The sequence below is a fragment of the Bactrocera oleae genome, chromosome 5 (genome assembly GCF_042242935.1).
Source record: "Bactrocera oleae isolate idBacOlea1 chromosome 5, idBacOlea1, whole genome shotgun sequence".
NCBI lineage: Eukaryota > Metazoa > Arthropoda > Insecta > Diptera > Tephritidae > Bactrocera > Bactrocera oleae.
Genome location: NC_091539.1, coordinates 10,584,889 through 10,638,465, shown reverse-complemented (window position 1 = coordinate 10,638,465; position 53,577 = coordinate 10,584,889). Strand labels below are relative to the sequence as shown.

The window sequence follows — 53,577 nt, the reverse complement described above, 5'->3', positions numbered from 1 at the left end:
GCAAAATAAAAATAATTATAAAATAAATAGATAAAAGTAAAATAATAACACTTTATTGAAAAAAATAAACACAAAACAAATTTTACAAAAATATATGTAATAAAATTCAATAAAAATAGTAAAACCATAACATACACTAAATAATACAAAAAAATGCAACATGAAAAAATGTCTATGATGAATTAGGAACACTTATTCTAAATACACACACGTGCATATGTACATATATGTATATGTAATTGACACTTTCCTCAAACGATTTCCAGATTTATTTACACTTGAATGCACAATGCAATTTTTGCAAATAAATTTAAAATCAAGTAAATAATGAAATTTGAGTAAACCGTACTTGCCAATATTTTTTTATTAAATAATAAAAGTAAAAGTAAAAAAAAAAATATTTGATAAATAAACAAATATGTTTCCAAAAAATTAATATATTTCGGATAAATTTAATAATGGTTAACATAAACAGTTTTTGTTGACATACAAAAAGCAAAGTTGATTACAAAAAGCAAAAAAATGTTTAAAAATATATTAATTTAAAACAAAATTGGTTATCTCAAAAGTAATTATTTGAATTAAGTTATTTTAGCTAAAACTTATTTCAACAAAATATTAATTGTTTTGAAAAATGTTGTTTAAAAAAAACTATTTTTATTAAAATATTATTTTTTAATAAAAAAAAAGTAACTACTTTTCAGAATATAATTAATTATTAAAAAGCAAAAAGGATTTAAAAAGAATTATTTTTTAATAAAACCATTTTTCAATATAAAAGTAAGCATTAAAAAAAATATTTTCAAATGAAAAAATATAATTTTTATAACGAAAAAGTTAAAACTAAAATTTTTTATTTATTTAACCAAATTATTTATAAAGGAATGAACTATTTCTAAAAGAAAAAATACAGAAAGTTAAAAAATAAAACTAAACAGTTTTAAGAAATTTATTTAAACTTTATTGAAAAGTTCGTTTAAAAAAATGGTTAAAACACACAAAAAAAATTATTACTGGAAATTTGTTTATTTAAAATAAATTATTATTTAATAAAAAGATAATATTTCCAATAGAAAAATATTTACAAAAAATGTATTTGTTATAAATGATTATTATTTTATAACAGAATAAATATTTCCAATTAATTATTTTAAAAATTATATAAATAATTCAAAATAATTATATAAATAATTCAAAACAATTATATAAATAATTCAAAATAATTATATAAATAATTCAAAATAATTATATAAAAAATATTCGTCCAAAACTAAATAAATTATTTAAAAACATTAGTTATTAATGATATTTTAAAAAATGTATTATTTATCTTTAGTTGTAGTAAATTACATTTTTCTAAATAATTGTTTTGACTTATTATTATATATTTTAAATAATTTATTGGAAATATTTATATATACCATGCGTATATTATAAATAATTAATATTTGAAATAATATCTTTTGAGTTTTGTAAAATAAATTTTTTAAATGTTTAGTTTTAAAAAAATAATTTTTTTTTAAATAATTATTTAAAAGTAATAAATCACTTGGAATATACATATAATTAACTGTTTAAAAAACATTAATTATTTAAAACGTATAGATTACCTCAAAACAAGAAAATTAATTATTACAAAAATGTATATATTTCAAGTTCTTATATTATATATTTCATATTGTTTTTTTTTTGTATGTTTGGTTTTTTAATATTATTTTTACGTTTTTTTTTTACTTCTTTTTTTATTTTATTTTTTCATATTTTTTATTGTTTTATATTTTTTGTGTTAGATATACACATATTTTATATAATATTTTAAATTTTTTTTATTTTTATGGTTTTATATTTTATAATTTTTTTTATTTGTTTTTAACTTTTTGTTTTTATATTTTTTTAATTGTTTTCTCATTTTTTTATTTTATATTTTTTTTATTTAAATGTTTTTCCTTTTTTCTTTCTGAAACAACACAAACAAACTGTAACATAAAAGCATATCGTCAGTACACTAAATTAAAGGCAAAAATATATAAATCAAACGAAAAAAAAATTCTTCGAAAAAAATTTAATTAGTTGTAATAAAAATGATTTAAAGATTGCTTTAATAAAAATCAATAATTTTTGCTAGTATTACTACGTAAAAATTAAAATAAATACTTAAAATTAAATTAAAGTTAAATTTTTTCACAATAATAATAAAATAAAAAATAAACGAACTAAAAAAAGCGAAAAAATACAATAATAGTATAACAAAAAGCAACAATGCACTGTAAATATATTAATAAATGATTAATAGTTGAGAATTCAAGATACATATGCTAAGCTAGATATTAGTTTATAGTTTCTTGTTTGTATGCATAAGTAACTGAAAAAGTATATATATGTATAATTATAAATAAACCAAATAAATTTTAAGTATATCAACATACATACGAATACAAGTAAAATACATAAAAAAAACTCCTAAAAAAACAAATGCAACCGTTAAGTTTTCCCATTCATTTTATAACCGGTTACTTCTCAATAGTGAAAAAATGTATGCTGGCAATGCCTAGCTAATATTATTAAATGATTTGCTTTAATATAGATTAAAAATAAATTTAATATTCAATTGTTTATGAAAATATAGTACACATACATATATAAAAATAATTTCTTTGAATATTGTTTATAATTTCAATTTATATTCTTTAAGCTACTGCTAAGTAATCCATTGCGTAATTTGTGAAGGTATATAAATATATAGTATATATACATATATATACAAGTATATAATAAATTAATACACATAAATAGAGTGTTAAGTGATATTGCACTTTTAGTGATTAATAGTAATTATTGTATTGTAATTTGTAGTGTTTTAGTGCTTAGTTTATAAGTGAAAATAAAACAAAATGTTTTTAAAATCTTCCTCCTACATTTTAAATTATTATTATTACTATTATCATTATGATTATTATTACATACATACATATATAAATAAAAAGCAAAATATTATATAAACCAAATTAAAATTCGAACTTTTTATTTCTACCCATAGTCCGTTTTACAACAAACAACCAGCTTTTCTTTTACACCCCTAAAAAAGGCACAGTAAATGGCTATTTGCTCGCGAAATGCCTGTTTTTGTTGCTGATTTCTGTTGTCCCCCCCTGCAATACGTTAAACTATTGTTACAAAATTGTTTAAAAAAAATTATTGTCTAACCTTAATTGAATCGCAAAATTACAGCTTTACAAGCAAATTACTTCACAAAAATCACATGTGTAGACAGTGTTTTGCTGAATTTATATTGACCGCACACTTTGACAGCTCCAACAGTATATTTTCTATAAGAGAGAATGCGAAGCTAGTTAAAGATCGAGAAAACTAGTTTTGTAAACAAATGTGACAGTCTGGCTCTCTCTAACTGCTAGTGTTTACTTCTTTTAAATTTAAAAAATTAGTTTTGTAATAGAAACGACTCACAAGAGCAAAGACAAGAACACTTTTGAGCGAAAATATGTGTCATCGCTCTCTCTAAAAGTACGAGTTCACTAATTTTTCCGTTAAATCAAAAAATTAGCCTTGGTGAGTTTAACAATAGAAATTACAAACAATATATGGTACTCTCGCACTTTCGCGCTATCTACTGTTACAATTTTCTAAATGTTTTTTGTTAAGCCAAAAGATATTGTTCTAGTTTACCGATTAGTTTTCAATAGTAAATAGTTTTTTATAAATGTTCTTAGTCCATGCTAATTTCTTGACATTTTCATTTATATTTTCTGTCAAACTAAATTTCACAGCATCAGCTGTTTTGATATAGTGAGAGCCGTTTTAACACAGTGAGAACCGCTTCAGCATAGTGAGAGTGAGGTTTTAACACAGTGACTATCGGTTTGACAAAGTGACAGTCGTTTTGAGTGACTTACAACTTTGTTCACACAGTTTGCTTTGTGAAATTATAAAAATTCACACCTCATAGGAATGAGTTAAGTTTATTATTTTAACTCTATTTATAATACAGACATATGTACAATTGTATATAAAGCGTATGCATAATTTCCCGTAATATTTGTATATAATAATATTATTGAGAGGAACTTTATTCTCGCTGGTTTAAGAATACTTATAGATTAGTATTGTTACAATAAATAATAAATGATATATTTTTATTTATGTACATATGTATGTACATACAATACACAAACACAGCTGTAAATACTTAGAATTGCAATCACTGCATCAATTTTAGAAATATAATATAATATTTATTTTCAAAATTTTTTATATTGTTAGTGTAAACCACTGCTGAATACTGACGTTAATACGATGATAAAGTTGAATCAAATTTAAAATGTACTTAACTTAAGAAATTTAAAAGCAATATTAAAAACCCCCAAAAAAAAATAAAATAAAACACAAAAAAACGAGACATGACGAAAATATAAAATAAAAATAAAAAAACAAAAAAACCAAAAAGAAATTTTAAAATATTTAAATAATATTGAAAGAGAAAAGGAAAATTTTCTTAAAAAAACAAAAGTAAAAATAACATAAAAAGTCATAATAATATCAAAAAAGAATTAATAAATATAAAAAACGAATAACATTAAGACATAAAATATATTTAAAAAATTAAGCAAAATCAAAATTTCAATAAACAAGTTTTAAAAAAAAAAAATAAACTAAAAAATTAAAATTACATTAGAAGCTAAATAAACATTAAAAAAATAAAAATTAAATTAAAAAAATAAAAATAAAAATTACATTAGCGTATTTATACTTAATTCAGTTCAATGGAAATAATTTTAATTTTCTCAGTGATAACATCAGCTTGTATTCACATGTTCTACAATGCAATAGAATGAAAATAAATAAATAAAATTAAGTAATAAACTTAAGCCAAAATTTAAATTTTTTTTAAGTGCTGTTCAACGTAGGGAACCACTAAATGCTCAAATACAAATATAAAAATGAAAACAAACTAATAAATAAAAGTGGAAACAAACATAATGTAAACAAAATTGAAATAGAAAAAGATATGATATTATATAAAAAAAATATATAAAAAAATATATAAGAATACGCAAATAATTAAAAATTAAGAAGAAGAAAAATAATATAAAAACCAAATAAAAATAATAAATATGCATATAAACGCAAACGAATTAAAATAAAATTAAAATAATATAATTAAAATAAAAACCTAAAATAAAATAGAAGAAAGTAACAAAGTTAAACTAGAAATCAAAAAAAAAATAAATAAAAAACGTTAACTTCGGTTGCACTGAAGCTAAGATACCCTTCACAAATACAAAACATTCGTTATCAGAATTCGGAGACTGCACCGTTGCATTAGAAAATAACTCCTTTCCAAATTTCTTGAAGATATTTCTTCAAACAAAAAAGTTTTCCATATAAACACTTGATTTCGATCGTTCAGTTTGTATGGCAGCTATATGCTGTAGTAATCCGTTTTGAACAATTTCTTCAAAGATTCATTTGTCGGATCGTCTTGCTAAGTGAGTGGTGAACCCACTAAAACACTTCTATCCTTTTATCAAGGATTTTTCCCTTACTCCGCGACCGCTTTCGCATTACCTCAGAGCAAAGTTTCCGGGTCAGTTTCTACTCTCCCTGCGTCCAGTGTGCAGTCGTCTGGCATTTCGACGTTTAAAATTCCATTTTCTAGAGCGTCTATCATATTTATCCATCCTGCGCTATTAAATGTGTTTCTTATATCTATTGTTGCGAGGAGGACTATTGGCCTAGAGAAGTTGTTCTTTCGGCGTTCTTCCTCCACGCTACGCACGACGTCTTTAACAGCTCCGATGGTAGACCTGCATGTTGTTACTTTGCTTGGCCTCCAGCATTGGTTTTGGCGGCTATAATGCGGGGTTTCAATAGTATTTCTAGTAGCTTTCCTGCTATATCTAGCATGCACAGAGGTCTGTATGTTGATAATGTTTCTGAGTCTCCTTTGCCGTTGGATTCTGCCTTTCCTCGAATTTGTTCTCGGTGTGCCCCATTCCATGGTCTTGGCGTTGAAATCTCTGTCTATGATTAAGTGACGTTGTTTATAAGTTGCGGCGTCCCCTATGGCATCGAGCTTTGCTTGGAAATCTTAAAAAAGGATCGCTCGGTGTCAGGTAGCAGCTATGTCGTGATGTTTTTGTTGCTTATCCAGATAAACCTTTTTCCTCTCCCGCTGTTTATTTTTTTGAAGCTGCTGCTTTCCGTTAGTTATATTGCCGCTGTTGCAGTGATGTCTTCCAACCATGCTCCATCTTGCTCTATCTTGTATTGCTCGCTAATGATTGCTACCTCGGTTCCGAGTTCCAGCTGTAGCATTTTTTCAATTACTTCATGAGCTTGATCCTGCAGCAGATCCATCCTATTTTTATGTGTCACATATGCGCGTATTGGTTCGCGAGTTTCACTATTTTACCAGGAGATTGCACCATTGCATTAGACAATATTAAAATAATTAAAAAAGACATGAAAATTTAAAATTAAAAAAAGGTTAAACTAAAAAATAATAATAACACAGCATTTTAAAGAAAATTAAAAAATAAAATAATAAATAAAATAAACTATATATAATAATTAAAACATAAATATAAATTAGAATTAAAAAAATTATTAGATCAAAATAAAAAAAAAATTATTAGATAAAAAAAAAAAGAAATTAAGACAAAATTTAAATAAAAAGTCAAATAAACAAATGAAAAAATAATAATTATATTAATAAAATGGCAATATAAATTAAAATAAAAAATTAAAAATAAAAAAAGTTTAAGTTTGGTAGGAAACTAACCTATGTATTTGTAAATATTTTACAGCAAATAAAGCTCATAAAATAAATTTTTTTAAATATCTGAAAAAATATTAGAAAAAACGAAAAACATTTATAAATTTAGCGTTTTAAAAACTATTCATTCATTTAATGGGTTTCGCATAATAATCATTCATAAATAATTTATGTAAAATTTATATTGGAAAATAGCCAATTTGCGACAAATAAACGATATTTAGTTAAGTATGGATGTAGTGTGCGTAAATATACATAAATTAAATAAAAGAAGTTTTTAAAATCTACTAAAAATCCAAAATTCAGAAGAAATACAGGCGTAGATTTGAAAATAAAAGAAATAAATATGAAGCGTAAATCAAATGGTAAACATACAAAATAGTTAAGCACTAGTAAGTTTGCAAATAATATAATATATTATAAAATATTATTTAGCCGTAGGAATAAGGCAGAAAAATTACATAGAAACAAATAAAATATTAAAATAATAACTGGAATCAAAAATATAGAAAATAAAAATGAGAACCAAATTTACTGTGTTTCATTATATTTATATGGTTGTATGCATTCGGAACATTTAATAAACAAATGGACTGATATTAAAGTAATCTGAATTGAAATCTGCTAATTAATAAAAAAAACAAATTAAGATTCATGAGTTTCAGATCTCGTATTCGCATTGAGCTGAACTCCTTTACGCTTACGGCCTAAGCTACCTCAAAAGTGGAATCGCGGCCGCTTTAGCCACTGCTTTAAAGTTACTTTTTGTCAGTTAGTTAGTTGTTTACATATTTCTGCTAAATTGTAGCGAATATGTACATTAGAAAATGGTGAATTCCCTACTCGGTGTTTTTCAGCTCAGTTAGCCATCCAATCGAGCAGCATACAGAATTAAATTTGTTACTTCTCAGTCATTGTATAAATCTTAGGCTTATACACGGCAGCATACAGAATTAAATTTGTTACTTCTCAGTCATTGTATAAATCTTAGGCTTATACAATGTTCTCAGTGTTCTAAGTTTTCTGCCTGCACATTTTTGTTATTTTACGTTCTCTGCTTATACAAACAAATTTAGCCAAGACACACACCAGCAATCAAACACAATGTGTTGGCAACGCAGCAGAGTTATCGAATTAGTTTACCGTATTAAGTGCAGGGTGTTCAGAATCAATATATATATTTGAATATTAAAACAAAATTACTTTATGTTGCAAACAAACAAAAAATTTATTTATTTGTAGATATATGCAATTAATCCTTTTTGAGTAATGGTAACAACTTACTTAGCTCCGCTTCCGTTGAAAGTAAATTTCATAGTTCCACCAGACAACGTAAAAGAATGTATGTTCTCTGGTAGCACAAGTATGTGTCATGTAGAGCACTTAGCATAAGAGATAACGCAGCATATTGCTTGCTTGTGGAAACGGCATATAAGTCAATCAAAATGTCGTTCCACGAGCAAGCTGTCATTTTTGTGTTGTTTGCCTGGCGATAAAAAGCATTTACTTTAAATGTTTTGGAAATTCTTTAACAACTTATTTATAAGCTATATAAGAGAAGTGCAAGTGTATACAAGTGTTAATTCTATAATATATTTGTTAATTTAGATACTATAAATAAAAGTGTTTCAGAAAGTTTGTAATACGCTACGAGAAAAAGTTGCTAGTACAGCTGGCGCACAATTTATAATTGACACTGAAATATGTAAAGACAGATATTCCTATCATATAACTTCCTATCGCAGATTAACTGAATTTTCAAATACCGGAAAACAAAAGTTATATACTTATTAGAAATGGATTTTCGGCATACAGATGTTCTTAAATTGCTCAGTATATATAGACAATATGAGTGTCTATGGAATTGCTACAGTCCAGATTATAAGCAACCCGATATGAAGAAAAGTGCTTGGATAGAGCTTTCCATACATTTCGGCAAAGAAGTTGATGAATTGAAGAAAAAGATGAAACATTTACGTAATTGCTATTCTGCGGAAAGGAAAAAAGTAGAGGCCAGTAAAAATAAACATGGTGTCCCAACGTACGAACCACGCTTATATTATTACCAGCAGATGGATTTTTTAGCTCCTGTTGTATCTTTACGTAAATATACTGAACAGGAAAATGTATGTTTTATGCAACCCCTATTATTAATTCTAACTGAATAACTTAATGTGTTTATTAATTTCATAGAACGACGACCCGTTAAGCGAATCGAAAGGCAATTCACCGAAACATGATTTAACTCTAAGCGATAGAAAGGTACATATTTAAACGTAATCAACTTTTTAATAATTTTTTTTTTTTATAAATATAACTTATTAATTTTAGAGACAACGTATGAATTCTAGTGAATCTGACAGTGATCGCGCGTCGCCTCAGGCAGAGTTAAGAACAACAGTAGTAACTATCGTGCATTGTGTATATGTACATACATTTGCATCATTTCAAATTATTATTTTCTTTACAGAAAGTACCTCTTGATTCAGATGATTCTCTCAATATGATCCAAATTGAGTCAAAACCTACCGTAAGATTTGTATATATAGATGCATCCAATAATATAAATTTAAATATGTCTCGTTATATATTTATTTCAGAAAAGACGTCTACTTGTCAATGATGTGTTAAAAGAGCAGACCCAAAAAGTGACAAAAACCCAGACAAAGTCATACAAAGAAGACACATTTTGTGCTATGCTTTGTAGCGAGCTTAAATTACTAAAATCGGAAGAGACCTATGACAATGTGACATCCGAAATTTTTACTGCTGTGAAAAACGCAAAAATTGCTGAACGTCAAAGGAATTATCAATCCGAAAATGAAAGCAAAAATTTTAACACAAACTAGAGCATTACACGTCAGTTGAAGTATATTCTAATAAAAATACCGAATTATGAAAAGGCAAAATATTGCGTCCCTTGGCTTTTTAATGTTTGTTAAAAATTGTGTTATTAAAATTAGATACTGATGACAGTCGGTTTTATATCACGAGTTAAAGTGAGCTTTTAAAACACACTTTGGTGTGCAAGTGCTACACATAATTTGAAACTATCAAGCTTAAAAATTGTACACACCAATTTTTTTCCGTGGCTGGGAACAATATGAAAATAAATATATATGAAATATATTTTTATACAGCTAAACACATTTTTAAAATAGACATTTCCTGGCAAAACAAATCAACATTTAACAATATGTACCTGTTAAATTACAAACGACCATAATCTATTTTGATGATAAACACCGAAGTGAAAAAAATTTCAACATGTTACTGACCAGCTTAATGTATTATTATAAATTTAAAAAAAAAACGCTTCACAACAGTTTATGCAATGCCAATTATATTAGTTCTAAAATTTTTGAAATTCCTTAAATATCATTGTATAAATATACTTATATATGTATCTTTACTTTTACAACACTTTGAAATGTTATATTCACCACAAAAAATCAATTCTGACTCAGTCAGCTGTAGCAGCCAACATCGCTTACTAAATTTATCTTGATGCGTATATCATTCTAAAAACGTGGAAGAAACATTTTATTATCACAACAGAAAGCTAAATAGTAAGATAAAGAAATGAGAGTAAACTGAATACTTTATATATATACGTAATAATAAATTCAAAAAATTAGTTTTTTCTCAGTTTACGCATTTAACAAGTGGATAGAAAACAATTCTTTACATATATTTTTTTAGTCTATTGTGCATTTGTATATATGTATGTGAGTAGTGCTCCACGAAGGCAATAGTTTGTGGTACATAAAACAACTTCAAGGGATTGACAATGGATTGGCGGCAGGCGGAAATTTTCGATTTGATATCCATGTACAGAGAGTCTGAGTGTCTATGGAATTGTCTAAATCCAGAATATAAAGACCTGGACTTGAAGAAAAATGCATGGAGGGAAATCGCTAATTTCTTCGGAAGAAATGTGGAGGATGTGAAGAAGAAAATTAAAAATTTGCGCACTAGTTACGTTATAGAGAAAAAGAAAGTCGAGAGAAAGAAAACCGAATCGGAAGACTCTCTGTATGAGCCTCGTTTATTTTACTATGATGAAATGACCTTTTTGGACCCTGTAGTAATTTTACGTTTTTTTAATCCTACAGAACAGGTACGTACACTTGTATTGTATATAAGCTAAATTTTGATTCCAAACCAGTAAAAATAACTTGCGATTCAATAGTAATTGCTTAAAGATTAACCGAATTATACAGTTTTTATTGCTAACAATTTATGACGATTTTATTTACAAAATATAACTATTGACAAGTAAAGAATTTTCTAAATTTAAAAAATTTCTCTAATTTCCCAAAAAAAATCTTACTTTTTAGAATGCTGATCCCTTAACTGAAATAAAACAAAAGCGTTCTACAAACGAAGGATATATGATAGCTGAAAAGGTAATTCTATTTGCTATAGATAGTTATGAAGATAATTACAATTCTGAAATGATTGCAGAAAAAGCGAAAACTATTTAGTAATAGTCAGACGGAGCGAGCACATTTGGAATTGTCTCCTACAGTACGTGGTCTTCACTAACCCACTTATATGCCATTCAACTTACCTAAACATGTTTTTAATTTCAGAAAAGACTGCGTGATATAAGTGATGTACACTTAGATAATGTACTACAAGACGAATTAGAAGAGGAAGAGTACCTAAATAAAGAAGATACTTTTTGTGCAATGCTTTGCAGTGAACTTAAATCACTTAAATCGGAAGATATATATGATAATGTGACATCTGAAATTTTCACCATACTAAGGAATGCCAAAATGGCAGAACGTCAAATCGTGTACCAACCCGAAGAGAGTACTAAAGGAGCAAGTAAAAAGATGTGAAGGCAACTTCATTTGTGAAGGTGACCTTTTTATTCGATTCTTATATAGATAGTCGATTTATACGACTATCACAACAATAATATGTTCTAAATTAATATTATTTTTGTCTACTATTAAGGAAACTATAGTATGTAAATGGATCACAATCGACAACAAATATATAAGATGATTTAATATTTTTATAGGTATAAAAAGCAGCAAAATTTCCAACTTTTTTACTTTTCAAAATTTTTGTAAAAAATAATAAGTTAAGAAATGCTGCCATCTATTACATTAGTAATCATACAATACAAAGAGGTGTGAGGAGAAAGGGAAAGCTATTGATGAATTAAATAAAAAAAATAGAAAATAAAAATGGAGCAATTGCTTAACTTCAGAAAGCAAAAAATGCACGCATATGATATAATAATATGACCTTTTGGATTCTATCGTTGTCTTACAAACATTTAAAGTACAGAATATTCTATATTTTCTATATATTTCCCACGAAGTATAACACTCAATTTATACTAATTATCAGCGATTTAGCCTCGTAGGCGGACAGACAGCCTATATATACACGAACTAGTCTAGTCCCTCAGATTTTTGAGATATCGATCTGAAATTTTTCACTTGTCCTTTTCTCCCAAAAGAGCTGCTCAGTTATCGGAACCGTCGATATCGAACCTTTTCAATATCACCTTCTGCGCTCTGGATTTCATACTCGGAGTCTTTGTTGTCCCAACACGTTGTTTATTGTCGAAGCGGCTTCGAGAAAGAACGAATGTGTAGAAATGAACTAGTAAAGCGTTAGTGGATACAAAAGTAAATATATAAATGTAAAATTTATTATAAATCAAAGAAACACGCACATTAAATATTTGAATTTTTAAACATTAAATACAAATCTTGAAAACCATAAGTAATGACAACTAAATGTATAAAATTTCTTAATCTAGAGAACTTTCTCTATTCGTACATACCCACTTTAACCGCCAATCCGGGGGACACTACTCTAAATCCCAGCCATTAAAAATTAAAAAATTTGAGACTATATATAAAAGAATGCAGGAAGTTGTCCGACTCGAGCTGCCGGATTCAAGTCATCCCTGTGAATGAATGAATAAACAACATAAGAAAATGTCCAGATAATGGGCAAAAGCTTCGTTACAACTCCTTGAAGGAGTTATCCCCAAACTTACTTGCAATTAAAAAGCATTGTAGTCAAACGACTGCTCATATTGAACGAACTCACTATAAAAATAAACGAATTTAACGTATCCTAATCTTAGAGTGCCTGTGGCGAGTTTTGTATTTCTGTTACACCTCCCCAGGAATCCACCAAATTTGGAAACAATTTTAAGTCAACTAAACATGTTTTTAAGAAAAACAGCAAAAGAAACAAACAGATATTTAACTACCGATAAATGACAAGCGCCCATAACCTACTAAATGTACTATTTCTGTAGTGTCGTTATCAACCGGCGTCAAATATTAGAAGTATATAGAATACAAAAATATACTTACTTTTATAAAACAATTTTCACAATACTAACTATTTAATAAATCATAATAAACGTTTATACAAGAAATAACTGTTTTACTCAGAATTTTTAAAAAAATCGGAATACCATTTGAACGTAATTTTACTTTTACAACACTTTAAAATGTTATATTCACCACAAAAAATCAATTCTGACTCAGTCAGCTGTAGCAGCCAACATCGCTTACTAAATTTATCTTGATGCGTATATCATTCTAAATACGTGGAAGAAACATTTTATTATCACAACAGAAAGTTAAATAGTAAGATAAAGAAATGAGAGTAAACTGAATACTTTATATATATACGTAATAATAAATTCAAAAAATTAGTTTTTTGTCAGTTTACGCATTTAACAAGTGGATAGAAAATAATTCTTTACATATATTTTTTTAGTCTATTGTGCATTTGTATATATGTATGTGAGTAGTGCTCCACGAAGGCAATAGTTTGTGGTACATAAAACAACGTCAAGGGATTGACAATGGATTGGCGGCAGGCGGAAATTTTCGATTTGATATCCATGTACAGAGAGTCTGAGTGTCTATGGAATTGTCTAAATCCAGAATATAAAGACCTGGACTTGAAGAAAAATGCATGGAGGGAAATCGCTAATTTCTTCGGAAGAAATGTGGAGGATGTGAAGAAGAAAATTAAAAATTTGCGCACTAGTTACGTTATAGAGAAAAAGAAAGTCGAGAGAAAGAAAACCGAATCGGAAGACTCTCTGTATGAGCCACGTTTATTTTACTATGATGAAATGACCTTTTTGGACCCTGTAGTAATTTTACGTTTTTTTAATCCTACAGAACAGGTACGTACACTTGTATTGTATACAAGCTAAATTTTGATTCCAAACCAGTAAAAATAACTTGCGATTCAATAGTAATTGCTTAAAGATTAACCGACTTATACAGTTTTTATTGCTAACAATTTATGACGATTTTATTTACAAAATATAACTATTGACAAGTAAAGAATTTTCTAAAATTTAACAAAATTTCTCAAAAAAAATCTTACTTCTTTTTAGAATGCTGATCCCTTAACTGAAATAAAACAAAAGCGTTCTACAAACGAAGGATATATGATAGCTGAAAAGGTAATTCTATTTGCTATAGATAGTTATGAAGATAATTACAATTCTGAAATGATTGCAGAAAAAGCGAAAACTATTTAGTAATAGTCAGACGGAGCCAGCACATTTGGAATTTTCTCCTACAGTACGTGGTCTTCACTAACCCACTTATATGCCATTCAACTTACCTAAACATGTTTTTAATTTCAGAAAAGACTGCGTGATATAAGTGATGTACACTTAGATAATGTACTACAAGACGAATTAGAAGAGGAAGTGTACCTAAATAAGGAAGATACTTTTTGTGCAATGCTTTGCAGTGAACTTAAATCACTTAAATCGGAAGATATATATGATAATGTGACATCTGAAATTTTCACCATACTAAGGAATGCCAAAATAGCAGAACGTCAAATCGTGTACCAACCCGAAGAGATTAACAAAGTGGTGAGCAAAAAGATGTGAACGCAAAATTTTTCTAATTCTTCACTATAAAAGTCACGCCAACGTATCAGGAACTATTTTAATAATATTTTTAAAATAATTGCGAATATTTCTACTTAGAAAGCTGGATCTATTATATGATACGGCCGTTTTCTCTTTAAGAATTAGCATTTTATTTCTTAATGTTTTAATATAATATTCTACAATGCCTAATAAAACAAAAATATACCACATGTTTTATATCCATTGTACATTCATGTAAGTAGCTTCGTTGGAGTATTACTACCTCATAGTTTTTGGATACACATAGAAACTACATAGTAATTCCTAAAATTTAAATTTAAATTCTTAAAAAATGCACAAAAAAGTAGATTAGTATATTCCTATACCATGCGTATGTTATTAGCAGCGTATTCATTGTACAATTGTATTTGAACATGCATTTCATTGATAATGCTGAGCTAGTACGAAACATACGTATGGTGAAAACTAAATATGTACTCACAAATAAGAAACCCATATCACATAAAGTAGATAACATACAAATTCACGCACATGCATTGAGTTGTACAATTAAAAAGAACCCCATGTCGTGTGATTATACATACAACCACACATACTTTAAGTTAGATAAGTTAGAATTAAAATTGTATATAAAGACTAGAAAAAGTAAAATAAAATCAAAATGAAAATATTCTCAGCTCAAAAAAATATTTTCTGTCCTCCACCAGTGGTAAGACATTTAAGGTACTTGAATCAATTTAGCCCCAAAAATAACAACATCAATTTCGTCCATAATTTTGCCTCCATATTCTTATTTACTCTTGAGCTACATATATATTATAAAGCAGCATAAGATGATGACTTTGCAATAAGCGGAATTTATACCTGATCGAGGTCTATGACCACAACACCGTATGTAAAACGTATTAAAACAACAACAAATGTTAATCAATTGGCTGGGTTTTGAGTGTGATGATATTAGAATTAAGCGAAGTTGCGTATACGCCATGATGGCCAATTTTCGTATATAATTTAATCAAAATGCAACAATAACAAAAATTCATAACGTTTACATATTTATAAATATGGTGAGTAAAGCCGTATAAATTTATTCCTAATTCGAAATTAAATTTCCATTCTTCGGCCAGACAATTCTTTCTATAAAGTCCAAGTAATTAAACACTCTTGTTATCACATACGGTTTACTATTGCAAGATTTTGTTCCTACAATTCCGAAAAGCCTGTATTTGGGGATCGTTTCCTCGTCTACCATCAATATTGGTTCACCCGGATAAGTACAAGTGTTTTCTAAGTATTTTGCACATATTTGAGAGTGGTGCAGGTTAGAACTATTCGTATTCGTATCAAGACATTCAGAGTCCGCCACAATCTGAACTTTCCCACCTTTTGTCATGAGGCCTTCATAAATAGTTATAATAATATGCAATTACATAAAAAAAAATTTAAAAGCATATTTACCACTCTTTGGATAGAATTCTGAAGTGTACATACAAGGTGGTAACAGCTCGGAGGTGTATTTCACATCACTGTCCAGTTCAACCAACCCAATATTGTTAAACAAAGGATTTTTTATTAAGTACTCAGGATGTATGTGAGTTGCCTGGAAATATTAAATGCGTTTAAACATAAGTTTTTTATAACCTTTTTTTTAATGCCTTTATTTCCTTAAATACTGTCGAATCAGAGAAGAAAAATCCCACTTCTGAAAATTTGTAAGAAAGCATGCAATTTGCTGTAGTTAACACAAAACCTCTGTCAATATAAGTGCCTCTGCACAATTTCTTATCTGTGAAATAAGATGGTATAGTCCAAGTTACATTAGAAGGTGTGCGACTAATACTGGTCACCCCAATCGATTCATTTGTTATCTTCTCGCAAGCTAAAAATAATTAAAAAAACACAAAAAATCAGCAACAAAAGAATTTGTTAGACACCGTTTTAACCGCGATTACAAAGTAAATTCGACAAAGTGTGGTATAAGTATTGTTGGACTGAAGTTATATTATAGAGCATCCAAATAAGAGCATTAGAGAGAGCACCTGCAAAACAAATTGCGACTTACCACGCTCTGCTGGACGTCTCTGCTTGTTGCTTAAATCTTCCAATTTTCTTTCTAATATAGAGACTCTCTCAGTCCACCGTTCTTCCGTTGCTTTGACTTCCGCCAACAGCCTGAGAGTTTTAAATGTTATATTTATAAAGAGTTTAGCCCTAATTAAGCTTAAAGTAACATATGATTCACCTTTCATTCCACCGTTGCTCCGTTTCTTTGACTTCTGCCGACAGCCTGTAAATTTCATTAAAACGTATTAGACTTATTTAATTTAAGATTGCTGCTTTTTACCTTGCCAATGCCTCCTCTAAAATTCTTTGTTTTTCATCGATTGATTTCGCCAAGCTAATAAAATGGTCTATTTCCTTACCGGCATCTACATAAATTGAAAGTGGCACATCGTCCAGAGAAGGCTCGTGGTTAGTTCCCTCTGTGCTCGCCGCTTGGAGAAGCGCGACGATGAGTCCAAAAAATACCATTTTATTTGCCATTTTCTATATGTTGCAATCGATTGACTATGAATTGGTGAATGCTTTTTATTCGAAACTACTTAGTATGTGGAGCACACTATATTTAAATCCTATCTTGAAGAGCAAAATATCACTATCACAGCAGAAAGAACTTAACTATGACATCAAATATATCAAATATTATTATCACACAACGCACTTTATATTTATTACATATATGTGTGTACAAGTATGTACATATATAATTATATACTTTCTTTTTGCTTAGGAAATACGCGTGATTTTCACTAAGACTTCACTTCCACTTAGAATTTTGGCGCACAAACTACAAATTTAAAGTCGTCCCCTAATGTCTGATGATTCCTATGAGAAGTCGGTTGGTTGCATTTGCTTTTCTAAGGAATGCACTACGACAGAAATAGAAATTAAATTTTTTGAATTTCTAATAATTTCACTTGTTCAAGTTTACTCTCGAAATAAGGCATCAATCTGATTTCATTTCTGCTATATATTTAGTCAATCAACGTGATTTACTTATATTTTGTGCATTAGAACATTTGGTGATAAGTGGAAAGCAAGAGAGTTCTACGAATTATAACACTGGGAAACAGTATTTTGTTTTATGAAATTTCTCACCTGCTTTTGTATGATTTTGCCATGCTGATTCCAAATCTGTAGTCAGTTTTTCTCCAGTAACTCTAGCTTTCAAAATATGAACATACATTCATTGTATTCTATTTTTAGCAAAAAAAACTACAATTTTATAAAAAAAATATATTGCACTTATTTAAATTTAAAAAAACTTTCTTTTATGTGCTTTTCTTGCATAAGTAGAAACATTAATTTTGTTTTGAGTGCTCCAGCAGTAATCAGCTATCATATTTGCATTCCAACCACCCTGGTATTGCTTATCCATAGTGCGAATATCCTGATAAAAGCGTTCTCCTTGTTCTTCGCTTAAGTCGCCTAATTTTTCAGGGAGGCAGTCTAAATGGCTGGAAAGGAAGTATTGATGATCATGTTACATCCCAGTCTCTGGAGGTGCAACATGAGCTGCTCAAAGTGTTGAATGTAGTCTGGAGACTATTTATTGCCCAACCCAAATAAATTCAATCCATGTAGATTTCTCCTTGTCTGTTACACAAACAGTAAAAAGTTGGTCCTTTATTAGTTCCCTGATTTGAGGGCTGGTATTTTTATCTGTGCTCAATTTCGAAAATATTTTACTGATATATTTAACACATTGCCCATTCTTGTTTAGAGCTTTTACAAACTGTTTTATCAGACCGCAATTTATATACAGAGGGTATTTCATATATCCTCCTTGTTGACCCAAAAGAAAATGTACCATTTTAAGATCGACGATCGATATCAGCCATATTTGTAATTGTAATGGCTTCCCAAATTAGTCCAAAAAGGCCTTTTTTTATAGAATCAGACTTATTTAAACGGCATTTTCTACACATATAGTCACCAGAAAGAGCACAAAAACAATTCGAATCATTTAAACAAGTACTTCTTAATGTAGACATAGCGGTTTAATCGTAATTATGAAATTTAGTAATTTTTCGCACTAAAACTTAATTCAAGTAAGCCGAGTAAAGATATTTCAAGAAGTACCTGTATCACTAAAACTACAGCTTCTAGTAAGAAACTGAGTGTAGATTTGAAATCAGCGATGACAGATTAGTAAGAAACAGTTTATAAACTTCATAAAACAAAAAAGTTTAATTTTGTTTACCAGTGTATTTTATGAGCGTGATAATGGTCAAGAGTACCGAGGAATATGTTAGTATACGTTTTAACAAGAAATTTACATTTTTACTCAAGTTATCGCTTGCACAGACAGACCGACAGACATCCAGAACTCAACGCGTCTTTCCTTCTGATCATTTTAATATTGTATATAAATATATATAATCATTAGTTTTAGGTTTGTTGAACCAAAAATGTTTTACTCTGTGCAATATGGGGTTAATTACAAACAGAAAAATTAAATGAACTTGTACGAGTCATGTGAGTGAATTTTTTGAAACGAGTATATCAATATCAGTACAAAAGCTGGGTATGACCCTTCAGACCCAAATTGTACGTAAATTAATTTTAAACCGGAACATAAAAGCGTGCGATAACCAACAGCTGCCACCTCCTAATCCAGGGTGTTATGCGACTCCCGTGCCCATTGGATGATTTGCAGACAGGAGGTAAATTCGGCTGTATTTTAACGGAGCCTTCTCAATACCGGGCTGCATTGGGAAGTAACGGTGGCCTAACCCCGCCAAGGGGCTCTGGCGCGATGGACTTTTGCGTTCCCTTTACTAAACGTTGACCGGACGGCTCGCCACGTCGAGCGCACGGTCGTAAGAACAAGATGAATAACAACAAACAAATAACAACGGACACAACAAGGCAACAAAAACTACGAATAGACAAAGACAAGACCAATAAAACAATACAAGTAAGGGAGGTTCAGGGGCTAAACAGAAGTTCAGCTTCCTGGACGCGCTGTCGCCAAAAGAGTGGGCACTGTTTGAGGAGCATGCAAGGGACGATGACGACGACATGCCCTCGGGTGGCAACGCGAAGGACGGCAAAGACGACGACCAGCTGGTCACAGGGGATGGTCTGGGCATACTGCTGATCCAGGAGCCATGGATCTACACAGGAGAGGTCAGAGGCCTCAAAACGGTGAATAATAAGGTAATCTGGTCGCTGTGCAGGCTAAAAGCAACGAAGGAGATGACTTTGTCCTGGACGCGGCCTACTTTCCGAGAGACACACTGACATCACCCCCAGAGGCCGTCGGAAACCTTGTGGAATACTACAGCAGGAATAACCTGCCCCTCGTCCTGGGATGCACCGCCCACGCCCATCACACGGAGTGGGGCAGCACGGACTGCAATACACGGGGTGAGTCTATGCTTGAATTTATAGTCAGTAGGAATTTAAGTATTGAAAACGTGGGGTGCGAACCCACCTTTGTAACCAGTGCAAGAAGGGAGGTGCTTGGCATCACTCTTGACAGCAGGGTGTCTGCACTACACCATTCCATTATAGATGATCATGTTTCCAAACAGGGATCGCATCGCTTCACTAGCACCTAGCAGTATATTGGATTTCATCAATATGCTGCGGCTAGATGAGTCGTTGTGACCTAAGAGAGGGCAGAATAGACCATAGGTCGCGGTGCATACCTCTATCCTTATCTAATCTAATCTAATAAAAGCAGCTTACCGATAAAAAAACAAACATACTATAAGCAGCGGTTGTGTCTCTCTACTGATTATAATTCGTAGGACTGTCCTGCTTTCCACTTATCACCAAAACGTTTTTGAGCTCAATATATAAATATGTTGAATGAATAAATATAAAATAATCAGAAATTAAATCAGTTTTATTTCTGCATTGTACAACAAACGACTAGTTACTCATTTCTGAAGTAAACTTGGACGGGTAAAATTATAAAGAATCCAAAAAATTTAATTTCACATTCTTGAGGTTGTTCCTGGAGTAGACTCTGAGTTGAGATATCCTTATTGACAACCGTGGTATAGTACTTAGAGATGCAAAGGCAACCAACCGACTTCTCATAAGAATCGTCAGCCGTTCAGAGGTGGCTTTAAATTTGTAGATTCCCTCATTTTGTGCGTCAAATTCCAAGTGCAAATGAAGATTTAGTGAAAAGAACGTGTATTTTATAAGCAATAAGAAAGAATAGTTTTTTAAATACATACCTACGTAATACTTGTAAATATAAAGTGCGTTGCGTGATAATATAATAACTATATGAGAAGTGCTAGTTACACTATTTATAAATTAAGAACGGCTAAACCGATTTGGCTGAAAATTGGTAAGTAGGTAGTTTAGAACTACGGGACGGACATAGTATACTTTTTATTTCTTTATGTTAAAAGTCAATACAATTCATATATACAAAAAATATATTTCAAATCATAAGCATGTATTCGAAATTCGCTACTGCAAGAGTACAGCAATTTTCGTATACATATGTACATATATGGATTATACAGCTTGTTGCTGCTGAACTAGGCAGTTCAGACATCACAACAGATAATATTATTGACAGTTGCATTGCCAAGGCATTGCGGCTACTTTGCTGGATTATGAGCGAACAATGCACAGGCATTCATAACAAATCAAATGCGACACCTAACATAAAAAAATAGCGGAATAGCTGCAGTGTTGATATGAAGTCCAATAATAATTTAAGATGATTACATAATGGCTCACAAATATTCTCGAAGCATTGCACAGGTAGAATTGTCTTACCACTGTCTACTGATTACCGACCGCGCGGTCACCTTCGCTTGGTTTAAGCCAATGAGATTATGGAATGTTTAAGCAATCGCTCTTATGGTGAAATATTGAAGTACTTTGATGGATCATTAATATGGGCGCACAATTGCAAATTAATTCAATAGTGCAAATATATTCCGGACAATTGCTAGATATTGGAAATAGTAGAATAGAACTGCAGCCAAATATATGCGTTATACTGCTGGACAATTTCTGCACTCCTGTTTACGAAAAAATTTAATTAATTGAGAGTAAATTACTGAAGATAAAAAAAATTGTATTGTTTGGATCATAACTGGCTCAGTAATCAGGCTACATTACGGCCAAAAATGTAGATGTTGACGAAATTAAATTCCAGTTACAACAGTTGTTGTCAGGCTATCAGAGGTATTTTAAATCATTCGCTGCTGTTGTTGATACGTAAATTATCTAAATATACTCGGAATGACATCTCATAATCTTGAAAATTGTTCAACTATTATTATTCAGCGTAATTTCAATCCAACTCAATTATGTTATGTAATGGTACACGTTTGGTAATCAAAAAGGCTACAGGAAATATTACTGTAGCAACCACTTTGACTGGAAAATTTAATAGAGAAATTAACCTTTCCAATGAAATTGTCAGATGTACGATACGAAAGAGCTGAATTCAATTGAATTTGAAAATGTTTATAATTAAAAACTATAAATATTACCCTTTTTCATTATATCAAATGTTATCAAAAAATCAACATAATATATTTAATGTTAATTTGTGGTTAATAAAAAATCGAAGAAAATTAGTATCAATCAGTTTTAAATTTGGAAGTAATGCTTAAATTTTAACTCCTTGGATTCGTACAACGGAAATAACGTTTTCGTTTTTAGTCATAAAAACAAGTTTACTGTATTGAATAGTTTAAATTATTTAATTAATTAAGTTCCGTCTGCTATCGCGAATTTAATGGCGGACCAGAATGGTGATATTTCACTCTTTGAGATAGGATATAGACAGAGTGTGCTTCAAACACAAGGTAGCTTCTTATAAAAAGCATCCACCAATTTTAGCTAACTATTAAATGTAAGACCATGCACTTCTTGAACAAAGTACACACACTCTATATCATAAATGGAAGAAGAACCATTGCATATATTAAAAAATATATACAATTTTCTCATTATCACTGCCAATTGATTTCAACTTAGAGAATTGCGAAAAAAAAATGGTATTTATTGCACTCATCGTCGCGCTTCTCCAAGCGGCGAGCACAGAGGGATCTAACCAGGAGCCTTCTCTGGACGATGTGCCACTTTCAATTTATGTAGATGCCAGTAAGGAAATAGACTATTTTATTAGCTTGGCGAAATCAATCGATGAAAAACAAAGAATTTTAGAGGAGGCATTGGCAAGGTGAAAAGAACCTCTCTTGAATTAAGTATGTCTAATATACGTTTTATTGAAATTTACAGGCTGTCAGCGGAAGTCAAAGCAACGGAGGAAAGGTGGAATGAAAGGTGAATCGTATTTTACTTTAAGCTTCAATATGACAAACTCTTTCTATAAGACATACTATTGAAATTTTCTACTAATAAAATTTTCAGGCTGTCAGCGGAGGTCAAAGAAACGCAGAGGTTGAATGAAAGGTAAACCATATTTTACTTTAAGCTTAATTATGACAAACTTTTTTTATAAGATATACTATTGAAATTTTCTACTAATAAAATTTTCAGGATGTCGGCGGTAGTCAAAGCAACGGAGGAAAGGTGGAATGAAAGGTGAATCGTATTTTACTTTAAGCTTCAATATGACAAACTCTTTCTATAAGATATGCTATTGATATTTTCTACTAATAAAATTTTCAGCGTGTCGGCGGAAGTCAAAGCAACGGAGGAAAGGTGGAATGAAAGGTGAATCGTATTTTACTTTAAGCTTCAATATGACAAAACTCTTTCTATAAGATATGCTATTGAAATTTTCTACTAATAAAATTTTCAGGATGTCGGTGGTAGTCAAAGCAACGGAGGAAAGGTGGAATGAAAGGTGAATCGTATTTTACTTTAAGCTTCAATATGACAAACTCTTTCTATAAGATATGCTATTGAAATTGTCTACTAATAAAATTTTCAGCGTGTCGGCGGAAGTCAAAGCAACGGAGGAAAGGTGGAATGAAAGGTGAATCGTATTTTACTTTAAGCTTCAATATGACAAAACTCTTTCTATAAGATATACTATTGAAATTTTCTATTAACAAAATTTACAGGCTGTCGGCGGAAGTCAAAGAAACGCAGTGGTTGATTGAAAGGTAAACCATATTTTACTTTAAGCTTAATTATGACAAACTCTTTCTATAAGATATACTGTTGAAATTTTCTATTAGCAAAATTTTCAGGATGGCGGCTGCAGTCAAAGCAACGGAGGAAAGGTGGAATAAAAGGTGAATTGTTTTTTACTTTAAGGATCAATATGACAAACTCTTTCTATATGATATACTATTGAAATTTTCTACTAATAAAATTTTCAGGCTGTCAGCGGAAGTCAAAGAAACGCAGAGGTTGAATGAAAGGTAAACCATATTTTACTTTAAGCTTAATTATGACAAACTTTTTCTATAAGATATACTTTTGAAATTTTCTACTAATAAAATTTTCAGGATGTCGGCGGTAGTCAAAGCAACGGAGGAAAGGTGGAATGAAAGGTGGATCGTATTTTACTTTAAGCTTCAATATGACAAAACTCTTTCTATAAGATATACTATTGAAATTTTCTATTAACAAAATTTACAGGCTGTCGGCGGAAGTCAAAGAAACGCAGTGGTTGATTGAAAGGTAAACCATATTTTACTTTAAGCTTAATTATGACAAACTCTTTCTATAAGATATACTGTTGAAATTTTCTATTAGCAAAATTTTCAGGATGTCGGTGGCAGTCAAAGCAACGGAGGAAAGGTGGAATAAAAGGTGAATTGTATTTTACTTTAAGGATCAATATGACAAACTCTTTCTATAAGATATACTATTGAAATTTTCTACTAATAAAATTTTCAGGCTGTCAGCGGAAGTCAAAGCAACGGAGGAAAGGTGGACTGAAAAAATGTCTATTTTGGAAAATAAATTTAAAAATTTAAGCAACCAGCTGACAAAAAGGTGAATAATAAGTAGTTTAATATATAACTAATCATAAGTAGAGCATCATTATTAAATTAGAACTCAGTTAATTGTAAAGTACGAAAATTATGGCACAAAGCATCCCACGCTTTTCTAACAATAATACGAGTATTTTTCGGTCAATATTACTGTCACTTTATATTAATAATTATTTTTCACCTTTTAATGGAAAGTGCTTTAAAAGCGTGATTTTCTTAGTTATTTTAAATCGTATTTTTTATTTACCACACGTGCTATTTTCACCTAATTTATTGTTTATTTGTCTTCATATTGCAATGGTGTCCAGAGAGCTTATCTACTTACATAAATTTACTCACCAAGTGTGAATATTATTTCTTCCATTTTTATATCTTTAATTTTGGTTTCTATCAACAATCTACTTACAGTCCCGATATTGCCACTCTTCATAAACGTCCAGCAGAGCTTGGTAAGATCCATATTATTTGCAAAGGTCATAAAGAATGAACGGTATTTCTACAGAACTGGAAGTGAAGAGTTCGCGAAAGTTTAAACCATTTCGATGTGATTACCGCAATAAGCACCAAAGCGAGTTTAAGCTAATATTAAACTTTTCACTAAAACGTTGGCTAACGCTCCTAATTGTTCGCTCTTAAATATATATTTAGTCCTTCTATTCTTGCACTCCACTGAACTACATTACTAAATACTTTTGTACGCTAAATGTTTGTGTTCTTTTAATTTTTATAGCTTGCGAGAAGATAACAAGTAAACTACAATCGATTGGAGTGACAAGTATTACTGATGTAGCCGTTCACTTAGGTGCCTTTACTGAAGGTGGTTTTAAACTTTGGGAATTATGTTATTTCGCTCTGATCGACACACGTTTTGTGTTAACTGCGGCAGATTGCTTGTCTTCTCATAACGTTACAACGCTGGAACTGAACTTGTACATTGTATTGAAGAAAGTGAAGGTAATTCAAAATTTAAGACCTTCAACAAATTACCTTTAAACTCGTTTAATCTTTTCAGGCAATTCACATACATCCCGAGTTTTCAATAAATCCGGCGCTTAATAATATTGGGTTGATTGAAATGAACAGTGAAGTGGAATACACTTTCGACCTGTATCCAGCTTGTATGTACACATCAGCATTCAATCCAAAGAGTGGTAAATATGCTTTTAAATTTTTTTTTATGTAATTACATATTATTATTACTATTTATTTAGGCCTCATGGAAAGAGGTACGAAAGTTCAGATTGTGGCAGACTCGGAATGTCTTAATAAGCATACTACTCAACTACTCCCCAATCAAATGTGTGTAAAGAGCTTGACTCACAATTGCCGTCAGAAGGGTGAACCAATATTTGTTCTAAACGAAGAAACATTCAGCAAACACCAGCTGGTCGGAATTATAGGAAAGCGATCTTGCATTGATGAACCCTATGTGATAACAAATGTGTTTGCATACTTAGACTTTATAGAAAGCATTGTCTGGCCGAAAAAAGAAAATTGAAATTTAAATGGAAACAATAAATTTATAGGGTTTTACTCACCATATTTTTAAGTATGTAAATGTTATGAGTTATTGTTATTGTGGGTTAATGTTGTTCCTTTTGAATGTGGATCACCATGGCGTATACGTAACATAATTTTGTTCCGATTGCTAATTAACACATCTATTACCCTGTTGTTGTAGTAGTTTTTATCAGTGATGCTCTGATGATGGGCGCTGATCAAATCCATTGATCAGATCCATTAACATATTACCCTCATCGTGGGTTCTACAAACGAGCCGAATGCCGAAATTTGTCTGAATCGGTGATGTTCTGTTGCAGTTTTTTATTTTGCCATACGTCCTAACGTTTATGCCTACAGTATATGTACATATATTTATATATTTAATTACTTGATTCTATGAGCATTAATTCTTACAGACTAATAGAAAATTTTAGCATAATAAAATTTCAATTAAACAAATAGATAACTTAGATAAAAAACAGAATTAAGGATGTTAATGAAGTAAGCCCTAGAGTGAGAAAAATCAATTAGAACTTTCTCAGAAATCAAGTTAAACTCACGCACAGTACGCTTCTCGTTAAATGGGGAAATGAATTTAAGGTAATGCTGAGGAATATTGAAATTAATTTTTCCTAACAAAGAAGGAGTCAATAACATTGAAAACAAATGAAAGCCAGAGAACCGACCGACGATTTTCAGGTGATTTAAGATTTAATAGCAATACACGAGATTCATAGACGGTATTGGGTCAACAAACTTTAAAGAGTGGAGGGCAAATTTTGAACACGTTCAATCCTATTAATTGAGAATAGACAATATGGTCTCCAGATGAACACAGCATAGGGGTCGGAAAATCTGGACGCATTTCGACGGACAAAGCTAAGCACAGAGAACGATTTAAAAGTGGTATAATTGCTGTTATATTGAAGGATTTGATTATTGGGAATATTTTTAAGTCATTTGCATATAACGAAAATTTAACATAGCAAAAGAGATATGTCGTTAATGAACAGCACAAAGAGAAGAGGACCTAAAATGCTTCCTTGTGGCACTCCCGGTACCACAATAAAAGAATTATAATCACCAAAAACAGCTAACATAAATTTGAAACAGTAGAGCAACCAGAAACAAACCCATGCTGATTGACGTTAATGAGTGATTTAACTGCCAAAAATATCTTATTTTTAACAGAGCACTCAAAACTTTTTGGAAATGACTGAGAGTTTGAAAATAGGCCTATAATTGTATACAAAATTCTTTCTACCACCTTTAAGGATAGGTGTAATGCATGTCAATTTCCAGTCTGAAATAAAGTCACCTGATGACAAAGGCTAATTGAAGAGAAGCATGAGAGGATAACAAAGACAGGACAATTTTTTATAAGTACAGGCGGCAACCCATCAAGATCAATTTTGAAAGAAGGCTTGATATCACAAATAGCTTTGGCAATATCATTTTGCGAAAGACACAGTGTGCCAAAATTTACAAATGAAAAATTGTTATCAGAAAACTAGAAGTAGTTCCAAGCTGATCATGTACATGATTAGTTTTGAAAAATTCAGCTAATAAGTTGGGAATTTCCCCAGCATAAAGACGAAGGAATGGCCGAACACGCCCTTCTAGATTTCACAAAGTTCTAAAAAGAATTAGGGTTCGACTTAATGTTAGACTCCGTGCTGTCAATAAACCTTTTATAGACTAATTTATCCAAATTATTAAACAATTTTGCATAATGTTAAAATTAAACGAAGATGGTAATAAACGAGAATTTTCTATAATATTTATTTTTAAGATTTTTCATCCGTTCGAGGTCCTTAGTATACCAAGGGAGCTTATAAGGTTTTATATTTTTAACTTTAATTCGTGAATAGATTTCTCAAAAATGGAAAAGAACTATCAGTACTTAATGCAGAAAATAAATCATTCATTCATTTAAGCCCAAGGAGCAGAACGTTAAGTTTTCTGAAATCACACAAAGCAAAATTAAAACTTATTCCCTCAATAGGTTGGCAGAAGCGAAAAGATAAGTATCGAGGAGGATTAAAAGATAATGATAAATGGTAGTGGAAGAGAAGCCATCAAGGAATCTAAAGTTTAAATTATCACTGAGAAAGACTAAGTCAAGAAATCGATAAAGGCTGTTTGAATAAGAGTTGATTTGAATCAGATATAGCAGGCTATTAATGAGATACAACTCGTGATAAGACGAAAAGTAGGAGGGAAAAAGGCCAGGTCTGTAAGAATAGCTGGGCCAGACAATATTACTTAAATTAAAGTCACCAAGAACACAAATATTTGTCTGTTTCAACTTATTTAAAATCAGTGAGAAAATATATTATTTGCATGCATCTTATACAACTCTAGAGGACTATTAGGAAGGATATAGGAGACAACAATGAACAGAGACAAAAACTAAATACTCACTGTCATAGTAATTAGTTTTAAGCCAGGTTTCAACAATAACGTAAATATAAAAATCCAAACGTGAAGAAAATGTACGAATAATATTTGATTTAGACCTAATACCAGATAAGTTTTGATAGTAGACCTTAAGACAAGAACAATTAGGCGAAGGTAACGGACGGGCAAAATTATGATTACCAGGGGCATCAACTAGTCCTCATCTTTGTTTTCATCTCTCTTTGGAAAAAACTTAAAAAGGCGCAGCTTAACGCCAGGACGGAATTAAAACAAAATGAGGCCCATCTAGCTTAAAATTTAACCTCTTAAGTTCATTACTATTAGTATAAGTATTTAATACGTTTATAACATAAAAGATTTTGTCTATCAAAATTAGCATGATTAAGAACGAAAGATATAATCCCATCCTCAGTAACAGAGACAGACAAATGAATGGCATTAATACCAACAACAGTTGGAGCAGCCGGAGATTTTGTTTTCTTAGTGCTCACTGTTGATTTCAAAGTACCATTAGCATTAATTGAAGTCGAAGAGTTCGGATTAACAAAATCAAACACGGTATGATCAAAAGCAGCAGATGGAGCAGCATTAACAGTGTTTTTGATGCGACCAGGCTTAGCAGCAACAATTGGACTAATTCTGGCACTGGCTTGCGAGTGAGCCTTGACATTCCTACCAACAGCCTAAGCATATGTACAAGTATTGGCAATTTTAACAGCGTTGGTAGCGGCTGAAGGTAAAGCAGCGGGAGTGAGATATTCCATACTTACTTTATCAGCAGCGTTGCATTTGGGGCAATTTATCTTAGGCTGAGCACGATCTACTTTTAGACCATAAGCACACGGCACTAACACAAAATATTATTATCCTTTTATATTTAACCCTGCGGGTAGGGGTAAGAATTTACCCGCGGTAAGGCATGCCTGTCGTAAAAGGCGACTAAAAGCCAAATGCACTATGACTGTTAATTTATTTTGCCCAGAATTATCAGCATAGTAAATAATGTCAGAAATAGTGCTATAATACTCAGCTTGAACTGATATTATAGACTTTAAATGAAATCCCAAATAAAAAGACATTTGAAGTTCAAGCGACAAATGTCACCAGTCATTGAGTAATGGGTTGCTCAACTGGCAGTAGTTTCGGCTACACAGTCTTACCGGAGACTTTCTGGTACCACGGGGAGCAGAAAGCCCTTGGACTTCGGTCCAATCTGTTCATTGGGTTATGGCCCCTTTGGGGAGATTCGTGGTGGCTATGGTTGAAACCTAAATGCAAGCAACTGGGTTCCGTACCCGAAAAAGGAAGAGGTTTTAGGTCGGCCTCGAATCTTACCAAGATGGTAGTGTGGGCCCAGACACACTGCCACTGGTAACCAAATTAATACTTGCAAATAGCTCGTATTATTTGGGGCGCTTATCAACGCATTGTATTGATACGTTGTGCTTTGGAGCACCGTGAGGTAAGGCCGTCGCCGGCAGGTACTTACGTAAATCAACAACGAAAGTATCCTTTTATTATATAATATTAAATGTATTTTACATTGCATATGAATGGTCCAATAAGAAATCTAAATATAAAATTGTAAAAATAACAACGTCGGTGGGTGATTCCAATGTTATCACACCCACGTCCAATTAAGATACCGTCCAATATATGTGGCGCAAAGTAGCTGAGACACTAGAAGAAAGCAAACTCTATCCTATCGTTAGAAAGCAGAGGACCTTTTGTTTTTGCTTTTTTTTTTGGATTCACACGAGGTGATCGACTTTAGTTACATGGTGAATGGCACATCGCTCACCGAACTCCACTATGCCGAACTAATGGCTCGATTCTACAACGAATTATTTTTCCAGTAATTCGTTGTAGTATTCGTTGTTTCATTCGGCGAAGGAAAACGTACTCTTCATCCAAGACAACTATCTGGTCTAAAAAAAAGTCATCGGTGGTCAAAAATTTTTGTTAAATGAGGTGGTTATCGGTATACTTGTAGTAAGTGTTTTTCAGACAAGTTGAGACGACAAAGTTGAAGCATTGCTGAATCAAGTGAGTAATAAATCGCAATTTTTCCAAAGCTTTCGTTTTTGCTTTGTAGGCTAGTTGTGTCATTGCCCCTGCCTACTTTTAAAATGATATGTTCAGTTTAATTCCAAAGATAAATGCTAACAGTCCATTTGTACCAGTCAATAATATTGATAACTAATTCGGCTAATAAGAATATTGGATTCATAAGCAACATTCGGTATTATAGAGTTCTGCCAAAAACTTGAAATAATTCCACGCCCTCATAACAAAAAAAAAAACATTTGTGTGTGTACAAAATGTGGCTACAACGGGATCACTCCTTTTCTTCATTTGGAATACAAAATAGTCGGGCAACTACATCAACTGTAGGAAGAAATCTTCGACCAAAATTTTAATCACATTCTTGTAGATTTGTTGAAGACGTTATCTGTTGAACTGAGCAATACTTTCAATTGCTGTTAAGCATGCATATTTATTTATTTTTCAAATAATTTCTTAAAATAAAAATAATAACTCTACCTTAAAGCCCTGTATATCCGCCCCCTATGGCAATATGATTGCTATCGTGGGTATCATACTAATATAGTATGGCTCTGGACAGCTCTTTATTGTCAGAATGAGTAATTATCAGATCTCATAAGTCTATAGTTTCTTAGTTTCTTCTAATATAATAATATTGTTGAACATAATTTTTCTTAAATTCTTTTTCAATTTTAATTCTTTTTCAATTTTAATTCTTTTTCAAAATTACATTTCTAGTTGAAATGAGTACATTGCTTTTAGGTTAGTTGATTAAAAGAGCCTTCGCATATATGAGAGACAGATTTTCACACATAACTTCCGATTTATGTCGCCTTCGACACTGTCTGCTTGTATTCCGCCAACTCGATGCCATCTCGTGGAAATGCTGTTAATAAAATTTTCAGATTTGCATATTGCATATAAGAAAACTATTTAAATAGCATTATAGTTTGTTAAAGCTATAATTTTTTAATTCGATTCAGCTAATCCAGCCGATAATTGAACCAAAAATTAGAGACTACAATAATGCCCATAACTTGGTGGAAATGATATTTTTGCGCATTAAGCTTATTCTTAAACCCGTTACAGCTAAATTTACTGTCCGAAATTCAAATGTGCTAAAATGTTTCATATTTTAATTGTTCAACTTGAGTTACTTGAGGTATGTGGCATAGAAATAATGTAATTGCAACCTGAAAATCATCATTAAAATCGGCTTCTATATGAATATAAGTGGTGACCCAATTATTTTATTAGTAATCGGTAAAAGAAAAATTGGTTCGATTTAAAAGAGTTTAATAAAAAAATAATCTATTTTTGATTAATTATGCCGAGTTTGGCACACTCAGTTAATTTTTTTTTTCAAATCTGAAGAGAAAAGTTCAGATCTATAGGACTGTTTACACGCGAACTAGTACCTCAGTTTTTGAGATATCGATCTGACGTTTAACACACATTCTTTTCTCGAAAAGAAGCTACTCATATCGGACCACTTTTGCTTATAGCTGCCATACAAACTGAATCATTAGGCATGAGTTTTTCTGGAAACTTTTTTAGTTTCGAAACTTGGCATGGATTATTACTCAAGATAACAGTATAATCTCCGGAGAATTGTTCATATCGGATCACTATAGCATATAGCTGCCATACAAACTGTACGATCGGAATCAAGTTCTTGTATGTATTATCAAAAATTTGTTGCTAAGTGTCGCAAAATAAACTCCAGACTCCTTTCACAAGTGGACTTTTATCCTGCAGCTTTTATAGCCGTCGATCATATGACTTGGTTTATGATGGTCCGCAAAATCACCAAAGAGATGAATTAACAATTGTTCGAAACTAGAAAATTTGCGACCGAATTCGTTTTTAATATAACCCAAGTCACTTGAGTCATACCATCGCCTCTCTTTGAGTAGACACTCTCTACACAACCTCGACAAACCCTCTTAAATAAATATTTAATGTGGTTTATTTAGGTTTCACGTAGCTGTTGCAATATCTCCAACTCCTTTCAATTAAGTCCATTATAAAAAGCAGCTTAATTTATAACTAAGAGCCTGCAAGTTTCCATACCGACCAAAAATTTGCTCGAACCATCTAATTGTATAAATTGATACATAGCCAATTTTCCAAAAAGAGTTCAATATTGGCCTCCTTACAAATAAGCACTGCTTTGCGGCGTATTGCCTTCACAACACCGGATGCAGGATGCCAAGGCTGTGGTCAGCAGACCTAATGCGTGAGCGGATGCGCAGATTTATGATGCATTGCCAATATTATGCTCTTGGATAAACTTCACATACGACTTCAGTGAATTGCCGAGTAGCGTATGCCGCGAATATGTGAGCACGATCTGGGAATGTAAGAGCGTAAAAATATGTAGAACTTAAAGTAATATTGAAAAAGTTATTACATCAACACAGGGCGGCACGTTTTATGCACTCCTTAAGCAAAGCTAGATTGTAACTGGTGATGCCGATAAACTTGGCTTTGACTTCCTTAACAATTTTTTCCAGTTCGGGTCGACACTCGTTGACAATAACGCTGAGATCCTTGGAAAATCGATGTCATGAATCTGGAAAATGCAGTTTGTTACTAACTCGTACAGATCTTTTAAACTATATATAGAAGATTTCAGAAAAATTTTAGTCTTCAAATTTTTGCTTGCAAGAAAAAACTGCAAAAAATTAATATTCTCTTTAGAAAAAGACTTCAAATTGAATTAATTTGATTACACAAAATGGCGAAATTTCGCAACTAAGCATCGACCATAGCACAACTTAGAACTATTGCTTACCTGTATTACGTCTACGTATTTTAAACCCAGCAGTTTTAAGCTATTTCAACACTTTCTCGAACTTTTGTTGCTATATAGTAGCCGCCCTTGGCGCATTAATGAACGCCATGCCTAATACTTCCTCGGCACGACCCTGCCCATAATATGGCGCTGTGTCAATATAATTAATAGCAGATCTTATAGCTTTGTGTATCATTGCTATAGCCTCGTCCAAATCTATATAATGTCCCAATGGATATAATTGAAAATATACATACATACATAGATAAGTATATATTTTGAGTAAACAAACGAGCGAAAATAATAGCCCGAATTATAAGGCTTTTGTAGGCTGACTACGAGTACATAATAGTGGTCACATCGCTCCGAATTGGCGCTGATAGACATCTTATTGTCGTTTACAAATGTCTTATCATGCTAATTGATCATAGCAGGAATTTCCTCACAATGTGTACGAAAATTTTGTTCGTATGTATGCACGACCTCTAATAATGTCGTTATATATATTTATGTATATGTACATCTGGAAGGAATGTTCTTTCGAATGATAATAAAAAATCTCCATTAATTTTGATTTTTCTGTTTTCTGTGTTTTTTCTTTAAAAAAGTAGGAAATCTCGAAATAGATCACCCTTCATATGAATGGACATAAGAAACACATTCAACAGTATCAAAATGTGTCAATATGATCGACGCACGTAATACCGACATAGAAAGACGCAAACAATCACAAGTAGAAGATAGACTTAGACTTGGACTCACATGGCCTTAGCTTAGCCGCCAAAAAAACTGAGCAGATCCTGCTTACTAGGAAACACATACCGCTGGTGGGGAGCATGCTAGTTCAAGCCCTGAAATACCTTGGTATAAAAATGGATAACAAACTAGCGTACGGCTCAAATTCAGCACGCTGCTAAAAAGTCAGCAAATATAACCATGTCGCTATCAAGACTAATGGCAAATATCGGAGGTATGCGTGCAAGCAGAAGGAAACTACTCATGGACACAACACAGCCAGTGATTTTATATGACAGTGAAATATGGGCGATACATTAAACATGAAACATAGACGGTACTTGGTAGTACTTGCTAAGGTACCGAGGATAGCAGCCCTGAGAGTCGCCACGGCGTACCGCACTGTATCCAAATCCGCAGTGTTGGTGAAACGCGGCGTGATCCCAATAGATCTACTCGCAAAAGAGAGAACACAACTCTGATTATGGAAAAAAACAACCGGCGACTAAGTAAGCAATTTCTCGTGAGCGTCATGAATTCAAGCGAAGAAATAAGTAACGGTATGTAGCTCTCATAATATATATCCGACTCTAGCACACTTGCATATGCTAAAATATGGCAGAAAATGTACATAACATGCAACAACAAAATTAAAAACAAAAAAAAAACGTTAGTTAAAATGATATAACTGTCTAGTAAAGAGAAATTCATTATTTTTCTAATAGATGTGGTCTGATTACGCCCATCTAGGAACTCGTCCTTCCTTTTTTTGCCAAGGAGCACATGAACAAAACTATTTTACTCTGTAGCAGCATGTTGCAAGAGTATAAAAACTGTAGGCCAACGCATTCATAGAAATCACCGCACAAAACATAAAATTATATCATGGGAAATGGATATATCGACCAAATCAGGAAGAAAGGCTACAATTATATTCAGAGTTGATTTTTTTACCTTTCTGTAGATAATCAATCAACAAAATTCCTTTTGCATTCCAAAAAACTGATGCCATAATCTTTTTTGCAGATCGTTGTGACTTCACCTGCTTTGGAGCTGAACAACCAGCTTCAGTCCACTGTAAATGTTCTTGTTTCAATTTAGGCGAATGATGATAGAATCAATTCTCATCCATAGTTATAAAACGACGCAAGCAATCGGTTTTATTCTGCTTAAAACGCTCCAAATTATGCTGAAAATTTTGTTTTCGATCCAGTTTTTGTTGAATTGTTAACGTGTGCGACACTAACTTTCCAACAGCTTTTTCATATGTAATTTTACACGTAATATATGAAGTACTCGTTCGTCTGAGATGCCTATGGCATTAGCAATTTCACGCTTAGTCAAACTTGGTTCTTCACTAACAATATTATGAACTTTCTCAATGATTTCTGGTGTGGCTGCGGTTTTTATTCATCCTTCACGTGAATCGTCTTTAAGCCTAGTACGCCCACGTTTAAATTCACCAGCCCAAAATTCAACAGTGCGTTTTGAAGGTGAGGACTCCTTATACAATTCCAACCATCGTTCATAAATTTTCTTTGCTTTTAAACTTTTCAAAACAAAGAATCTAATCACTGCGTCATATTCAATTTTTTCCATATTAAAAAAATACTCTGACACGTCAACTTCAAATGGTAAACAAGGAATTAATTGACAGAATAACTTTGCATGTGCTCTCACGACAGATGTACCAACTTGAGAGGAAAAAAAATTTTGTAGCTAGTAGTGCTATTTCTTAGTGAGACGAACCAACTTGTTAACCAACCTGTATATGCAATATTAAATAAAATTAACTTAATTAAAAAAATTTATTATATTATTTTCATTTTTCTAACGACCTGAACTTGTAACAGATCTTATGGCAGGACTAAATACATATACCATACACATACATACAAGCGAATGTCTATATATTTACATATGTATATGTATACATATATGCAAATATACTTACTTATATACATACATCCATACATACATATATAAATGGATAACCACATTCATACACACAATGCGGCATATTTATGCAAATGATTATCAATTTTGAACAGGAATGCAGAAATTTCCGAACAGAAACCCGAAACAAGCATCCATTCAGCGGAAGAGCGAAAAAAATTAACCACTCACACAAACATATATATATGTATACCTATATGTACTCACCTGATGGGAGAACGTCAGGCGAACACAGTCACAACGAGCAGGACAATCATTAGGAAGCGGTTATGAATATACAAATTTACCAAAATATACGCAGTGACTTACATACATACATACACAAAACAAGTATAATATAGCTTTGCCACTTGAGCTTATTTAGTATACGCGAATTCGACTCAGTTGAGTTCTGTCGGCATTGTGGAGGCGTAGATATACGATGAACTATATTATGGTTTTTTTCTGACTATTTTCAGGGCTGCCGTTACAGTATATACATACGAGTACATATGTATATGCTATCTGTATGCATATTTGTTTAAGCATGTCTAAATTGTGATTCGGCTAACAACGCGTTTATTCGCGCTATAAATACAAGGTGGCGCACGAATCGTGCTACAAAAACAAACCGTAACATCTTTTTTTCTGTGGGAGTAATCGATTTACTTTCTTTTATTTGGCAGGTTATTATTTATGGTATATTTCTTAAAAAGGAATGCTTTGGATACTGAAAAGAGGGTTTGGATAGTGCAGCGGTATCATGCTTTACATTACAACGGATAATTCATGATAACTTAAACCTGTTTCCGTACAAAGTTCAAATAACAAGCCGGTTAAACCATCTACATTTGCCTATTCGCCTGGAAATTCGCCAAAATTATTGAAATGGCCGAAGAAGACAATAACTTGATAAATCGCCTTTTTGTGTCTGATGAGGTCTATTTTGGTCTAAACGGAAATCTAAACAATTAAAATTGCCGTATATGGAGTGAATCAAATCCAGAAATAATCCACGAGACGGAACTTCACCCAGAACGAGTTACTAGTGGTGCGGAATGGGAACCGTTATTTAAAGATGTTGAATGAGTTTTTTTGCCCAGAACTGCGCCGAAGACGTATTACTCTCAATAGCGTTTGGTTCTCCAACGAAAATTAATATCAAGCAACTCCACTCTCTGCTGGTCCTCAAAATCACCTGACCTGACTGCACCAGACTTTTCTTTATGGGTTTATGTCAAGCAAGAGGTGTACAAAACAAAACCCAGAAGTCTGACTGAATTGAAGCAGTTCAATAAATCGATAATTGAGACAATCCCGACTTCAACCCTTTAGACCGCAATGAATAATAGTTGTCGCATATGTGTGAGCATGGAGGTCATTTATGGTCCTTAGTTTTTAAAAATAATTAATTATATAAAATACAATAAAACAACCCTGTATATACAAATGCATGTAACATATTATATATAATGCTTTTGCTTTCCTTTGACTGCTTTATGCCTCTACTTTCCGACTAGGCAGCCAACTCTTGGTCCAATATAATTGTTTAGTTCAACTTTTTTTCTCAGGAATGTTTCTAGTTTAGATATTATTCAAGTTTTATCGTATGTTTATTTTATATTCTTTTTCGCCTTCGTAGCTCTGCCTTCTAGACCTTTTTTAGCCCCATACTTATTAAAAATAACATATTTGTTGGCCCCTAAAGTTGTCGTAATAGATTTGTTTGATTTTTTCTTGAGCTTTTTCGCCTTTAAAGTTATTGAAAAATCATAAAGTGTAGTTTTTAGGTTTTTTGCTAGAGCTTTCTTGGCCCCAAAATTGTCATATAATATAGTTGTTATATTTTTTATTGAGCTTTTTTAGCTCCAAAGTTATGAAAAAATCATAAAGTGTAGTTTTAAGGTGTTTTTGATAGAGCTTTCTTGGCCCCCTAAAGTTGTTTTTGTTAAATTTTTGTTAGAGCGTTTTGGTGCAACAGTTGTTGAAAAGTCCTGTAACAAAGTTGTTGTAAAGTAATGTAGTGTAGTTAGTAGATTTTTGGTAGAGCTTGCTTAGCTCCAAAGTGATCGGAAAGTCATAAAATATATTTGTTATATTTTTTCTAAAGCTTTTTAGACCCTAGAGTTGTTGAAAAGTCATAACACAATTATCAGTTTTTGTATATTTGATTTTTCTATAGATTTCTTAGCCCAAAGTTGTCGGAGAGTCATAGATTTGTTAGGATTTTTCTACAGCTTTTCGATCCCAAAGTTCTTCCAAAGCCCTGTACTACAATTATCAGATTTTGTTAGAGTTTTTTCGCTCCAAAGTTATTGTATAGTCATATAGTGTAATCATTAGAATTTTGTTAAAGCGTTTTTGGCTCTATAGCTGTCGGTAAAACATTTAGCATACTTGTTAGATTTTTTCTAGAGCTCTTTGATCCCACAGTGGTGGTAAAGTCCTACAGTGGAATTATCAGATTTTCCTAAAGCTTTTTTCGCTCTAAAGATGTCGTATGTTATCAAGTTTTGTAGCATAATTAGCAAATTCTGTTCTAGCTTCAACGCTGTAGGAGGTTGTTGTAAAGTTCTGTAGATATTTTATAAAGTTCTGTTAGAGCTTTTCCGGCCCCATAGTTATTGTTAGATTTTTGCTAGAGGTTTTTTTGAGGTATTACTTTTGATAGTCTGTACTCCTTCACTCCGCATACGAACGCGTTTAATACCAAAGTACAGGGCCGTAACCATATCGTTTGACCGCTAGCCATCAGCATCCGGGGTAAAGACAAAGTAATGTTTCTGGCCACTTACAAGGCCTCGTCCTGGATACTGTAGCAGATTAGACTTCTACCTATCCAGAATAGACCGCAGCATACAAAATACCAATCCCTAAACACCCCACTCCCATTGGTCTGACGCCGTCGAAACTGTCTGTTTGCTGAACCTACTGTCTGTTTGCAACTACAATATTGACTCAACCACTTCTGTGCAACAACTACAAGAATAACCACAAATGCAAAACCAACGATCACACCAACAATTGTGGTTATTTGATAAACCTCAAAGCTGTTACAACAACATCATGAATATACGAAAAAAATCGAAAGTGATCGCAATGAATCTGAATGCATTCCGCTAATTCACGCATAACCTACTTGCTACAGCAGCACCTAAACGAAAATTACCGCCGAATAACTTCGCAGCAGCTGCTATGCGTTTCCAACATTGCCGTCAATTTGTTGATATTAAATATCAAATAAATATATACATAATTAACAACAACCACCACCGCAGGTTCGAAGATTGTTGAAGTAATTTAAGACGTTGCTTCGGAGCGCACATTACAAATTAAACAATGACATATGTTTTTACATTGAAATATATGTTTGTTATATTTAATTATTTATGTATATAGTTTATTACATAATTGCTAACATTTATAAGGTATTGTAGTCACATAGATATTTAATTGTATTCTATATAAATTGCATTACATTGAGTTTTCTTGCCTATAATGGAGAATTTTAAAAGCAGCTAAGGCGCAATTGTTAATTAACAGTTAGACGTAGGAGCATACCTAACGGCAATATACAGTTAGGCGGGTCTATGTACGCGAAGTTGATTAGAGCAATAAAGATGACGGCAGTTCGTAGCGTTACTTTGTTGTTGTTGTAGCGGCAGAAAACACTCCTGTAGTAATTTCAAGTAATGTTGATAGTCCTTAATCGAATAAAAATCCGTGTGCATTTCCGTACTTTCTTTTTTGTCGGCTTTGTTTAGAATTACGGTGGGCATTTGACAGTTCATTGCGTTAATGATATTGCGTGTCGGCATCTGCACTCCATCATGTTGCATATACTCCACGACGTTGCTGCAACTCGTTAAAAAACATTTAGGCCTACACTAAGCTTAAAATTCTCCAACATATTAACTAATATTGTGTATAGGTGTGCGCTTGTTTTGAACATCAATAAATTTTAAAACACCTAAATGTGTGAAATACATACATTTTCTAGGTTATATGCCTAAATTTTGCTACATTTTTGAAAAAATCTACATAAATTTGTATATAAAGTATTTAAATTTATAAAAATGTCTAACAATATAATTGTATAAACTAGGAAAATGAAAAATACTTGTTAAGAAAGTACAGCGTTATGTCAGCTACTAGCGTAGTTTAGAGCAAATTTAACTATTACAAATCTTAACACAGGCTACATACTAAAATTTTATAATTTTCTGCACAAATAATCATATTTTTTTAATAGTTATTACTAAAGTTTAGTAAAAATACAGCAGTTGCGGCAATAAGTAATAAATAATAGTTGTGTATAAATGAGCCGATTGCGCGATCAGAGGATTTTAATTAAATAATAACAAGCCAAAAGCAAATATTTAATATAAAGCAAATAAGCTGTATGTAAACCAAATTAGACATGAGGATAGTTGCTTAATATGCACAAATGTATAAATTTATAAATTTTTAAGTTTTTCTATGTATTAAGTACTGCTCTAAGCACATGAAATAACTTATAGAAACTAATTATACAAGTAAATACAACGGCGTTACTTTCATATACTAAATTACAGAAAAATATTACCGCTAAAGCTACTGATGTAAGCACCGTAGCAAATGTCATAAAATATAACCTTTAGGTGTGGTAGCACTATATTACATACGTTACTGCTGACGCCGCTGTACCGCTGCTGTGTTTGTCGCTCTATTATATATGTTATGAGTTGCCGTTGCACCACACTCGTATGCCCCATTCCTTTGCCAATATGCTGTCAACCCACCATAGCGCACTTGCACCGCATTGTTTGCGATTAACGCTTTATCAGTGCGCACACTTGTTGCAGCTGTTTGTTAGAAGAGACGTTTCTCATAGGAGAATAAACCATGCACATTACCCTCCACTTGTGCGGAATGAGTGCGCTTCATGAAACGCAATTTGCCATTGTAAATCATTGCTCTATATAAATGATGTAAATTAATAATTTTAGAAAATTTCAAAAATTTATAATAAACAATTAAAAAATAAAAAATATAAAAAAAAAATTTTAATTACAAAAAAAATATTTTTAAAAATTAAAAAATACGAAAAGTAAAAAATAAATATTTTTCAAATAAAAAAAAAAAATTATTATACTTATATATACTAAAGAAAATAAAAAAAAAAAACAACAACAGGAAAAATTGTTAATTTCGGTCGCACCGGAGCTAAAATACCTTTCAGAGCTTAAAGTTTATTATACATGAACTCGATTTTGATCGTTGAGTTTATATGACATTTAATACTATTATAGTTGTCTGATCTGAACAATATGTTTTAAAATTAATGACAATAATCCATCCCAAATTTCGTGCAGATATCTCGTTATAAAAAAACATTTTCAATAAAAGGACTTGATATTGATCGATCAGTTTGTATGGCAGCTATAAGCTATAGTGTACCGATATTGGTGGTTTCGACAAATGAGCAACTTCTTGCGAAGAAAAGAACGTGTGCAAAATTTCAGATTAATATCTCAGAAACTAAGGGACTAGTTCCCGTATATACAGGCCTTTGCTCAGCTATATGCTGATCATTAATATTTGCTACTAACTTCGTGGCAATACACCTGTTCAGGGTATAAAAAAAATAAAACTAAACAAATGCACACACCTTAGTTCGCTGACTGTGCGCGCGCCAATGTCCTGGCAGCTATGCTGCAGACCGCATTCCAAGTAGGGTAAATAACGCAAAACGGAACCTTTGTCGACAATACTGCCGCTGACACCCTGCGCCACCTTTGTACGATCCATTTCGGTGTGATAGTAACGTGACATAGCAGCGCCTTTGGCATCACGTCTTTCCATAGCCTCTAGTGAACCCATACCGCGATACTTCTTCAGGCGCACACCATCAGAAAAGAAATATTCACCTGGCGCCTCAGAAGTACCGGCCAATAGTGAGCCCATCATTACAGCGCTAGCGCCCAACGATAATGCTTTGACGATATGTCCTATGGATTGAATACCACCATCGGCTATGACGGGCACGCCAAATTGTTTAGCATAACTGGATACTTGGTAGACAGCAGTAGCCTGTGGGCAGCCGCATGCCATAACCTCTTGTGTGATACAAATCGAACCGGAGCCCATGCCAACGCGCAAGCCATCTACGCCAGCATCGATTAGATTTTTGGCTTGAGCGCGTGTCACAACTGCAAAGAAGTAAGGGATAAATACACAAATGTATAAGGAACTACTAAATTGTAGCACACATAAATTCGTTCCAGCTTGTCACTTACCATTTCCACCAATCACTTGTAGTCCCGTATAAGTGTTCTTTATGAATTTAATCATTTCAATTTGATAAATTGAGTTGCCTTGCGATGAATCCAAAACAATTACATCAACGCCATTTTCGACGAGCAATTTGAGACGATCTTTGTCCTCAGGTCGTGTACCAATAGCAGCGCCCACCAACAATTGTTTGTTGCTATCCTTCGAGGCGTTCGGATAAGAACGTGCCTTCTTCAAATCGGTACGCGCAATTAGCGCAACCAGTTCACCATTCTCATTAACAATTGGCAATTTGCCTTTCTTGCTTTTCTCTAAAATAGCATTAGCCATGGGCAGTGTAATGCCGTTAGGGGCAGTTATCAATTCGGTAGTCATTATTGTGCCTAATTTAATTTCGGGCTGATTCTCACGGAAATCAATATCACGTGATGTGACAATGCCTAATAGGCGACCACCCAGTTTACCGTCGGCTGTAATGGGATAGCCAGTGAAGCCGTTTTTGCGACGCGCTTCAAGCACATCACCGACCGTATTCTCAGGCGACATAACCGACGGATCACGAATAAAGCCGTGTTTGTATTTCTTGACTTTGTGAACTTCATTCGCTTGATATTCTGGTGTGCAGTTGTGATGTATAATGCCAATGCCACCACAGAGCTGAAAGTAAAAAATAATTTATAAATATATATTGTATATGAAAAAAGTTGTAAATAAAAAAAAAAATAAAAACATATACAATAGTAACAAATGAATTACAGATAAGATTAAATTTAGTTATTTAAATGATCTTTTACCCCAAACAGCAACCAATATATATATACATATACCTATATCAACCACATGCAATGCAGTTTTCAGGCGAATTCAATACATTCAAGCATACAGATTTCCAAATGGTATAAACATAAAAACTAATGATTTATCATTTACAAAATAAGATACATGTATATATATATTATATATATATATATTATTACGTGCGTCAACACTATCATCCCAGTAACCACAAGCAATACCACTTACCGCCATGGCAATGGCCATATCTGACTCGGTGACAGTGTCCATGGGCGATGATACTAGCGGCGCTCGCAATGTAATATCTTTTGTCAATGGTGAGCTTAAATCCACTTCTTCAGCGGCGAAATCAATATAACCAGGCAAGATAAGAAAGTCACTAAATACGTAAATAATAAATAAAAAATAAAAAAAGCGCAAATTATTTAGCACGCAATGATAAAATTATAACGCATCAGCACACATACTTGTAGGTCAAGCCATCGCTATTAGCGAAAAGCTCGTGACATGAAAGCCCATCTTGCAGTTCATTTGCGCTAGCATCTACCGATAGTACCTTTACAGTTTCAGCTGGTGCACTGTTAAATCCATTAGTGGTTACATTGGTTGTTGTTGTTGCCATCGTTTAAATTTTTTGTAGAATCGTGTATATAAATGAACGTTTGGCACTAATTGTAATGTTGAAGTCAATTGCCGTTGTATGCACAGCTAATTGAACTTTAAATGCTTTTTTATATATTATTCTTGTAAAATAATTCTTTTTGGCTATAAATGTATTTCAAACTTTGCGAGACTTAAGTATTGTTGAACGCGCTCGGTTCAGCAATATAAGGACAAGCACACAATATTTCCAAAATAAAAAATATTGCGACAACTTTTCGCCACTATTAAAGGTTGTAGCACTAATTGTACCGGTGGAAAATTTCCAGCTGTGTGCAAAAAATTCAAGTGATATTCGCCCCCTAAATTGAGTTACAGCAACCAATGTGTCAAAAAACAACCCGACACAATACAGTATGTAAATTCTGTAAATAGAAGTACAATTTTGGTAAATAACGCAAAAATATGGTTTTGTTAGCACAATTTATCAAAGGCACATTTTTTTAATTTATTCTTTACCGTCCGTTCCTAAATGCGTCTAACTCAACTGCTCCACACTAAATGAGCATTTTCGCGAGCTCCACGTGTTGCTCAATTCGTTCAGGGCTCCATATGTGCAGGGATGCACTGACAGGAAGGTGTATAAATCAAAATTGTTATTATATTAATATTTCTTGTTAAAATTATTGATAAAATTTAGAAATGGTTTTGAGTGCTCTATTGTAATTCTTTAAAAACAATGAGTATTAGGCATGTCATATATATAATTTTTTACTTTGTAAACTATTTCACATACAATAATTTATCACACAAGTTATAACAGCAACAAAAAATTGATATTATATCAAAATATAAATATATATATGTAATTATCATTTACTTAAAAAATATTTCATATATAAAGTTTGTTATGATTATTTCTACAGCAAATACAGCAAATGCATCCCTACCGCTCACAACAACGAGCACTGAACACACAGCTGTCAAGAGCCTTGTAAATTTAAAATGACAGTTAACCAAACAGCTGAGAGGTAGAAACTAAATTTTGTTGAAAAGATTTATATTGATGCACTTTGCAGCAATTATCTTCACTTCGTAATTTAATTTAAACACAGTAATACATATTTTGAAAAAAGTAGAACATTACGAGAGAATTAATTAATATGAGCTTGCCACCAGCATTACTTCAACGTCTGGCACAACGTGGACTTGTGCAAAAATCGAAAACAAAAGAAACTGGTTAGTATACATTTAAGTATACGAATAATTGCTTGTTAATAATTTAATTATTTATTAAACAGATGCACCGTTGGCAGCACCAGTTGAAAATGAAGAAGTTATTGCCGAAGATTATGATGAAATGGATACTGATCAACAACGTACGGGTGCGCATGAAGAATATCAATATCCACCACTTTACGACACCGATACGGGCAGCAAACGTGTTGAGGAGAATTTCTGGCTGGAACGCATGAAAGAGCGCATGGGTGAGGCCAACTCTACCACCGGACATCGTGGTTGTCCCAATAAATACAATATATGGCACAAATGTACGCTGTTTTGTGTTAATCGTTGGGGTGATGGCAAAATCGAACCTAGCCGTGAATATATGAGGCGCTACAAACGTTTGCGCCGCAAATACCCACTACCCAAAGGCTGGGCTGAACGTTACGATCCTGGCTGTGCCAGTTATTATTTCTACAGTGTTGTCGAAAATTTGGTCTCTTGGTTACCACCTACACATCCAAAATCGCAGGTTACTAAAAGTGCTGCCGTTTTTCGACGACAATTAGAAGAAGCTGCTGGTGGCGAGGGTGGCGGCGGTAGTGACGGTGAACAACACGCAGACGATAGCGATGATGCACAAGAAACGGAACTTGCACGCCATCAACGTGAAATAGACGAAATTATAAGTTCGTCAATGCGTCCACGCTCGCCGACATTGCCAAAGCAGGATTTCCCCAGCTTACAGGAGAGTACAACGGTAACTAACATTACAACAGCACCACAGCGTAAACAGAAATCGCGTGATTTAGACCGCACGATAGCAAAACAAAGACGTGACCGCGATAAGGAACGTGAGCATGGCGCTAGTCGTAGACATCGAGGACGAAGTGATGCTGAGCCAGCAGATCCCATGGATCCCAGCTCTTATTCTGATATACCGCGCGGCAAGTGGTCCGATGGCTTGGCTACGGGTGGCGGTGATGAGCAAAAGAAATCGAAAGGCGCAACCAAAGATGTGGGAAAAGAGCGTGAAAAACATGCAGATGTGCGAAGTGACAGCGAAGATTAACCATATTGTATTAACTATATCTAATCTATCTAACTAATCAAAAATATCAATTAAATTTATATACAAGTGAATGTACTTAAATAAGTATATCAAATTATTATTATTTGCCTTTTATTCCTAGGCTTTGTAAAATGGTTGTATTCTAATGCCTTAATCACATTTGCAGACACATTACTATAACGGTATTAATGCACAACCCTCTGTTATATTAAAAGTGATAGTAATTACACCAGCCGTATGAAAAACAAAAACAAACAGGAGGCGTCGTCGATTTGTTACTGTTTCATATTTAATTCCACTGCGCTTTAGGGTTCTTTCATTATTTACATGCCCAGCCCTGCCCATTCGCAGTCCACAACGCTCAATTATTGCTTTATCTCCGCTCTCTCTCTCTCACGGATTTCCGTACCTGCGTTGGCGTTGGGCTGCATAAATTTCTGTGCTCCTGCTACATTTGATGAATTTGAGGCGTATCTAGGGCGTGGTGGATGCCGACCTTGGGTGTGTTCGTCGGCATTGCCGTTCCGCTATTTCACTTCAACCTTTAACGGCCAGCCGGCCGGCTGCACGTTGTCACAACCCCTGCAGGGAAGCCACCTCATTAGTCATATGCATACATTTTACAACAACTTTGCACCATGCCATGGTAGACAAAACGTCGTTAAGAAATTTTATGTTTGTCAAGCGCCATAAGGTTGGGCGGGGAAAACGCGGCCGAAAATTTTAATTGAAACCAACGCCTGCTATTTGGGCTGAAAATGGTTGCTATTGTTGTCACTTAACTGCTTACAACATTGGTGGTGGGATTATGTTTGAACACAGCCAGTCAGCTGTTGCGACATGTACATACATGTGCATGCCTACTTGCTTTTTTGTTTACTTACTTATGTCATAGATACACACATATGTATATGTATAGAAAAGTGTGCTTTGGATGTTTGTTAATATGTTATTTGTTTTCTTCTTTGTTGTGTGACATTGAAATTGGTTTAACTCAATTGTTTCGCATCAAGCACTACAATTTGTTTAGTTTTACCTTGATTACTTTGTGTTGGAGATACAAACAATTTATACGCTATAACATAAATAACGCATAAGATTTTAATTAGTGACACGCTTCACAATTTCTGTCTCGCTCTTTTATTGCACAGAAAACTGCCTATGAGAAAAATTAGCACTGGGAATTCATTAAGCCCTGCCTACCTATGCTGATACAGCCACTCCACGGAGGGTATGCATTTTTTTAAGGGTAAATGGCTTAGGTGAGTGAGTGACTACTAAAGCAATTCATTCATCAGTTTAGAATGCGCCTCAGGTCAATTTCGATAACGCTGAACCAGCTGTTGTAAAAATTAAACGTCGATGGCACACTTTTCAAGTTACCATCGAACAGTATGTCTAGAAAAGCTGCTGTTCCAACGGGGTTGTACTACAGGGAAATACAATAGATAGAGGAAAATAGATTCGTTCTGCAGTGAACGAGAGCGGGGAGGGCGTTGGAAAGTCGGATACAATTCTGGACGGGAGTTCCCCAAGGGCCCAGTGATCTGCAACAATTTTTTGCAGATTTTTTTCTCCATCAATTCACTACAATCATACCCGAGTCCCGGTTTTCTCTCTACCGCCCTGGCCGTGGGGAACACGGGCATAGATGAATGAAAAGTCCAAGCATCTCTTTACTGAGTGGCAGTTCTGCTACAAGCTTCCTATCTTTTATACAATTTAGGCCAGTCTTCGTCGGTTTTAACACATCATTCATGCATGCACATACATATGTAAGTATTGAAGGCAACTTCTAAAAACTCGTTCTAAAGTTTCTGTGTTAGTCTTATGTTCCTAAAATTGTATCGCACAAGCACACTATCCATAACCCAATCGCGCACCCTATTAGCCAGTTTCCTGGCTTGGCACTCACAAGTGGAATTAATACAAAACCGCTAATTAGCACCTTTGGCATCTACGTACATACACACATACATATACATACCTAGGCAAGCACGACAAGGCGTCGTATATTATACATATTACGCCAGCTAGTTGGTCGAGCCCCATAACGGACAGTGGTTGGCCTGCATTCCAGTGAAAGAATGAGATGGCGCGATATGGAGACTACGAACTCGTGCTATACATTAACAGTTAAGGAAACTCAGCAGCCAGCCAGTCGCCAGTTTTGTTGGTTCTTTTAGGCCAAACCTCCCACGCACAGTCACTAACAGTCAAAGCGGCAGAGCACGGACGCTGAGTGCCACAAAGCCAGCGCAAGCAAGCTACATACCATACATGTATTTACATACACAGAAACATCTCTCGAGTCTGGCGCATAAATTAGCACACAATTCCAATTAAGCAATTAAAAGCCGCCTTTTGTGGCGAAATAAAATGAAATGAAAAGAAAACCGCTGGGAAGCGACGGCACAGGCAACAACAGTATCATGTTATTGTTGTACACTGTCAACTTTAGTTATATGGATGTACAAATGTATATATGTGTGTGTGTTACTGCGAAGTAATTGTTGTTATTGCTTTGGTGCAACTGAGTGGGTCGCCGAGGGAGTTACTGGGTAAAATTTCTTTCGGCCGTGAGTTCGGTGGCGTTGTACACATACAAGCACACGCATGTCTGTACATATACATATACAATATATACATATGTGTATATAAGTTTAATTATGTGCGTTCGTGTGGCTGTGCGTGCGGCTACATTTTAATGGCAGACAAAATGCTTGTGCCAGGATTTTAATTAAGATGATGTTAGTGTAATAGGTTAGAAGAAGAGTCGCTGGCAAAAGTGTAGGTCGAAATTTTTGCTAATGAAGAAACATTTTTAGAATTTTCACTAATTGGCAAAAGTGGTTAAATTGTGGGTGAGCGGACTACGGTGGCATAAGAGGGAAATGCTAAACGTGTTGCACGTATAAACACACAGGTATACGGTATGTGTGTGCCTAATATTATTTGTTCGTACTGTTGGTGGAACAGCGGTATGAGATGTGAGAGCTGAAACGGCAAGTTAATTAAAACGGACAGACAGATGAAATAGACCGTTAAACTCTGTGTGTATGTTATATACATACTTACTTACATACATATCTGTATATGCATATGTATGTACATACATATGAACATATATGCAGATAGACCTAGTAAGTACCGTTATAACAAACTAAACCCCTGAGTTGAGTTGTCCCCGACGCCGGCGCAGAAGGTGTAAAGCCATCGCATATATTAAAAAAAAAAATAACTTTTATTCAAGTTATTGAAGTTTGACATGTTTTGCTAGACTACGGTAGCTTTTCACATTCACATGATGCATGGAGTTCCCTGCGTGGCCTGGTGCTCTGCAACAATTTTTGCAGATTTTTTTCTCCAACTATTCACTACAATCATCCCCGGGGCACGGTTTTCTCTCTATGGCCCTGGTTGTATCAGTATAAACAGTATCCTAATCTATTCTCCTATAAAAGCGGTTTTCAAATCGCTTCTTCTCGCATGAACCTGGAGCTTCCCGCCTCCCCTGTGGTTTAACTTTAAAAGATAAAAGTTTATTTACAGGGAATTTGGAGGCGAAGAGTCAAATTAGTATATGGTTTTCGAATATCCAGAGCTTTGACTATATACCAGGTTTGTTCTAAAAATATGTATTTCTTAAGAAAGTGTTTATTTATTCATGAATATATATTTTGTCCCCTGCAAAGTAATCAACCCTAGATATAATGCACTTAGCTATTAGGTATGTAGATATCGGTGAAGATCCGATACACGTAGCTCGCGAAAATTCAATATTCTCGATACCTTTTGAACAAACCTTGTATTTGGCCAAATACAATACATTAGTAGTGCCGCAGCCACGGTATTCCCCAAGCATGGCCTCCTGTGATTGTTTTTTGTTCACAAAACGGAAGAGGTCCATGAAAGCAGACGCTACGCTACGATTGAGCAGATAAAAACTGCATCGAAGGAGGAGCTAAACAATAATTCCTTTGAAGGGGACAAAATAGATATTTATGAGCAAAGTAAGTATGTACAGGTTGGTTGAAAAGTTTCTGCGCACGAAATGAAAAAACACTGCCTTTGATACGAAATATATTTTTTTATTCAATATAATCTCCCTTAGCTTTAATATACTTATTCTAATGACCCTCAAATAATTTTATGCTATCTCTATAACGACTTTCCAGAAGCTCTGCAAAATACCCGTCTACTATAATCTATACTAATAGCTCTTCTTCTTTCGACGAAAAACACTTTCCACGAAGGAATTGTTTCAGGTTTCTGAAGAGGTAGTAGTCGCTGGGAGCCGAATCTGGTGAATACGTTGGTTGCTCAAACAATTCATACTTTAATGCGTTGAATTTTGTCATTGTTAAAACACCTTTGTGAGCAGGTGCATTGTCTTGATGAAACAGTATTTTTTTTTTCTGTGCTGCCACCCATTTCTTCATCCAACTGATCCGAAAGGCTTCAATAATATTTAGAGTTGATTGTTTTACCTTTCTGCAGATAATCAATCAACAAAATTCCTTTTGCATTCCAAAAAACTGATGGCATAACCTTCTTTGCTGATCGTTGTGACTTCACCTGCTTTGGAGCTGAACAAACAGCTTCAGTCCACTGTAAATGTTCTTGTTTCAATTTAGGATCATGATGATAGAACCAAGTCTCATCCATATTTATAAAACGGCATTAGTAATTTCACGCTTTGTCAAACTTGGTTCTTGACTAACAATATTATGAATTTGCTCAATGATTTCTGGTGTGGCTGCGGTTTTTGGTCATCCTTCACATGGATCTTCTTCAAGCCTAGTACGCCCACGTTTAAATTCACCAGCCCAAAATTCAACAGTGCGGTTTGTAGGTGAGGACTCCTTATACACTTCTAACAATTGTTCATAAATTTCCTTTGCTTTGAAACCTTTCGAAACAAAGAATCTAATCACTGCGCGATATTCAATTTTGTCCATATTAAAAAAATTCAAATAAAGAATTAATTGACAGAATAACTTGTAACTTTGCATGTGTTCACCTTGAGAAAAAAATTTGGATCTAGTAGTCCTATTTCTTGGTAAGACAACCAACTTTTCAACCAACCTGTATGTACATATTTGCATGAAAAAGAATACATTTCAGGCGATCGATATTAAAAAAGTAGGAAATATAAATAAATTTGACGAACTCAAGCCTAGAAACGGTAGTTTATTGGATTAAGCTGACAGCTATTTTATATAGTTGGAAAGAACTGATCTTAAAAATCTAACTAACATACAATATTATAAAGTTACATGAAGCGGTGACTATAATTGGAAATCTAAAATTTACATATTTTTGCCGTAGTTCCCATAATGCTAAATCTTCATATGTACAAATCCCAAAACAATCGATTCTATGTTACTGGAATCGATTTGCCTTTTATTGTATATTGATTTCACTGTAATATTTCAAAGGAAAGTCACGGATTTGTTGAAAATCAGTAAAAAATCTCTATAACTCAAATATTTTAGGTCTTAGCACTTCCAATATCATAAAAAAATATTATTATCAAATATTTATATTTTACTTTATATTTTTAGTCGGTAATGGGGAAAATGATAGAAAAGCTAACAGACACCTATGTATGTATATGGATCGGTGATGAACATTGCCGTGGAGAGAAAACCGAGACCCGAGACCCACCGATAATCGTAGTGAATTGTTGAAAAAAACGTCCAAAATAACGAATAACAAGCAAACAGCTGATGAAACGAAAACTTTTGCCTAACAGTGTACATGTCGACTGCCACAAACAGCTGTTTTCAAAACAAACGAGCAATCTTCTTATGGCCGACCTGTATGGCTTTGCCGTTTTGTTGTTGCCGTAAATGACTAGTGTGCACACACGAATTCAGGGGCCTAGTCAGTCGATTTTTTAACAGGAGAGCAGTAAGCGCCAGTAGCTCCTTTGTTATTGTAGCATTTAATACACTTCCCCTTTTCACATAACCGCAATTTGTTGTTGCAAACTCAACGTGACGTTTGCTGTTTGCAGAAACACAGAGCAACGCCCGCCAAAATATTGTGAGGTTATGTGATGGGAGATAATAAATTGTGCGAAAGAGCAATGCAGTGCCACTAAATATGAACGATATGTAGTACTAAACACAAAACCAGTTGTGTGGTGTGAGTGTGAAAATGTATAGTTTGCGGCAGCTATGCCAGCCGGCGTTTGATTGAGAGTGTGAAGCGAACGCAATTTGCCATAGTGTGTGCGGAATAGCATAACCGTACATATATAGTTGTCGCATTCGCGCACACGCGCAACAAGCATAATTGACAATTTGCGCGCGTTTTTACTTGTATAGCGGTGCACGATTTTGTATGTATGTTTTCACTTGGCGGCGCTGTGCTAGTTTTGCTGTTCGCCTGTTGCCCAAAACCGTTTTTCATACAAGGACATTGCCATTGCGCATTGTCGTGTAAGCGAGGGCAAAGTCGTTGTTGTTGGTCGACGCTTCTGCAAACGCGAGCGACAAACTGTGGTACCGTCTCTCAGTGCTACACAAGCCTTAGTACATACATAAGTACATAGCGCTCATTGGCAGTGCTTGACAGCCGCTGGCAACTACTGCATACATGCTACACAACAGCTGACTGTCACATTTGATACGTCAATTACAGCGACGGCGACATCATCTGTTTTTAGCGTTTCTTCGCCAACGCTTTTGGCGTGTTACGCGCTTCTGAACGCCTATTTAACGGCCAGCCAGTGGTAGGAACAAGAAAACGAAAGTGTTATCGGTATCGTTTGCTCGCCACTGTGCCAGTCATGTGGGCCGCCGAAAACAAACAGCAGCCATGTTGCACACTGTTGTTGCCTGGCGGTTTGGGCCATATACAAGTGCGCTCAGCTAGCTCTGGCCGCATGAAGAAAGCAAAGCAAATTGCTTGGTTCCTCTGCTGTGTGTGTGTGTGTTGTATGGCATGCGCACGTCAGCGATTTTCGATTGGCATCGACTGTGCCGGCCCACACATGTGCCAGCAATACAGCAAGACAATTCCGGCTATGGCCATATGTGTGGCCGTTCGTTCGGTTTGTACTTGTTTGTTGGCTCACTAGTTACTGGTTAGCTTGACTGAGTCAGTGACGCTGATGATTGCTACCATTTGACGACGCCAACTCGGTGGCACAGCTTTGCGGGCAGTTGAAGATGAGGCGAACAGCAAAAGTCCTGTCGCAGGCAGTGTTGAGAAATTCTTAACAAGCGCAGCAAGAAAAATCTACGCGCTAACTAAAAAAAGTAGTCTAAACTTCTTTCAACTCTGAGGTTATGAAAAAATGGGCGTCCAGCGGGTGGTGTAAGCTTTTTTAAATATGTATGTATGTATGTGTGTATGTTAAGGCTATGTTTAAATTTTTTTTAAGCATCCTTTAATTTTTAATCTTCCCGGCTGCAAAAGTCTGCGTTGGTGTTGGTTAGCGCACTACTCTCGCCAAGAGCGCCATGTATTTATGCAAGGTGCGTGAGAGAG

At 33.5% G+C, this 53,577-nt stretch overlaps 7 protein-coding genes and 1 pseudogene across 57 annotated transcripts; 5 read left to right on the top strand and 3 right to left on the bottom strand.

Moving 5' to 3' along the window:
- Positions 1-8,270: 8,270 nt before the first annotated feature.
- Positions 8,271-9,702, top strand: LOC106616832 (uncharacterized). Its single transcript, XM_070110811.1, has 5 exons — positions 8,271-8,919; positions 8,987-9,055; positions 9,125-9,196; positions 9,264-9,323; positions 9,394-9,702. Exons 1-5 carry the CDS (start codon positions 8,590-8,592, stop codon positions 9,640-9,642), a joined length of 780 nt encoding a protein of 259 aa, XP_069966912.1. The 5' UTR covers positions 8,271-8,589; the 3' UTR covers positions 9,643-9,702.
- An 881-nt stretch (positions 9,703-10,583) lies between these two features.
- Positions 10,584-11,846, top strand: LOC106616830 (uncharacterized). The gene is made up of 4 exons (XM_070110812.1): positions 10,584-10,913; positions 11,134-11,202; positions 11,261-11,323; positions 11,389-11,846. Exons 1-4 carry the CDS (start codon positions 10,584-10,586, stop codon positions 11,641-11,643), a joined length of 717 nt encoding a protein of 238 aa, XP_069966913.1. The 3' UTR covers positions 11,644-11,846.
- Positions 11,847-13,649: 1,803 nt separating this feature from the next.
- LOC106616833 (uncharacterized) lies at positions 13,650-14,915 on the top strand. The gene is made up of 4 exons (XM_070110813.1): positions 13,650-13,979; positions 14,196-14,264; positions 14,323-14,385; positions 14,451-14,915. The coding sequence occupies exons 1-4, from the start codon at positions 13,650-13,652 to the stop codon at positions 14,703-14,705; spliced, it is 717 nt and encodes a 238-aa protein (XP_069966914.1). The 3' UTR covers positions 14,706-14,915.
- A 766-nt stretch (positions 14,916-15,681) lies between these two features.
- On the bottom strand, positions 15,682-17,733 carry LOC106616829 (serine protease persephone). Of its 2 annotated transcripts, XM_036371091.2 has the most exons (7): positions 17,053-17,733; positions 16,951-16,995; positions 16,771-16,880; positions 16,549-16,587; positions 16,364-16,494; positions 16,167-16,308; positions 15,682-16,106 (listed from the first exon to the last, which is right to left on the bottom strand). In XM_036371091.2, exons 1-7 carry the CDS (start codon positions 17,250-17,252, stop codon positions 15,802-15,804), a joined length of 972 nt encoding a protein of 323 aa, XP_036226984.2. In that variant the 5' UTR covers positions 17,253-17,733; the 3' UTR covers positions 15,682-15,801. The 2 variants fall into 2 exon arrangements, with proteins under 2 accessions (XP_036226984.2, XP_036226982.2); XM_036371089.2 differs by having other exon boundaries at positions 16,364-16,587.
- A 2,848-nt stretch (positions 17,734-20,581) lies between these two features.
- Positions 20,582-26,231, top strand: LOC106616827 (serine protease persephone). 50 transcript variants are annotated; one of them, XM_070109789.1, is made up of 19 exons: positions 20,582-20,684; positions 22,737-22,941; positions 23,001-23,045; positions 23,133-23,174; positions 23,262-23,306; positions 23,394-23,438; positions 23,527-23,571; positions 23,659-23,703; positions 23,792-23,833; positions 23,909-23,965; positions 24,053-24,094; positions 24,182-24,226; positions 24,315-24,356; positions 24,432-24,488; positions 24,576-24,674; positions 25,082-25,122; positions 25,404-25,627; positions 25,686-25,824; positions 25,885-26,231. In XM_070109789.1, exons 2-19 carry the CDS (start codon positions 22,754-22,756, stop codon positions 26,169-26,171), a joined length of 1,530 nt encoding a protein of 509 aa, XP_069965890.1. In that variant the 5' UTR covers positions 20,582-20,684; positions 22,737-22,753; the 3' UTR covers positions 26,172-26,231. The 50 variants fall into 50 exon arrangements, with proteins under 50 accessions (XP_069965890.1, XP_069965881.1, XP_069965888.1 ...); XM_070109780.1 differs by having other exon boundaries at positions 20,593-21,081; positions 23,921-23,965; XM_070109779.1 differs by having other exon boundaries at positions 20,595-21,081.
- Positions 26,232-31,467: 5,236 nt separating this feature from the next.
- On the bottom strand, positions 31,468-33,636 carry LOC106616826 (uncharacterized; annotated as a pseudogene).
- A 5,819-nt stretch (positions 33,637-39,455) lies between these two features.
- ras (Inosine-5'-monophosphate dehydrogenase ras) lies at positions 39,456-44,405 on the bottom strand. Its single transcript, XM_014233734.3, has 6 exons — positions 44,298-44,405; positions 43,646-44,203; positions 43,407-43,557; positions 42,389-43,040; positions 41,761-42,301; positions 39,456-41,067 (listed from the first exon to the last, which is right to left on the bottom strand). Exons 2-6 carry the CDS (start codon positions 43,798-43,800, stop codon positions 40,962-40,964), a joined length of 1,605 nt encoding a protein of 534 aa, XP_014089209.1. The 5' UTR covers positions 43,801-44,203; positions 44,298-44,405; the 3' UTR covers positions 39,456-40,961.
- Positions 44,406-44,792: 387 nt separating this feature from the next.
- Positions 44,793-46,174, top strand: PQBP1 (poly-glutamine tract binding protein 1). The gene is made up of 2 exons (XM_014233735.3): positions 44,793-45,017; positions 45,080-46,174. Exons 1-2 carry the CDS (start codon positions 44,942-44,944, stop codon positions 46,072-46,074), a joined length of 1,071 nt encoding a protein of 356 aa, XP_014089210.2. The 5' UTR covers positions 44,793-44,941; the 3' UTR covers positions 46,075-46,174.
- Positions 46,175-53,577: the final 7,403 nt, after the last annotated feature.

Bases quoted from the DNA above. Each gene is read 5' to 3' on its own strand.
- LOC106616832 (XM_070110811.1), top strand. From the start codon at position 8,590: ATGGATTTTCGGCATACAGATGTTCTTAAATTGCTCAGTATATATAGA. The intron at 9,197-9,263 runs GTAACTATCGTG...TTTTCTTTACAG, and splicing joins CAGAGTTAAGAACAACAGTA to AAAGTACCTCTTGATTCAGA. The intron at 9,324-9,393 runs GTAAGATTTGTA...TATTTATTTCAG, and splicing joins AAATTGAGTCAAAACCTACC to AAAAGACGTCTACTTGTCAA.
- LOC106616830 (XM_070110812.1), top strand. From the start codon at position 10,584: ATGGATTGGCGGCAGGCGGAAATTTTCGATTTGATATCCATGTACAGA. The intron at 10,914-11,133 runs GTACGTACACTT...CTTACTTTTTAG, and splicing joins TTTTTAATCCTACAGAACAG to AATGCTGATCCCTTAACTGA. The intron at 11,324-11,388 runs GTACGTGGTCTT...TTTTAATTTCAG, and splicing joins ATTTGGAATTGTCTCCTACA to AAAAGACTGCGTGATATAAG.
- LOC106616833 (XM_070110813.1), top strand. From the start codon at position 13,650: ATGGATTGGCGGCAGGCGGAAATTTTCGATTTGATATCCATGTACAGA. The intron at 13,980-14,195 runs GTACGTACACTT...ACTTCTTTTTAG, and splicing joins TTTTTAATCCTACAGAACAG to AATGCTGATCCCTTAACTGA. The intron at 14,265-14,322 runs GTAATTCTATTT...AAATGATTGCAG, and splicing joins GATATATGATAGCTGAAAAG to AAAAAGCGAAAACTATTTAG.
- LOC106616829 (XM_036371089.2), bottom strand. From the start codon at position 17,252: ATGGCAAATAAAATGGTATTTTTTGGACTCATCGTCGCGCTTCTCCAA. The intron at 16,996-17,052 runs GTAAAAAGCAGC...TGAAATTTACAG, and splicing joins TTAGAGGAGGCATTGGCAAG to GCTGTCGGCAGAAGTCAAAG. The intron at 16,881-16,950 runs GTGAATCATATG...TAAAACTCTCAG, and splicing joins GAGCAACGGTGGAATGAAAG to GCTGTTGGCGGAAGTCAAAG.
- LOC106616827 (XM_070109779.1), top strand. From the start codon at position 21,018: ATGAGAAGTGCTAGTTACACTATTTATAAATTAAGAACGGCTAAACCG. The intron at 21,082-22,736 runs GTAAGTAGGTAG...ATTTCAACTTAG, and splicing joins ACCGATTTGGCTGAAAATTG to AGAATTGCGAAAAAAAAATG. The intron at 24,675-25,081 runs GTGAATAATAAG...ATCTACTTACAG, and splicing joins AGCAACCAGCTGACAAAAAG to TCCCGATATTGCCACTCTTC.
- ras (XM_014233734.3), bottom strand. From the start codon at position 43,800: ATGGCAACAACAACAACCAATGTAACCACTAATGGATTTAACAGTGCA. The intron at 43,558-43,645 runs GTATGTGTGCTG...TTACGTATTTAG, and splicing joins AGCGATGGCTTGACCTACAA to TGACTTTCTTATCTTGCCTG. The intron at 42,302-42,388 runs GTAAGTGACAAG...ACTTCTTTGCAG, and splicing joins ACAAGTGATTGGTGGAAATG to TTGTGACACGCGCTCAAGCC.
- PQBP1 (XM_014233735.3), top strand. From the start codon at position 44,942: ATGAGCTTGCCACCAGCATTACTTCAACGTCTGGCACAACGTGGACTT. The intron at 45,018-45,079 runs GTTAGTATACAT...TTTATTAAACAG, and splicing joins ATCGAAAACAAAAGAAACTG to ATGCACCGTTGGCAGCACCA.